The 70,360-nt window shown below is 48.7% G+C and overlaps 3 protein-coding genes and 1 long non-coding RNA gene across 7 annotated transcripts in view; 2 read left to right on the forward strand and 2 right to left on the reverse strand.

The window, feature by feature from the left end:
• LOC135982880 (uncharacterized) overlaps window positions 1-4,978 on the forward strand; it is a 5,851-nt gene extending 873 nt beyond the window's left edge. The window contains exon 2 of the long non-coding RNA XR_010600358.1: window positions 2,520-4,978. This is a non-coding gene — a long non-coding RNA (uncharacterized LOC135982880). The remainder of the gene's footprint in view (window positions 1-2,519) is intronic.
• A 2,735-nt stretch (window positions 4,979-7,713) lies between these two features.
• LOC101930923 (macrophage-expressed gene 1 protein) lies at window positions 7,714-11,024 on the forward strand. Its single transcript, XM_008171687.4, has one exon. It carries the CDS (start codon window positions 8,023-8,025, stop codon window positions 10,570-10,572), a length of 2,550 nt encoding a protein of 849 aa, XP_008169909.2. The 5' UTR covers window positions 7,714-8,022; the 3' UTR covers window positions 10,573-11,024.
• Window positions 11,025-13,389: 2,365 nt separating this feature from the next.
• CNTF (ciliary neurotrophic factor) lies at window positions 13,390-25,435 on the reverse strand. Its single transcript, XM_005295035.4, has 2 exons — window positions 25,071-25,435; window positions 13,390-15,620 (listed from the first exon to the last, which is right to left on the reverse strand). The coding sequence occupies exons 1-2, from the start codon at window positions 25,182-25,184 to the stop codon at window positions 15,144-15,146; spliced, it is 591 nt and encodes a 196-aa protein (XP_005295092.2). The 5' UTR covers window positions 25,185-25,435; the 3' UTR covers window positions 13,390-15,143.
• Window positions 25,436-27,491: 2,056 nt separating this feature from the next.
• On the reverse strand, window positions 27,492-57,059 carry ZFP91 (ZFP91 zinc finger protein, atypical E3 ubiquitin ligase). 4 transcript variants are annotated; one of them, XM_065591287.1, is made up of 11 exons: window positions 56,561-57,059; window positions 55,626-55,651; window positions 41,995-42,210; window positions 41,660-41,696; window positions 39,138-39,227; window positions 38,115-38,243; window positions 33,295-33,345; window positions 32,736-32,814; window positions 32,041-32,155; window positions 31,345-31,483; window positions 27,492-31,134 (listed from the first exon to the last, which is right to left on the reverse strand). In XM_065591287.1, exons 1-11 carry the CDS (start codon window positions 56,911-56,913, stop codon window positions 30,624-30,626), a joined length of 1,746 nt encoding a protein of 581 aa, XP_065447359.1. In that variant the 5' UTR covers window positions 56,914-57,059; the 3' UTR covers window positions 27,492-30,623. The 4 variants fall into 4 exon arrangements, with proteins under 4 accessions (XP_065447359.1, XP_065447358.1, XP_065447361.1 ...); XM_065591286.1 differs by having other exon boundaries at window positions 39,138-39,230; XM_065591289.1 differs by having other exon boundaries at window positions 31,345-31,444; window positions 56,561-57,058.
• Between the last annotated feature and the right edge of the window lie 13,301 nt (window positions 57,060-70,360).

Below are 70,360 nucleotides of genomic sequence, written 5' to 3' on the forward strand. Positions count from 1 at the left end.
TCCCCCGGTTGTGATGGCAGAGTCGGTGTCCCCTTCGGCTCCAACACCCCCACCATATAAAGACAGGGTCCCTCAGGTCCCAGAGATTGCCCCCCCGGTGGGATTCTATCCATTGATTACTGAGACTTGGATAGCCCGTCCTGGATCAGAAAATCACCCAGCCACTACAATGCAGGTTTACATCCATGTGCCTTTTAATCCAGTGGACCTGGCAGCTTTTAAGGCACAGGCAGGGGAATTCTCTACGAACCCAAGCAAGTTTATTTCAGCCTTTGAAGGGTGTCTGGCTAGCTGTAAATCTGACTGGGATGACTGTAATGTCCTTATGCGGACCCTGCTGTCTGAGGTGGAGCATAATCAGGTTGTGTCTAGAGCAAGGGAGGAGGCACAGAAGAGACATGATCTGAATCCAATTCACGTCCCTACTGCTGCAGTCCAGGTCCCCCTAGCAGATCCCGGGTGGAACCCTAATGATCCTATGGGCCAAACGCGTCTCACTGTATACAAGGAGCTCCTATTACATGGTCTCCGACACTCAGCTGTCCCACATAACAATTGGGCTAAGCCGTATGAGCTACTACAGGAGCCAAAAGAGAGTCCGGTTGCTTTTCTGCAGCGTATTCGGGATACCATCAGGCAAACTACTAATGCAAACCCCGATGAACGGGAAACTGAGGCAATCATAAAGGGTATCTTTACCAGCCGTGCTGCCCCTGATATTAAAAGGAAACTACAGAAAAAGGAAGATTTGATGGGCATGACAATGGCACAGATTCTGGAAACTGCAAACAGGGCTTACAGCCTTAGGGAGGAAGAAAAGGAGAAGAGGCAAGTGAAAATGATGGTTGCAGCAGTACAGGCCGGTGGCAGGGGAAGATTTCAGGAAGGTGGAAGGGGCCGGGGAATGAGAGGACGTGGGCGTGGGCACCTTGGCTCACAACCAAGGCATCTGGATCGCAACCAGTGCGCCAGATGCCGAAAGGAGGGACATTGGAAAAATGAGTGCCCCGAAAGGGAAGGTACCCCTATGATGGCAGCGGAGGATCAAGAATAGGGGTGTCAGGGGAGACGGACTATCCTGCCCCCGGAACCCCGAGTAAACATGCGGGTGGGAGATTTAGACATAGACTTTTTAATAGACTCTGGAGCTGCACGAACCGCTGTAAACCAACCCCTGCAGCTGCCTGTGGCAGATTCCCTCACTGTGGTGGGTGCCACAGGGAAAGGAACTAAGTGCCCAGTATATGCCCCAGCGGAATGTGCTTTGGGAAACAGAACTCTATCTCAGACTGGTTTTCCTCCCCAATTGTCCAACGCCACTATTAGGACGGGACCTGCTTTGTCGCTTAGGTGCCACCCTGCATTTCACCCAAGATGAAATAACCCTCACCTTAACCCCAGAGAATGCCTGGATAATGACCCTTGCAACTGAGCCCTCAGCCATGCAAGTCCCAGAATGGAGCCAGTGGGAAAAGCAGGTTTTTCCTCTAGTATGGGCATCAGGGATTCCAGGGAAGGCAACCCGTCAGACCCCTGTTCATATTCAGCTTCTCCCAGGAAAAAGCCCAGTGCGAATCAAACAGTATCCGATTAAGAGGGAAGCCAGAGAAGGACTGCAAGAGACTATAGATCGGTTCCTAGAGTGCGGTGTACTACGAGAATGCCAGTCAGCTTGGAACACCCCCATTCTGCCCGTGCGAAAGCCCAATGGCACATACCGGCTGGTCCAGGACCTGAGAGCAGTTAATGAGCGGGTTAAGACTCTGCACGCCCTTGTTCCAAACCCGTATACACTGTTGGCTTCTATAGGGGGGCAGTACACCCATTTTTCAGTCCTAGATTTGAAGGATGCTTTCTTCACGATTCCGGTCGACACCCAATCTCAGGAGATTTTCTCCTTCGAGTGGGAGGACAGAAGAAGGGTTAGAAAGCAGCTTTGCTGGACAGTGTTGGCCCAGGGATTTAAAAATTCCCCCACTCTGTTCGGCCAGGCCCTGGCTAGAGACTTGGAGGAGTGGGACAATGAGGACAGGGTCCTCCTCCTGCAATATGTGGATGACTTGTTGATTGCTGCTGTGGGTCTCAGCTCTTGCCTTAAAGCCACTGTGATCCTCCTGAACTTTGTTGGACTCCTCAAAAGTGGGTGTGCTCGTCCTGGTTTGTTGCTCCAAAGCTCTGTATAGAAGTTATTTTGCTGGAAGGGTGTATAATGGCAATGTGTATGTGTTCATTGTTGGGAAAAGGTGTATGAATGAAGAGTGGAAGTTTCCTTTGTAAGTTAAAAGAAGCCAAGAAGGAGAGAAGGAAAAAGAACAGAACGAGTTAACTGAGGGGAAAAAAATATAGCTAGCAAGCTCAGTCCAAAGATAAGATGCTGGCCCCATCCAAGGGCTTTGTTCACAGCTAAGACTTGGCTGACAACCAAGAAAAAGGGGGGGCCTGAATGTGCCCAAGCAACTATGAGATCTGCAAAACACTGCCAGGCATTAATGAAATGTGTTAGGTTTCTTTTCTCACAGATAAAAGAAGTGCTACCCAAAGACCCTAGCAGCCCTGCCACTCATTGAAATAAGGAGATTGAGTCTACGTAAAATCCATCAACGAAAAACTGCTTTGGCTCCCCACTGGAAAGGCCCTTTCCAAGTCCTGTTAACCACCAACACTGCTGTGAAGTACCAAGGACTGCCCAGCTGGACCCATGCTTCTCACTGTAAAAAGACCCCTCCACCTCGGGAGGACTCTCCAACTGATAAGCCTATTTAAAGACAGGGTGATGTGCTAGTAACCTCTCCCCTGTATGATGCTGAACCACACTGTTTCAGGAAAAGAGAAGGAACACTTGCTTCATTGAAACCACAAAGTCCAGGAATTCCTGACTACAAAAGACATAAAGAACTGACCCTGGTGAAGAAACAAAATCATACGCTGGCAGGGAGGCTCTTTCCCAGCTTATGAATAAATAGTTTCTAACCCCTGGACTTAGGCCTCTGGCCTCCCAGGTACAGGCTGAATGTCTAGTCTGCCAAAAGAACAACCCTCGACCTGGAGTGTCAGTGCCACCAGCCACTCTGGAGCCTACCCCAGGCCCAGGACTGGTTTGGCAAATAGATTTTACTGAGTTCCCCCGGACCCAAGGATTCAGATACCTTCTCGTCTTAGTGGATCAATTCAGCGGATGGCCTGAAGCCTTCCCATGTCGTAACAACACTGCTAAAACGGTGGCTCTTAAATTTGTCAAGGAGATCATTCCCCGCTTCGGACTCCCCCAGTGGATGGAATCTGACAACGGAACACACTTCACATCCCAAGTTGTTCAGAAGATATCGGATGCCCTGCAAATCCCCTGGAAGCTCCACACTCCATGGCGACCGCAGGCCAGTGGGGTAGTGGAACGCACAAATCAGACACTAACGCGGCACCTCTCAAAGGTCTGTCAAGAGGCTTCCCTTAAGTGGCCTGATGCTCTACCCCTTGTTTTGCTCCGCATCTGCGCTCTCCCAAAGGGCAGGTTAGGGCTCAGTCCCTTCAAAATTATGTTTGGAAGGGCATGGCCTATGAATGGTACACCGGTTCTGGCAGGGGAGTGGGAGGTAGGCTGTGGTTTCTTATCTCAGTACATGTGCTCTCTGTCTGCTGTTCTTTGTTCTCTCCACAGATATACCAAAGATTTGCAACCTCTCCCGCTGGATGCCCCGATCCGCTCCTTGCAGCCAGGTGACTCCGTACTCGTCCGGACCTGAAAGGACGAGCCTCTCCAAGAGAAGTGGAAGGGACCCCACACTGTCCTGCTGGTCTCCCATACAGCAGCAAAGGTTGAAGGACACAAGAACTGCATCCATCACTCTCATCTAAAAGCAGTGCCCGCTCCTGAACGGTGGACCGTCCAGCCTATGGAAAAGACTGCCAGCGACAATCTGGGACTTAAGCTGTTATTCAAAAGAGCCTTAACTCAGAGCTTTACCAGCTCCGGTTGCTGTCCCTGAAAAATAGACAGGCCTTAGATTATGTTTTAGCCTCCCAGGGTGGGGTGTGTGCCCTTATTGGGAGTGAATGTTGTACTTATGTTCCGGAAAACTCACAGGACATTAACAAGCACATCCTGTCAGCTGAACAGGCTTTTGAGCAGTGGAAGGCCCAGGAAAGGGAACCCACAGGTTTCAATTTCCTTTGGAGTGGGTTGCCCAACCTAGGAGGACTGGGAAATAGCCTTGTGCGTCTCCTCCTCACAGGTGGAATACTGTGCTTGGTCACGCTCCTCCTGATTGCTTGTTTTAAGATGCTCCTCCGTAAGCTTTGTGCCCCCCGTTCCCCAGAAATCCCGGCATACACTCTCATTGAAAACCCCAGCTTCATAGCACTCAATCGTATCTTGTCCACAGAATATGAGAAAACTCAGCCAAAAGCTTGTTGAGTATTCTCAAAGGAGGGAGTTGTTGACGTCACCAGGCATCACCATCACCCTAGGTAACTCGGGAGGGTGGAAAATCAGAAGTGTCAATGAAGCCTTCCTGCACCAGGCCTGAACCAAACTCCTTCCATGTTTAAACTCTAATCGACCTCAAAAGCCAGGTGCAAGTGGAATGTGTATGCAACCTGCTATCAGTGGTAACCTCCCCCCTTACCAGTACCAAGCAGTAATAATGAGGCCTGCATGTTTCTGGCTGAAGGGAAAAAGGACAAGATAACGGTTTAAAGAAGTTACTAACAAGCTAGGCTTATAGCTGCCAAGAATGACTTAACTGCTTAAATGTAATTGCTATTTGCCTAGTAATTGTTACCAGGGACGGGAGGGGTAGAGAGAGAGGAATGGGGGGGGGGGAAGGGAGGGGTAGTGGGGGAATGGAGGGGGGGGAAGATGAGGCTTGACTGCAAAGTGTATAAAAGAAGAAAAGCTGTTTCTGTTAGCGTGCTTGATTTGAGACGTGCCAGTCTCCTTGCACCGCTTTGAGATCTCAAATAAACTTTGTTTGCTCCTCCACCCCTGGTGTGTTTATTGGCGCAAAGCACACCGGGCCACGAACCTCGCTGTTGCTATCCTCGGGCACCTTGTGCTGGCAACACTCCCATGTTAGGCTATAGATATTCAGGCCTGTCTGCAAAGGCCCATACTTTAAGAATGTAGGTGTATTGTTATCACTTAGCTAGTTACAGAGCTACAAAACAAGAATTAAAAATCACTGTCTGCCTGTGTAAGGGCCTTGTCCTACTGTGACAGTCTGAGGTCCTTTTCTTAAGCTAAGGCCTTTGGCTAAGCAGGAGGGACAGCCATAAGTTGGGAAATGTATGGTTACAGCCTCACATTTTAAACTACACCTCTAGCCCGATAGAACGCGCCCGATAGAACACGAATTCGGGTATAACACGGTAAAGCAGCGCTTGGGGGGGGGGGGGGGGGGGGGGAACGGCACACTCCAGCGGATCAAAGCAAGTTCGATATAACGCAGTTTCACCTAGAATGCGGTAAGATTTTTTGGCTCCCGAGGACAGTGTTGTATCAGGGTAGAGGTGTAGTACACTGAAATAAAGCAATCTGGGGCAATTAGAAAGGGGATTCAATTTATCACCTCCAGAGAAAGGGAAGAGCCTAGAAGATTTAAAGAAAACTTAGTGTGATAGCATCCTGGCTGTCAAGAACTCATCAATAGCTGGGGTGTGAAATCCTCATTTCTTTGTTGTTCTATCACTGTAGTCCCCACTTCTCTCTCGTTTGTCTGTATAATCTCTGTCTGGTTCTGTGATTGTGTCTGTCTGCTGTATAATTAATTTTGTTGGGTGTAAACCAATTAAGGTGGTGGGATATAATTGTTTAGATAATCATGTTACAATGTTAGGATTTGTTAATCATGTTACTGAAATTTAGCTGTTTAAGCAGAACTCAAGTTTTACTATATAGTCTGCAGTCAATCAGGAAGTGTGTGTGTGTGTGGGGGGGAATTGAAATAATGTTTTGCTAAGGGTGGGGAATGGGAACAGGAACACAGGCAAGGCTCTGTGGTGTCAGAGCCGCGAAGGGGGACTGTGATGGTGCAGGACTCACCCCTGTGGCACCTCCTGCTGGTCGTCTCTGGGAAGTAGCTCTTCCAGCCTCCAGAGCGCCCTCTGCAGGCCGGTGTCCCACTGCCACTGCCCCCCCATGTCCCTCCCAGGACCCAGTGACCCTTGTCTTTGGGGTGCTGCCCCCTGGCAATACCCCCACAGTCTCAGGGTCTCCCCACCCAGGGGAAGCCCCCAACCCTCTATCCCCACCTTGCCTCAGTCATGGGCTACTGCCAGTCATCATCTAGCCCCCGCTCACTGGGGCAGACTGCAGTGTAAAAGCCACTCATCACAGGCAAGGGGGGTTTGGACCTGCTGTCTCTGCCTACTCGTGGGCTGCCCCCTGCAACCCCAGTACCTAATTGGCCTTAGACTAGGCTGGCAGTCTGGGGGGTTTCCAGGCCAGAGCTCCCCAGCCCTACTCCACTCCAGGTACCTTCTCTCAGCTCCCTGCAGCCAGGTCCCTCCCTCTCAGAGCTAGGGAGAATCTCTCTAGCTTGGCCTACTGCCCTCTTATAAGGGCCAGCTGGGCCCTCATTAAGCCAGCCTCGGCCTGATTGGGGCGTGGGCCCCAGCTGAGGCATTATTAGAGCTGTGGGCAGGGAGCCTGGGCCAGGGCCAGCAGGGGGTTGTGGATCAGAATTGAGGGGCACCGTTAGAGCTGTGTGTGTGTGGAGAGCCCAGGGCTGGGCTATCGGGGGCTGCAGGTCTGGCTTGGGGACACTAGCAGAGCTGTGGAGTAGATCAGCAAGGCAGAGAAATCCCCCGCCAATGGCTGTTCTAGGGCCCAGGCTCACGCACCAGTCTGCAAAGCGCCCCTTCCGCCTTGCTGCCCCTGAATGCCCACCTTCCCAGCAATCATCTGCACCGCGTTCTCCCTCTCTGGCCCAGGCCCCGGGGCCTCTCGCCCGCTGCCCCATGCAGCTGTGTGCAAGGAAACAGAGCTGCTGTTTCACACCAAGGCACAGCCCACGGTCTCTGGGCCAAGCCTTGAGCGCCTGCCAAAAAGAAGCAGCTGGTGGGGAGGAGGGGAGCAAGGAAAGGGTGTGTGGGCCTCAGGGCTGGCTCCAGGCACCAGCTAAAGAAGCAGGTGCTTGGGGTGGCACTCCGGCCACTATTGGGGCAGCACGTCCGGGTCTTCAGTGGGAATTCGGCGGCGGGTCCCTCTTGGAGCGAAGGACCAGCCGCAGAATTGCTGCCGAAGAGCGGAGCGGTGTGATCGCGCTGCCGCGGCTTTTTTTTTTTTTGCCGCTTGGGGTGGCAGAAAACCTGGAGCCGGCCCTGGTGGGGGCCTCACGCTGGACAGCCATAGGAGACATCACTGAGCAGGAGGTCTGCTCCCCAGGACTCCTCTTTTACCCATGCTCAGCACCGAGAAGGGCAGAATGGTGCTAGTTCTCCACGTCCCTTTAGGGATCAGACACCCCCCCTTTGGGGCGTAACCCCTCCACAGGCAGAGCCCAGGGCACACTGTGCTTGAGGTGGGCGGAGAGCTGAGGCACTGCCCTAGTGGGGAGGGTCAGAGCAAGGCAGTGGAGAACTGAGCCCTGGGGCTGCAACATCACACCACTTTCCCATCTCCCTCCCACCCGCTGCAGGAGCCCCCCCTCCCCTCACTCCATGCTCCCCTCCCCACCAGCTGACATCCGCAAAGGGCTGCCAGATGCCTCCCCACCCTCTACCTCCCAGCCCCACAGCTCTAGGTCTTCCTGCTCCAGGCCTGGTTGCTCCACACTGCAACTCTTTCAGTTTTGCTCTGGCACGGGACCTCTTCAGCCTAGGGAAACTCCTCGCCTGGAAGAGCCAAGGCAGGCTGAGTTTGCAGCAGTCAGGGAATCCCCTTTTCTCTGCGTCCCAGCCACAGGCAGGTTTCGACTGGCCTGTGACGGGGGCTGGAAATTCCAAGGACTGACGCCAGCCTATTTTCATCTGCTTTCCAGGGGATGGTGCTGCGGGGAACTTTCTGAAAGCATTGTGGGAGGGCTGATGAGTGTGGACGGGCGGGGGAGTGTGTGGGTGTGTGTTTTGGGGGTGCAGAGGTGGCTGTGTTTGGCTGGGAAACTTTTCAAGGGTAGGTTTCTCTTCCTCTTTTGTGGGGAGGGTAAATCAGATGATAACTCCGGTGACGGCTCGCACAGAGGCCTCGCCTCCACGAAGGCCATTGGACAATCTAAGAGTTCCTCTTTCTTTTTTTTTTTTTTTTTTGGTGCACATTTAAAAATCAGAGACTTGCTGGAAAAGGAACCTCACTGGGGAAAGAGTCAAGTCAGCGTTTGGGAGAGGGAGGAGCCGGGAGAGGAGGAGCCGGGAGAGGGCATAAAGAGCAGCGGCCGCGTCCCATTGAAGGAAGCTTGGCTCCAGGACGGCACAGCCATGGTGCCTTGGCTCTGGGCTCTGCTGATGGCAGCTGGGGCAGGCGCCTTGGAGCCCGGCTTCCAAGCTTGCAAGAGGTCCCTGAACGTAAGCGTGCTGGAGGTGCTGCCAGGCGGGGGCTGGGACAACCTGCGCAATGTGGAGGTGGGGCGAGTGATGAGCCTCAACTACTCGCAATGCCGCACCACGGAGGACGGCGAGTACCTGCTGCCGGATGAGGTGGAGGTGGTGCCGCTCCGGGAGAGCAGGGTGGAGGTGCACGCCGAGCTGATCGAGAACTGGCTCTCCTACACCGACGCCTTTGCCCGCTCCATCAATGCCGAGGCCTCCTTCCTGGGCGTCCTCAATGGCAAGTTCTCTTCCGGGTGCCAGGAGACGAAGACCCACAATGTCTACGATCAGACAGTCACCACCCGGGTGCAAGTGCGGCACCACATCTACTCGGTGAAGGCCCAGCCCGCCTTCACCCTCCACCCCAGCTTCCGGCACCAGCTCCTGGCCATCGGCAACCAGCTGGAGAACAACCAGAGCCAGACGGCCACATACCTCGCTGAGCTGCTGGTGCTGAACTATGGCACCCATGTCCTGACCAGGCTGGAGGCCGGAGCCAGCCTGATCCAGGAGGACCAGGTCAAACTGACCTTCCTGCAGGACAAGGTGGCCGAGAAGGCGAGCATCACCGCCTCGGCCTCCGCCACCTTCTTCGGCAAGGTCAACGTGGGGATCGGCGCCGCCGCGCAGGTCCAAGACGAGCTGACCAAGAGCTATATGGAGAACACGGTGGACTCGCGCATCGAGAGCCGGGGCAGCGTGCCCTTCTACCTGGGCATCACGTTCCAGAAGTGGCAGGAAGGGATCCCCAACCACCTGGTGGCCATTGGCAAGGCCGGCCTGCCCCTGCCCTTCTTCATCAGCCCGGAGGCCCTGCCGGAGCTGCCGGCACCCACAGCCAAGAGGGTGGCAGCCGTGGTGGACAAGGCCATTCATCTTTATTATGCCATCAACACCCACCCGGGTTGCGTCAAGACCGACGCCAGCAACTTCAACTTCCAGGCCAATGTGGATGACGGCTCATGCCTGGGGGCCAGCACCAACTTCACCTTTGGGGGTGTCTTCCAGAAATGTCGCGGGGTGTCAGGCCTGGATGGGGAGGAGATGTGCCAGCCGTACCGCACCCAGAACCCGCTGACGGGGGGCTTCTCCTGCCCGGCCGGCTTCACACCCGTCCCGCTACACAGTGAGGAGCGCACGGCCAGCAAGCCCCAAGCTGAGTGCCACGAGGAGTGCCACTCCTGCTGGCTCCTCTTCTCCTGCTGCCATAAAGAGTGCGGCGTCCGCTACTACTCCACCACGGTGCGCTTCACGGCCCACTGGTGCGCTGCCACCGGCCCTGTGCCCCAGGGCTCCGGCTTCCTCTTCGGGGGGCTGTACAGCGCCGGGGAGGAGAACCCACTCACCGGGGCCCGTGCCTGCCCGTCCTACTTCTACCCGCTCTCGCTCTTCGACGGGCTGAAGGTGTGCGTGAGTGACGACTACGAGATGGGCGCCCGCTTCGGCCTGCCCTTCGGCGGCTTCTTCAGCTGCCAGGCCGGCAACCCCTTGGCCGGGCCCCTGAAGGGACAGAGCCCTGGCCTCCTCCAGGATTTCTTCTACCAAGACTCCGACACCGCCTACCCCATGAAGTGCCCCCAGGGGTACAGCCAGCACAAAGCCTATCTGAGCGACGGCTGCCAGATCCTCTATTGCCTTCAGGCTGGGAGCCTCTTTGCCCAGCAGCTGGCTCCCATCAAGCTCCCACCCTTCCTCCGCCAGCCGTCTCCCAATGCCAGCATGGCCGAGACCATCCTGGTACTGGGGGAGGGCAGCCAGGCCTGGGTGAAGCTGCAGGGCAGTGGACGCTGGCGGTCAGCCAACGTCACCGATGGGAGGAAGATGGCCCAGCTTTTCCAGGCTCAGTCCAGCGCGGGGCCCACGGGGGGCGCTGTGGCTGGCATCTCAGTGGCTGTGACGCTTGTCCTGGCGGCGGCTATCGCGGGGGCTGTCTATGGCACCCGGAGGTACAAGAGCAGGGGGTACCAGGAGGTACAACCCCCAAGCCGTCTAGTGGAAGAGCAAGAGAGCTACGGATCCACCACACTGTCTCTTGGGACTAGCTCAGCCTGAGAGCCCGGGAACTGGGTCAAGGACTCTCCCGGGGGTGAGTTCTGAATGGCTCACACCTCCTGGGTGAGGGGTACGGGGCGTGGCAAGGCTGGGGGAGCAGTAGCTTTTAATCACATGACTGCATTAGTGTTGCAGGCTGCACTCAGGCAGCTCTCTGATGCACCTGGGGACGGTAATGGCACCTTTAAGAGAAGCCCCATCCGTCTAGAACAGCCCTAGGACCCCCTATCAACTGGAAGGGAGTTCCTATGCTTAGCCAAAGGGGGGCACTGTTCCACCCACCAACGGGGACAAAGGAAAGTAGGTGTCTGGCAGTAAGAAAATCTACCTCTTAAAGGGGAAGGGGCCACCGAGGATTGCCAACCCCCACAGGTTCGAAAATCATGAGATTGATTAAAATAATGTTTTGCGGGATTTGTTATTAAATGTTATTAAAAACGTTATTAAAAAAAGGAAAGCTGAGAATCTCTGGTGGGGACTCTTGGGCCTGCAGGAGCTGGGCCTTGAGGAACGTACTAAATAGCGTAATGAAACCAGTGAGCGTTGGCCATGCGGGGATCCCGCCTGCCCCCACCAGCCCAGAACAGCCTCTAGGGGATTCTGAGCCTGGCCAGAGACCTTCACCCCAGCTCAAAACGTCACCATCTCTCTTGGGGCTGCCGGGCTCACAAGCCTCTGCTGTGGGGCAGGGCTGAGCCTGCAGACCCCTACAGCAATGCTGAGGTTCCAGATGGAGGAAAAGGGGGTGGATTGGGCAGCTGGGGGGAGATGGTGGGGGATCAGGGTTACTTGTCAGTGGTTTGCAGGAAGATTGGGACAGTGCTGGGGAGAGGAGGGGGTTAGGGGCTGTGATGGAGGTTGCATTTTGGGTGGTGGGGAACAGAAGGATTTTCAGTTGCTTGCTGATAACCGGAGGAGGTAATGGCGGGGCAGGGGGAGTGGGAGTGGGAGCGGGAGCGGCCAGTAACAGAAGAGCCGGCAGATGGGAACCAATGTTGGTGGCTTAAAGGGGGGAGTTTGCAACAGGGGATGATGGGAGACGTGGGCCCTGCTGGGGGGCAAGTTAGCAAGCCTGAGGAGCAAGGTACCAAACTGCAGCACTCTAAGGGTTAATGTTCCAGGCTTACCCAACCGAGCAGTTTCAAAGTTCTTTCTCTTCCTTTTATGTTTGGTTGTTTTCTCTTGTGTGTGGGGGGCAGGGACAAATGGATGCTGTGCTGTAATGTGGGGGTGGGGGGAACAGCTCAAAGCTAATTACATTGCCATACACCTGCCTTTATCCCTCTTCCCTAACAGAGCAGAGCGTGGGTGTCTCTCTCAAACCCGTCCTTGGGCACGGTTGGTTTTTTGCTAACCAAATAAATGCTGCGCACATATGGATGTGTCCCTTTAAATTACTGCCCCACCCCACCCGGCTAAGGGAGGGTCTGACAGAATCATAGAATATCAGGGTTGGAAGGGACCTCAGGAGGTCATCTAGTCCAACCCCCTGCTTAAAGTAGGACCAATCCCCAGACAGATTTTTGCCCCAGATCCATAAATGGCCCCCTCAAGGATTGAGCTCACAACCCTGGGTTTAGTAGGCCAATGCGCAAACCACTGAGCTATCCCTCCCTGACAGAAGCCTGGTTCACAAGCAGGCAGCACAGGTCCTGCCAAACCCTATCCAGGAGGCAGCACAGACTAGTGGTTAGTGCTGAGACGCAGGCGTTTGCTTCTGGTGCCAGCTCTGAGTTGCTCACCAGCCTCGACTGCTAACCTCTGTGCCTCAGTTTCCCCATTAACCATGGGGTGATACTTGGACAGGGCTGTGAGGCAGATTCACTCCTTGTATTTGTAAAGTGTTTTGAGAGGCTGCACTGCACAAATATTTGTCTTTTCCCCGGCACCCTCCAGGGCAGTGATCCTGGGGCAGTGCAATCCCTGGGAATATGGCGTAGGGTGGAAAAGTTTAGGAACCACTGTTCTAGGCTGAACATTCTGCATTCCCATGTGTAGACAGGGGACATGGAGGGCTAAGGCAGGCCCAGCACTCCGGTCCAGGGGAGGTAATGAGACCCGCTCACCTGTATTTCCCCCACCTTCCTTTCCCCAAGCCACCAAAAGTTTCGTTTGGTATGTTCCATGTCTTATTTCCTCAGTATGAAACAACTGACAGCAATGATCTCCCCAAACTACACTAAACATTTCAACTGCTGCTAAGTCCAAAATATTGTGTGTGTCCAAAAAAACTAAACAAACCCCCAGACAAACAAAAGAGTACTCTGTCTCTAACAAAAATTGTAAAGCAATGTTTTTGGGAGTGGAGTGAAAAAGCAAAATCATGATATGCCATTTAGGTTCAATTACTTTCTGAATCTGTTTGTTACATTCAGGAAAAAATAAGAAAACCTTCTACAGGCCAAAACAAATCACTCCAAGATCCCCTCTAGGAGAAGCAGAGATCGTGAGTGAGATTGTAAAATTACAGCACGCCGAATTTCATGGGTCAGTATTAAAATATCTCCAGTCACAGTTACAGATTAAATTATTCCTTCCAATTTTTCAAAAGCAAAAGCCAAAACCCAGTCAGATGCAGACCATCTCACGTGTCAAAATATTTCATAGAACAGTTCAACACATAGTGCAAACCCAGCCATGGTAGAAGGATAGCGGTTAAAGATGAGAGGAGGACACTGGGTGAGTGAATGTTGTGGCAGGGTGGTATGGTCTGTTTTACCTCTTGTAGAAAAACACATAGGTAGCACTTTGTAAGGGATGAAAACTAGAGAAAACTCTATGTTAGAGACACAGATTTAAAAGGCTGTTTTTCCATATGAAGAAACAACGCAAAGTTTATATTTCTGCTTGTGTTTTACCTTCCAAATATCAGGATCAAAGTTGTGTGCCTGATTGGGCAGGATAGCTGGAAGGAAGGCACAGGTTTGGATTTCCAGCCCTCAGTTGAATTTATTTTTAACAGAGCTCTTCTCTCCTACCTGTTTGCAAAGCGCTTGAGTTAAATGCATGCTTAAAAAGACCCCCCCCCCCCCCGTCTGAATAAAAGTCACTTCTTTTTGTGCTTAATATGGATCTCTCATGCCAGATCCTACCCCTGTTCTCCATCCGTTCAAGGCGGCAGTCAGGAAAAGCGGGGCAAACGAAACAGAACACACTTTTTCAAGCCTTCTCTATACATTGGGAGGCTGCTTTTGCCCTGTCTCCAGAGCAGATGAAGGAGGGTGTGTGTGGCCCCAAAGCAGCTAGATCAATCAGTCCAGTCTTGTGGGTCACATGGTTAAGGGGCAGGACAGGTGGGCAGATCTCAGCTCCCCTCCTGTGGCTGATGCAAGCTTCTTGTGTGACCTTGCCCAATTCTATGCCTCAGTTTCCCCACTTGGAAAATGGGGATCAGGGTCTGGAAAGGGCTTAAGGTCCTAGCCAGACAGGTCTCACGCTTCAGCAAGCCAGCTCCTGCAGCATCTTCGACCACCTGCCCTGCATCAGGCAGATAGGGTTTGCTGCTTACTTGACTTTCATGGGTTTTATCCTGCTGCCCATCACCATAGCATCTGGGCATCATGTCAAACCAACAGCAATAGTGCAGGCCCTAGTGGGTTTCATGGAGTATCTGGTGCAGCGGCACATGGCCCCCAGCTCAGGAGTGCCACCGGTCTTGGGCCCCCGTCTCCCTTCTTAAGCAGGAGCCGTTACTTCCTGGTTAGCTCTCCAAGCGCCAACACACCGGTTAAATGCAGCCAAGGCTAGGAGGAGGGGCGGGAGAGGAGACTCCAACTTCCATGGTCAGGGTGGGGGGGGCAGTGAGATGAAGGCGCTTGTCTGGCCTTCTTCCCTTAAGAGCTCAGCCCCCAGTAGCAAGACCATCAAATAGAGCTACTGTAATCTCAGGGCAGGAGACATGTGGTGCTAGGTGGGAACTCGGTGATGGCCTCAGCTGGCCTCAAACCATGTGGGAGGTGGGTAGGACGACTCCCCGCAGCAGCTCCGGGTTCCTCCCCAGTCATCTATCCTCCTCCCTCTGTCTCAGACAACCCCTCACCCCCATTTCCCTCTGACTGCCTTGGAAGACTGTCCCCTCTCCCCCACCCCCACCCCACAGAGATTTCATTCCACTCACTCCTGTCTGCTCATGCCCACCTCCCCAGTGCTAGGGATCAGCCGTGGGGCAGAGGGCGGCAGCTCAGTGGGAGAGAGAAGAGGGGGACCCGGGCTGGGACATGTGGGGGATCCCTGCAGCTGCCCTGCCTCCTTTTCCCACCAGGGCAGCCCCTGCCCCCACCCCTCAGGAGCTACTCTGGGCTCCAGCCGCTTCACAGCTCCCTCCCCACAGCAAACAAGTGGGGCCATCAGCTTCTAAGCCGAGAATTGGGAGTCGGGAGCCGCCTCCTGTCCCCCTCTCGCCACACAGGTACCCTTCCCCCACCTTCCCTCAACCCCCCTGCCCTCTGCTGAGCCACCCCAGAGCCTAGACCCGACCCTTGGGTGGGAGAGCACCCTCCCCCACCCCAGCTCCTGGCTTGCTGAAGGGAGGGGGGATAGGGAGGCCCCATCTACCCCAGTGGCAGGCGGCCTCATTCCTTCTGGGCCTGGCCCCCCTGGGCAGTGCCAGAGCCCTGGCTGTGCATGGCAACCCGGCGCAGGTCTCGCACGGACCGCACAGTCCAGTGAGCCAGCTCCTGCAGCACCTTCAGCCCCCGCAGCTTCATCTCGAACAAGCTGTGACGGCCCGGGGCCTCGGGGCCGGCTGCCTCCCAGGCGGGCCTGCTGTGGCCCAGCAATGCCAGCAGCTCCTCCAGCTGGTAGGCCAGGGCCGCCACCTGCAGCAGGACGGCCTGGATGGAGGCGTGGAAGTCCGTGTCCAGTGGGGTCAGGTGAGACCTCTGCTCTTCCAGGACCTCGCCCAGCAGCGCCTGGAATGCCCGGTACGCCTGCAGGTTGGCGCCCAACTGCTCGGCCACCGTCAGCTCGCCCCCTTGCTCCACGGCCGCAACTGGCACGCCATCCACCGAGTCCAGGCTGATGGTCCTGTCCAGCCCCTGCCTCTCCACCTGAGGGGGGAGGTTCAGTTACAGAAAGATCAGCCCCCCACTCTCCCCTATTAGTCCCACCCACTCCCCTCCCTTCTCCACCTAATCATCTCCCCTTCTCCCACGCCATCACCCCACTCCACTTCACCAGCCCCCGCAGCCAAACCCACTCACTTGCCCTCACCACCTCAATCACTCGCTCCTTTCTTGATAACCAGAATCCATGCCAGGGAGAAGAGAAATCCCAGTGTCACTGAGACAGACTGTACCCCACATTCACCCTTTTAACAAGACTATGATAAATTCTGTACAAAGTATGCCTTGTGAAGTAGCATTCAAAAACTCATAATCTGCTGAACATTATTGTCAGAGTAAAATGTGTGGCAACATTGTATGTAAAGTTATAACATTCTACTGTGTAACATTGCTGTGATATGTTCCAGAGTTAGAAAGGCAGGCCCAAACCAGTTCTTCAGAGACAGACACACTGGCACCCCAGCCATGTATCAGCATGATCAATTGGACAATCACCTAGTTAAATGGCCATTCTGTGGCAGGAAGAAGGGTGTAAGTGAGAACTTTACATATTGACAATAGGACAATTGGGAGCTTCTGTGTAAACAGACTGCCTGTTGCCTGAACCCCAGTTAAAGGTAATCCTCCAAACAGGGAGAAGGGTATACGAATGAAGGGGACACACAACACAAATCACTTCTCTCCCCCCCATCTCTACTCAGGACAGCTACAAAGCTTGAAAGACACAGGAAACATCTTTGAACTGGGGCAGGGCTCCCGGCTAGGAGGCTTTTCAGCCAATTGAGACCGCTTTAAGTTTATACTGAGAAAAATCTTTGATTTTTAAGCTCACTTTGCTTGTTAGGTATAAGCTGGTGTTTTATCTTTTTTTCCTTTGAAAACCAATTCTGACTTCTATGCCTCATTACTTGTAATCACTGAAAATCTCTCTCTTTCTGTAAAAAGCAACAAAGAGACCTGTAGCACCTTATAGACTAACAGATGTATTGGAGCATAAGCTTTCTGCAGTTAATAAACTTGTTTTATCTAAACCGGTGTTGTTTGGATTGAAGTGTTTGGGAACATCCACTTGAGATAGCAGGGTCTGTGCATATCATTGTCCCTTGATGAAATGACGGCCTTTATATGAGCTTGTATCATCAGTGGGTGCTGGGCTGTACAAGATGTACAGACTCGGAGGAGACAACTTTTGTGGGGAAAGGGATAGCTGAGTGGTTTGAACAGTGGCCTGCTAAACCCAGGGGGGTGAGTTCAATCCTTGATGGGGCCAGTTAGGGAACGGGGGTAAAAATCTGCCTGGGGATTGGTCCTGCTTTGAGCAGGGGGTTGGACTAGATGACCTCCTGAGGTCCCTTCCAACACTGATATTCTAGGAGTCTACATTTCTGGGGGAAAGGTCTGCAAATGGTGTTGCCCTGTATGTAATTCATGAGTTGCTGACCAGAGCATTCATGTAATACAGCTGGGGGTGATTTTGCAACTGTCCAGCAGTCCAAATTGTACCCTGGGAAATGTCAGTCACTTATCACTCACACACCGAGCCAGGCCAGGGAAGGAAGGGGAAGCTTTATTATGAACCAGATTGCTACTGTCACTGCCCTGGGCCTTGGGTGCTCCACATTGTCTGAACAATGGAGAAATGAGCAAGGAGGCGACAAGAGCTTGCAAAATTGTTGCTAGCGAGCCCACCAGAAGGGACAGGGTAGCCTAGCCTCTGCTGTTTTGGGTTAGCCTCAGTCAGACCTTAGCTGGGACAGCTAGGGGGTGTTGAGTCTGAACTTTTGATGAGCTTAAACTTAACCCAGACTTGATGTCTCTGTCTGAACTTTTAATCAAAGCTCTGACCTGCGAACTACTCATGACACCCCCCTCCCCTTAAGTAGCCATCTCCCCTTATCTCTTTCTGAATGTACATTTTAACCTGTTTTATCCTGTAAAATCTTGTTTGATTATGCATGACCATTATGATCTGTTAATCACTTTGTTTACTGCTGTGTATAAATATTGATGCTCACCCCTAATAAACTTGCCACACTTACTCTGAAGCCTTTCAAGCTAAGGATAGTGTGAGCCCGTTGATCAACGAATTGGTGTCTGGTCTCTGACAGATTGTGAGCCCATACCAACTCCGCACGAACTCGGGTGCTGGAGAGGTGAGTGAGGACTTGCTTTTTTACCTAACAATTTGGGGGCTTGTCCGGGATTTACTCTGTAAGCTTGAGGCTACTTTAACCTGCACTCCTGAAGGGGTAGGATTATTGATGACAGTGTTAGGAGATTCGGCCCCAACTCAGGGTAATTGGGAAACCCCCCCCTCTCTCTCCCCTGACCTCACTGACTTGCCTTTAACCCTCTGGGGAATTTCTGACACTGATGTTGGCCTGCTCCTTTCAGCAGAGCCAGTAAGGATTCAAGTGAAGCCCTCCTTAACCCCCCCATCAGTCCCTCAATACCCCCTGTCGTTGGAAGCCCGGGAGGGCATCCGCCCCATTATCGAGGGATTCATTGCACAAAAGCTAGTCCGCCCTCAGCGCACTCCCTGTAACACCCCTATACTGCCTGTCAAAAAGCCTCCTAAAAAGGATGGAGACCCTATTCGTTGGCGCTTTGTACAGGATCTACGGGTTGTTAATCAGTATGTGGTCCCTCTTCATGCAGTAGTTCCTGATCCAGCTACTATCATCAGTCAAATCCCCTGGGATGCTGAGTGGTTCACTGTTATTGACTTAAAATCAGCTTTTTTCAGCATTCCTGTGCACCCAGACTCTCAGTATCTCTTTGGTTTCACCTGGGAGGGACAAAGTTATGTCTGGCAACGACTTCCTCAAGGCTACAGAGACAGCCCCACGATTTTCAGCCAATGCCTCCGCCACGACTTGGAAGGCTTCACCAGTCCGCAGGGATCCACGTTAGTCTTATACGTAGATGACATCCTATTAGGTAATCGCGAAGAAGCTGCCCTCCGCATCGATGGTAAGGCACTTTTATTATACCTACACACCAGAGGCCACAAGGTAGACCCTAACAAGATTCAGTGGGTCTCACAGAAGGTCCGATATCTGGGCTTCCTATTAACCCCAGAGGGAAGACAAATGGACCCAGTCCGCATAAAGACTATCCAAAACTGCCCTCTGCCAAACACCAAGAAACAACTTCGAGGTTTCTTAGGATTAATTGGCTTCTGTCGCCCCTGGTTACCGTCCTGCGGGGAGTTAAGCAAGCCGCTCCACCGACTCACTGCTAACCTTGCTCCTGACCCTTTGCAGTGGTCCCCGGACACAATCCAAGCCTTTCAGTTACTCAAGGACAGTGTGGCCTCCTCCATGTCTCTCCGCCCCCCCAATTACAGCAAACCCTTTCACCTTTTTGTCCACGAGAGGGGCGGAATTGCTAGTGGCGTCCTTACCCAGCTGAGCGGGCCCCAACATTTCCCGCTTGCTTTTTACTCTCAGCAGATCGACCCTGTCGCTCAGGGAACCCCATCCTGCACCCGGACTCTGGCAGCAGCTGCCCTGCTGATCACAAAGGCAAAGAGCCTGACCCTGGGTCATTTTACCACAGTTTGGACCTCTCATGCCTTGTCAGCCCTTCTGCGTAGGGGCACAACCCAAGTCTTTTCGGCCCATCGCCAGCAACAGCTAGAGGCCGAACTCTTGGAAGACACTAACCTAATTTTTGAAAGGTGTGGGCCCCTTAATCCAGCTACCTTGCTTCCTGACCTGCCAGTCCTCCAGGATCAGCACGACTGTGTGGAAGTAGTTTATAGCATCTTACAGATAAGGGACAACCTGTTTGACGTGCCACTGGACAACCCTGATTGCATCCTCTTCTCGGACGGAAGCTCCTTCTATGTTGATGGCAAGCGTTTCACCGGTTATGCAGTCACCTCTGAATGGGACATTCAAGAGGCCGCCTCACTGCCAGGCAACTGGGAAGCCCAAGCCGCCGAACTCTATGCCCTGGCCCGAGCTTGCCAGTTGGCCGCTGGTAAGACCGTTACCATTTTTACTGATAGCAAGTATGCTTTTGGAGTTGTGCATTGTCACATCCACCTCTGGAAGTTTCGAGGTTTCCAGACAGCTGCCGGTAAACCCATTCAGCACCTCCCCCTCATCCACAAGCTTTTGGACGCCCTCCAAGAACCCTCGGTCCTGGCTGTAGTTCACTGCCGGGCCCATACTAAAGATGATAGCCCCGTCACCCGTGGGAATGCCCTGGCTGACGCCTCCGCCAAGACGGCTGCCGTCTTACCCTTAGCCATGCCCATGTTGGCTATTGCAGCCTCCTCCTTTACTCCACCGTACCCCGTACCAGTACCCGCTGCTGAACTACAGTCGTGGGAGAGCCTCGGAGCCACTCTGGTCAAAGGGACCTGGCTTATGCCGGATGGCCGAGCCTGCCTCCCTCGCTCCACATACCCTGTGGCAGTTCGCTGGCACCATGATAAGGGGGGTCACTACGGCACGCACGCCCTTGTGGACACCATCGCTCGCTTTTGGTATGCTCCAGGCATTCAACCCTACTGCCTGTCAATAGTGAAAGCATGCAGCACATGTCAGCGTAATGGACCTGCTCCGCCTCTTAAAAAAATTAAGGGTGGAAGACCTCCGCCTGCTGCTCCATTTCAACATCTTCAAATTGACTTTGCAGATATGCCAAAGGCTTTTGGGAAAAAGCACCTCCTTGTTTTGGTTTGCCCTCTGACTTCCTGGGTCGAAGCTTTTCCTACTGCTAATTGTACTGCTGCCACAGTGGCGAAGATTCTCCTTAGAGACATTGTACCCCGTTTTGGCATCCCTCTCGTGCTTGACTCAGATCGCGGACCTCACTTTACTGGTCATGTCCTTGGCCGTTTAGAACAAGGACTGGGCATTTCACACTCCTTTCATACACCCTACCACCCTCAGTCTAGCGGGAAAGTTGAGCGTATGAATAGGGAGCTTAAGTTTACATTGGCTAAATACTGTCAGGAAACAGGATTAAAGTGGCCTCAGGTACTTCCCTTGGTCCTGTTTCACCTTCGTACTCGCCCAACCCGTGTATTGGGATTATCCCCCTTTGAACTGCTCTATGGACACCCCCCTTTCAAAGGCGGGGCGCTACCACGTGCTGATGTTTCACTATTGGGAGGGGATCATATGACCGCGTGCCAGTTTCTCTCCCTACAGGCTCGCCTCCGTACCCTTTGGAAAGCCTCGCAGTTTTCCCAGACCGTGCCGCTGGAAGAACAGATCCACCCGTTCCAACCAGGGGACTTCGTCTGGGCCAAAAAGTTCATTCGTGGCGACACCCTCCAGCCGAGGTTTACTGGACCCCACCAGGTTCTTTTAACAACCCAGACTGCAGTGTTCCTGGAAGGACGCAAATCCTGGATCCACCACTCCCACGTCAAGCCAGCCGTAGTGGACCACAGTGACGGACCAGCAGCTCTTGCCACCACTGAGGACACTGCCTCCGACCAGTGGACCAGCTTACCTCTTTCAGACATCAGACTTAAATTGACTCGAAAAAAATGAGAGGACCTTTTATTCTGACAACTGTATGTTTTTTATTATGCCTTTTTAGTTTATTTTCTGCTTATGAAGATAATGCTTTTATTAGATATTCCCACGAGGTTAAAACTCGTATTTTAGGAAATAGAAGTAATTGCTGGGTATGTACTCAATTTCCAGTAAATGCAGAACAGGGACTCCCCTTCACACCCATTCCCCTGACCACTGCTAATATGACTTGGATGCCACTGGCTAGAGTAAAAGATCCAGTCCAACACAATCTTACATGGGACAAAACAGGAGTGCCAATTAACAGATATCTCAGGGTAACCAATCAGACAGGATCACTGTGTTTTGTTAAAGAAAAGGGGTCAACTTTTGTGGGAACAAGTAAATGCAACATGTATTTTAATGGCACCACCTTTAGTAAAAATCTTGGCTTCAAGCCTTGCGCATCCCACTTATCCCACATGTGGATCCCTCACCCCAATCCAACTTTTCCATGGGTGGGCAGGCCTTCAGAGTCAGCTTTTAAGAAGCCCTGCTCAGATCACAAGGGTGTCCAACTAATTGCTAAGGGACGTACGATTGCCTTCTACAACTGCTCAAGCAGTACTACACTGCCCTTTGAAAACACCACTACCAAATTGTGCCTCTGCAGTTCGCACAACGACCCCTCTGCATTACCAGGGGAACAGTGGTCCAACGGGTGGTGGGTTACCTCCTACTTTGAGAAATGGAATACCCGAAACGCTTTGTATGGAACATACTGGGTGTGCGGGCCCAAAGCTTATTACTTTCTCTCCCCTGATTGGGCAGGGTCATGTTATTTGGCATGGCTAACACCGCCTTCTCGCATCTCCCTCACTCCCCCTCATTTTCCCCACATTCGTAACATCCGTGAAACCTTCAGAGATATTAATATCCGTGATGGTTTGTCGTGGCAGCGGTGGGCTGGTCTCATTAGCTTGAGGGGTGGTGTCATCCGTCTACAGGGACTACTAGAATCTTTAACCAATGAAACTGCGACCCTATTTGAGAATCAGGCTGGGGAAATGTCCCAGCTGCGCCAGTTAGCTTTGCAAAACCGAATGGCTTTAGACATAATGTTAGCAGCCCAGGGAGGAACTTGCGCCCTCATAAATGAAGAATGCTGTGTTTTTGTAAATGACACCTACTCTGACACTTTTCAACGTACCAAACATCTAAGGGAAATAGCTAAGAACTACTCTTCTGGCCAGCCACCTTATGATTGGTGGGGAGCCTTATGGAATTGGCTGCCTGGATTTGGGTGGGTTAAAAAACTCTTGGTGGGTATTGTTGGGGCCATAGTAATCCTTATAATACTGTGTTGCTGTATTCAGTGTGTCCCCTCCCTCATAGACTCATGTGGGTCAGTTTATTCTTTTCCTACTTCAGCCAAGGGCCTTACTCTCTTCGAGTTGGCCCAGGCTGAAATTGCCAAGCGGCCCTTGGCTCCTTAAAATGGGGTGTAGCTTTTGGTAAATAGTAATCCCAAAGCTACAAATGGAGGAATGTTGAGTCTGAACTTTTGATGAGCTTAAACTTAACCCAGACTTGATGTCTCTGTCTGAACTTTTAATCAAAGCTCTGACCTGCGAACTACTCATGACACCCCCCTCCCCTTAAGTAGCCATCTCCCCTTATCTCTTTCTGAATGTACATTTTAACCTGTTTTATCCTGTAAAATCTTGTTTGATTATGCATGACCATTATGATCTGTTAATCACTTTGTTTACTGCTGTGTATAAATATTGATGCTCACCCCTAATAAACTTGCCACACTTACTCTGAAGCCTTTCAAGCTAAGGATAGTGTGAGCCCGTTGATCAACGAATTGGTGTCTGGTCTCTGACAGATTGTGAGCCCATACCAACTCCGCACGAACTCGGGTGCTGGAGAGGTGAGTGAGGACTTGCTTTTTTACCTAACAGGGGTAGCTACCAGCCAGTGTTGTGTCCCCCTCTGTCCCTGATCCACAGAGGAGATGGGTCTGCTACAGTCTCCACCTACCAAGGCTGGTTCTTTAGCTGAAGATGCAGCAGGGCACGCATTTAGCTCTGGAAGTCCCTGTTTCAAGCCCTGTTGTCAGCAAAAACAGTAGCCAGCCCCTATGTGCTGCCTATGGCGGTACTGGCCATACATACAGGGTAGGGGTCTCTGAAAAAAGTTTGTGGGGGTGATGCTGGTTAATCAACCAAATATGAGCTCTCAGGGTGATGCTATGGCCCCAAGAGGTAATGCAATACTAGGATGCAGAAATGGGACTCTCGAGGAGAGAGTATTTGACACTGGTACAATCACTGCTGGGATTAGAGAAGAGCCAAGAGAATGATTAAGGGATTGGAAAACCTGCCTTATAGTGAGACTCCAGGAGCAAAATCTATTTAGCTGAACAAAAAGAAGGTTAAGGAGTGACTTGATCACAGTCTATAAGTACCCACCTGGGGAACAAATATTAAATAATGGGCTCTTAAATCTAGCCGAGAAAGGTCTAACACAATCCAATGGCTGCAAGTTGAAGCTAGACAAATTCAGGCTTGAAAGAAGGAGTACATTTTTACTGATGAGAGTAATTACCCATTGGAACAATTTACCCAGGGTTGTGGTGGATTCTCCATCACCGATAGTTTTAAAATCAAGACTGGATGTTTTTCTCAAAGCTCTGCTCCAGGAATGATTTCGGGGCAGGCTTCTCGCCTGTGTTTTGCAGGAGTCCGACTAAATGATCCCCCTGGTCCCTTCCAGTGGTGGAATCTATGAAGTTAGGGGTCACTCCTCTCCTAAACAAGCCCCAAACTAATGGAAAAGCAAAATGGCAGGAGCTCGGCAGGAGTTGCCCTCTAGAGCTGGCTAGAAAATCCCCGCTGGAAAGCTTCCTGATGAAAAGTCAGGAGCATTCAAGGAAGGTGCGAGTGTCGGGGGAATTTACAGCAGGGCTTTTCCAGAGCTTGGCCCCCAGTGCTCCTGTGACAGCGCCAGCCCACATCACCCATGTGCTGGTGGAAAGCGGATTCAGAGCCTGACTCAGATTCCATGAACCATCAGCTCCGTTTCCTTCTCTAGCAGCGCCCCCAAGGTGACACCCTGCCTGAGGCACCTTGAGCACACCCACCTTCCCCCCAACCAAGCTCTAGCCTCTGTTGAGACAAACCCAAGGTCCTTCCCCTCCCCGCACCAAACCTCCCACTGCATTTTGGGGTGAAGGGCAGGAACTTTAACCCATACCCCGCCTGAATTCCCACACCGCCCAAAGATGTATGTTCCCTCCCACTGACGGGTCAATTGGAGACCGTTTCAACTGCTGCACAGGGGGAACGTGTTACATGTCCTCTCTGTCCCTGATCCAGAGGGTGCGGGTGAGGCCGCAGCAATCTTTATCTCACTAGTTCAATCCCCAGAAGGGTGTGCATGCTGCATGCTCTCAAGCATCAGTCACGTTCTACCTTAGAGGTGGCTGTTTCTCTGCTTCAGGGGTGATAGAAAAGAACAGAACCTGCACGAGAGGTGCAGTAGGACAAAGGAGAAGAGCCTGGATTCTCTGCAACAGGTGGAAGAGACATTGGTTACTCATCTCCCTACCACCAGGGGGAGGGGGAAAAGCACAGGAGGAATTCAGTCTACCCCTTACCTTCATGAGGCTGCACAAGGACCCTTTTACTCACCTGGCAAGTTCCATCCACTGGCTGAGCTGATGGACTGAATACCCCCACCCCCTCCCCACGCTCTTTATAAGCCTGTACCCAACATGCATCCGTATCAAGTATGGGAAGATGCCCACAAACCCAAGGCAGGGAGGTCAAACTAGAGCCACCTCCTTTGCTTTTAAAGGCAGTGTTGGTGGCAGAGCAAGGTGCCACCGTGCTTGGCTGCCAGGCGAGATGTCGCAGCTCAGGGGTGGGCCTGGGAGGAGGAGACTCACATAGGACTCCAGGAGGCTGGCCACGTCGGAGCGGATCTTCCTGGCCAGGAGGATGATGCGGCTGCAGAGGTTGTGGTGTTGGAGGGGCACAGGGGATTGCTCGGCCGAAGCCATCACGCCAGCCGGCTGTCCCAGATGCAGAGAGCAGCTGAGCCAGAGAGATCACACGGGGCTGCGCCACGGCCAAGCCAGAAAAATCCCTTGCTCAGCTCGCACATTCCAACTCTAGAGAGCATTAGCCACTCACGCGCCTGGGGAGAGACTGAACATGTCTGCCGTGGAGATCCACAAAGGCAGATTTTTCATATCTTACCATGTCCCTCCTCCATGCGCCTTCAAGTTGCCTGGCCCAGAATCAGTCTCCCACTCGCTCCACCCTTCCTCCCCCAGAGCCTGTCTCCCCTACAGCTCTAGTCCACTCATCTGCGGCTACATCTGTCCCTCACAACTTGTATGAGGGGTAGTCTATTTTTTGTGAAGGTCCAAATTTCTTGGTCAAGGTCCAGAGAAAAGAATAAAAAAATAAGTAAATAAAAAGATTTTGGAGTCTGTTCAAAAGCATCTGGCGATTGGGATTTGGCCCACGGTCCTATTGACTACCCCTGTTGTATACAGCTGCCAAATGGGTGTCCTGATAATCCCCCACTGAGATGAGACACAGCCTGATACGATCCGTTATTTCCCGCATCCTCCCTGTTCTGTCTGGGAAGTTCTCGCTCTCTCCTTTCGTGCTGAGCCAGGTCTAGTGCCCATAACCCTCTTTTCCCAGACTTGGAGTCCTTTCACTAGCTAATGTTAAGCAACGACAAAACACAGCCAGATAAATGAATATAAGAGAAAATAAGCATGCATGCTGCATCCACACTTGAATTTTCTTGTCCAGGAAAGGTGATCTGATCAACAGCCAGAGACTGCAACCATTCTACAGGGGCGAAGATTTGCAAAAACAGGTGTCTAAATAAGAGACTTGATTTTCCAAAATGCTGAGCACCCTATAACTTCCCACAGCAGTCCTGAAAATCAAGCCATCCCTTTTAGGCTGGTTTTAAAATCTTGGCCAGCACTCCCTACTAGGTTCTTCTCCTGAGCCCGTCATTGCAGAGAGGCAAGGGATGTTTTCTATCACCATGGGTCGCTTCTCTCCCCTTGAGTTGAGACTGGAGAGAGCACCACTCACGTTGTGGGAGCTCAGGCCCAGAGCCCCCAGCAGAGAACTCGCAAATCCAGGACACCATGCACAACTGTTTCTGCACAGCGTCAGGAGTTTATCTAGACCCAAATATGCACTTGGAAAGATTTGGCTCTCTCCTGAGATTCAAAGGGTCCCAACGCTTTTAGTGGTGACTGTGTCCTTCTAGGCAGAAGACCGCCCTGGCACACTCACGTCACCAAACCGCAGACAGCTCAACCTGATTTCCAGACTTTTGACCACGATTCAAACTGGTGCTGTGAAGGGAAAAAGCCCCATCCAGCAGGCATGATACTAGTGCCATCCGTCCTTACCACCCATATCCCTGCTGATCTGCCGTCCTCTGGGAATTTAATTAGGCATTTACCCTGCTCAAATGTAACTGAAAATAACGGCTCCCACCCTGCTTATATACCACCATGCCCTTCCCCTGTGATCCCAGCATAATCCACTACAACCACCGCAGACAAGCTGCATGCACCAAGACAAACAACTTTTATTGTTTTTTCCTTTATACATGTATTTTGGTTATGTCTTACCCAAATTAAGAGAAAATGAGTTGAAAAGCAGAGTGTCCTTTATTACATTTTACACATTACCCTTTCCCCAACTTGGGTTCAGGTAGCTACCTGGGCTCCCCCTCTCCCTGCGGATATTGCTGTGGGACAAGACTTATAGCAATCAAAGGTTTGTCAGCTTATGCATCTCCTCTCCCCAGCTTTGGTTCCGCACGAGAGGGGTGTGCCAATGCAACAGCTGTGTTGCCACCTGGTGGCTACTGCAGGTAGTGCTGCTAAGCAGTATAAAGTTTAACCCCCCCCCCCTCCCCATTGGCAGGTTTCATGCTAATCCAGGTTGTCCCCCCTGCCTCCCCACCCTGTCCCAGGAACTGAAGGATGCCCAGCCAGCTTTCAGGAAGCATCAGTGCCAGATGGAGTGGCAGCAGAGTGACAGCGGGCGGCTGATGCCCCATGCACAAAGCAAAAGCCCCTCTGCACAACTCCCATGCAAGCTTAACCTTGATGGTGGGACGCGAAGAGGCAACTCCAACTGCGGAGAATGCAGCTTACATGGGGAGTTCCCACCCTGAACACTAAAAGGAAGGGGTGGGGAGTGATGTTAAGTCAGTCACCACAAACCAGCCTACGTGAAAGGGGAATAGGAAGCACCCTAAGCCCAGCTCCCCCATGTGCTCCCGCCGCCGGAGAAAAAAATAAATACATGGGGGGAAAAAAAATACAAAAATGTTTATTGCAAACTACTACAATAATTTATTGAAGCAAACTGCATGCGAGTGGTGGGAGAGACACGGAGGGGGAGAAGCAGCAGGAAGGCATTGAGTGTCAGTTTTAGTTTTTTAAACCCGAGGCTGGAAGTTACACAGGTCTCTCCTGCCCTGGAGGTTAGAAGGCTGTGTTTAAGGACAGAAACAATTGGATGAGACCAAAGGGGGGAGGGAGGAAGGAAGGTTAAACCAGAAGAGTGTGTGGGATGACGGCAAGGAAGTGACAGGGATAGGAAGGACTTCAGAGCCGAATTACCCACTCATTGCTGCCTGCTGGAAATGGGAGAAACTTTCCCTCTACTGGAGAAGTTGAACAGCCCACATCCTTATTTCCCAGGCGAGGTGACTGGGCTGCATCACTCTGCAGGCAAGTCATGGGGCAGTCTCGCTATTGCACCACCCCAGAGTGAGATTTCCACCCAATAGCATTTTAGTGCCATCCTTAGAAATAAAAGGAAATTGATAAGGCAAAGTTCTCCTTTTAGTGTTCCCTGGAAGGCCCGGTCTGCATCAGACTTCAAACCACATGACGGAGGGTTTCCACAGAGCTCCCACAGAACTGGTCTGTAGCAGCGTTTGGCTGGCTGACCAGCCAGCCAAAACGAACCTGCACCACAATAGCTTTTAATCATGCAAAGTCAGGACCTAGACTAGAAGAGTTTTAAACACAGGTGTCAGGAGATGGCCACAGTCGTCCTGGCCAGCAAAACCACATATCTAGGGCTAGTTGAAAGCTTTCCGTCAAAACTGGTTTTGAGCAAATTTTATTTAATTCAATTATCTGCAGAACATTTCAGCTTCCTGCCCCAAAGCCAAAATCTTCCATTTGGAAATGCTAAACCGGTTTTGATGTTTGTAACTGAAACGAGACATTTCAACATTCCAAATGAAAGTTAGTTGTGTCTCATTTCAACATTAAAGCACATCTTCCTGAGCTGCTGCTGCTGGGAATTGTAGCTCCAATGCCTTAAGCCCCCATTCCATTCTTATGTTCTCAGCTGGACTACATCTCCCATGATGCACCACAACCATCTGACTACACGAGACAACCAATCTATCAGAAAGAGGGAAGAACATGGTGCATCCTGGGAGATGCAGTCTGACCAGGGAGTCCACCCCATAGGGTGACCTGCAGCAGCTCAGGTAAACACAGTTTAATGTTGAACTGATCCAAACTGAAGTGAATTGTTTCACAATATGTTTGACAAATGTGGGTCGACCTGACCAGAAACAAGACATTTTGCTGTGATTTTCCCAAAAGATTTCAGCCGTCAGCCTGTTTCCAGTTTTTAGAAAACGTTAAAACATTCTGCAGTAAATTTCCAATGAAAATGACATTCTTCTAGTTTGTCAAACTTTTCTGCAGAAAAATTCCATTTTCCAACCAGCTCTACAACAAACAAGTTTTGCTGGCTCGGTGTTTAAACAGGGTATTGTAACTGCCTCCTGAACCACATGGACACGAGCAAACAGATTATTCCTTGCTTTTTCCAAAAAGCAAACAAAGGTAAGGTCACTGCATGAAGTTTCTGACAATGGACAGAGCAAAGATCTGCGCTCAAGACTTAAGATACATTATGTCCTAAACCTTTCTGAGGTGTCTTAATTACAAAGCTATGCATGCCCATCTCTCGCTCTCAGGCAAAACCACACCATGTCTCACAGAAACTAGGAACGTTTGCGAAAGCTGGCCTTGTAAGGAGCATGTGTAGGGGGAACACACCCCATGCTCTGTCCCCAGGGGTGTCCGTGCAGGGAGAGAAGTTGCCATTTCCGCAACCAGATGTCAGTCAGTCTGCCTGCCTCTATTCAAATCATGAGCCCAGTCTCTTCCCCCCCATAGCTGTCTCTCTTTCAGGAAAGGAGAGGCAGAATTGGATGGGGAACGTGATATCCTGCGCCACTTAGTTATACATCTGTCACAAGACTGGAACAAGTTCCTTGGCTATCAGTGCTAATCCTTCCAATGGCAGGGAGTGAGGATGAATCAGTGAGAAAAAAAAGGGTTAATGCAAGGAGCTTGGAATAAACTGGGGAGGGAGAGAGAACGCTATATAAAGTTGTTTCTGCAGTTCAGAGCCCTAAACTAAGCTACCCATCCCCCACTGCCTACCCCACCCCAAAGCAAACAATTGCTCCAAAACTCCACAATGCAAATGGAGTTCCTCCCATGGGGCCTGTCACACTGCCCTGTTTACAAACAGCTCCTCAGCCTCCGTAGTGCTTTCTTCACCCTGATTCTCTTTGTGGTGGGGATCAGTCCTAGCAGCTGCTGCTCCAGCACGGCTAACCCCGAGGAGTTCCACTGATGTCAAGGAGCCAACCCCCCGCAAATGTCATTAAAAACACCAGACCCTCTGATCAATAAATAAGGACTTTTGTTACCACCACACAAAAACGAAACATGTTCAAAGTGCAAATGACTGTCACCAATCGGAGCCTTCTCACTGCCTCTCCCACACAGGGCTCTCGTACAGAGCCAAGCCCCAGCATCTCAGCAAGCGAGCACCATCTGAGCGCCGGGGCGTGCCCTCTACTTCCCATCAGTGACAGAGGGGAAGGGTGCGAGAGGGGGGACAGGTGCTGTTTTACAGCTCACCCTGCTGAGGGGCCCTAAAGTGCCAAGCCAAACTCCCAGACCCAGGAGGAAGAAGACAAGACTGCAAGGAGCAGAATGCAGCAATGCATAGACGTTGGGCAGAGAGAGTCTTAAGAACGAGAAGCTGGTCCAGAGCCCAAACTCTTTCAAGTTTGCAAACAGGGATTTGTTGAGGAGCAGGGAAGGCGCCTGGGTTTGGGGTGAGTGAGGGCCTCTGGCTGCTTCCCTTCACTCGGAGAATTCCTTTGCTCTGTCTCGCTCTAGTAACTGCAGCATCCCCTTTCTGAAAAGGGGCAGTAGGACAGAGAAGGGGTCAGGAAGCGGGGGGTGCTGTGATCCACGCTGGAGGGGAGCAGGCCCTTCGTTTATTTACTAGTATTTTAAATTTGTTTAACTTCTCTCTTTTTTAATAAGTTTCTCCATTTTTCTCTTTTAAATACAAAGTCCGAGCTGTCCCAACAACCACGTGCTCCCTGCCTGCTAAGGTCCGGTAGAGTCAGAATCTTCAATCAGAACCTCTGTGGTGGCTCCCAGAATCTCCGTGTTCATGACCAGCCCTTCCGTGCTCCCGCTGCTACCGCCGCCAACGAAGAGCTTGCCATCGGCCATCAGGCTCATGCGCTCAGCCCCACTGCAGTACGCCTTTGGCATCCCGTCAGGGTTCAGCAGTAGGCACTCGCCAGGGGCAGTGCTTCCCAGGGGGTCAGGGAGGAGGGGAAGGCCCTGGCCATCGGTGGGTGGGGCAATGGACTCTGGACTAGTGCCCAGGATGTCGGTGCTGGTGATTAGGGCGCCTGCATTGGCAGCTAGTGCTTCAGCAATAAGCACCTCTGGGTGGCTCTTGGCCTTATGTGCCACCACGCTGTCCTTCTTCTCAAACTTCTTGCCACAAATGTTGCAGGAGAACTGGTAGAAAGAGTCTGCGTCATGCTTTTTCATGTGCCAGTTCAGAGAGGCCTTCTGCCGGCAGGTGAAGCCGCAGATCTCACACCTGGGGAGTGGGAGGGGAAAAAAAGAGGTCAGTAGGGGAACATGGACACAAGTAAGGCGATGCAACAGAGAATGCAGGCATATGAAGGCCAGACACAGAATCGCAGACAGGTGCACGAGGCAGAGTCAGCTGTGGCCAGGGAAATGTGGCCAGTTGACGGAGGTAGAGGCATATTTCAAAAGGCCGGCAAGGCAAAGCAGGAGTACTCACTGTAAAGGCTTCTCGCCTGTGTGGATCATTCGGTGCACTGCCAAGTTGTGGGAACTCTTAAATGCCCGGGCACAGTATTCACAGATATAATCCCTTTGATCTGTAAAGCAGCAGACACATCTCAGCTTAACACCTGCATCTGGATCAGAACCACATTCTTGGGTTGAAAGTCCACTCATCTGACAGTTGCCCTAAGATCCCACTTTTAATTTTGAAGGTTTCTGGGTGAAAGCGAGGCAGCAATTTAAGAGTTAAGAACTGTCTGATCCCACCAGGACTAACGAAGGAGGAAGCATCTCCGGATGCTCAACAGCAAGCCCTGTGGATTATTAAAGGTAGAGCGGATGGGCTCGAAAGGGGATCCTGACCAATCCCACATGCTTGACAAGGTGAAGCCTGACAAGAGCATCTTAAATGTGGAGAAAACAGGATGACACTGTTGCAAAAAGGCAACCTATATGCCAAATAAAATAATGCTACAGTACAAACCCAAAGGCTTACTTCCACCTACTCGCACTGTCTAATGGGTGTGCGTGAGCAATTAGGTAGTAGTCCCAGCAGGAAGGGAATAACCACCAGTCATCTGCGCTACCTAGGTTAGACTCTTCCTCACCTCAGGAGAGGTGAGTGTTTTCCCCTCTCCAACCATCCATGGGATGATGGGTTGGATTCAAGTCTCCCCACCTCCCCCAGTACCTGTGTGGTGTTTGGCATGCCGTAGCAGCTGCTTCTGGAGCCGGAAGAGCCGTCCACAGGAGGGATGGGGACACACATATTTCTTCTTCAGCAGATGCTGGTATTTGATGTGATGCTAGGAAAGATGACAAAAAAGTTACAACCTTCTCTGTCTGACTAAAGGAACTGCTGAAAATCAGATCCCAGGTGACAAGTTAAGCAACGTGACAGACCATAAGGGCTACAATCAACCTCCTTGTGCATTGCAGGAGAGCTAACAGGATGCAATTATACCAGATCTGGGATCTGATGAAAAGCAGAAATACAGGTGAAGAGGCACATATGGTACAGTTACAACGGGGCTGGGATTAGCTTCATTACTTGTTACTGGCTAGTAATAACACCTAGCTCTTCTTTAGTGCTTTTCATCAGTAGATCTCAAAGCACTTTACAAAAGGAGGTCAGCATATTATCCCCATTTTACAGATGGGGAAACTGAGACACAGGGAGGGAAAGTGACTTGCCCAAGGTCACCCAGTGGGCCTCTTCCAGAGCTAGGAACAGAACCCAAAACTCCTGCGTCCCAGTCCAGTGCACCACCTTCTAAACCAGTGCCTCCCTTACCAAACTGCATTAAAAAGGAACACTGCAGTGAAAGGTGAAAGAGTGGCAGCTCCTTGACCCCAGATCCAAATGAGTGGAAGAGCCTGACTGACCTGCAAATAGCGAGGGTGGGCGAGGACTGTGCCACAGCCTTCCATCTCACAGCGTACATACTGTATTGGAGGCTTCTTCCTAAGAAGTACATGGGACAGTAATGCACAGAGAGGTTAGATGGAAAATATGAAGTAGATGCAGTATAGATTAAACAAGAAAGCCATTGCAGCTCACCAATAATGTGGAAGTGACGAGGTCACCAGATCAACTGTCTTGTGAGTCAGCACATTTCAACTTGTGCTCTCCCCTGTAGCTCTCCACCCCAGGACTGCTCGTGGGTTTTAGCCACGTGTGCTCATCACCCAAGAGATGACAGTGACAGAGCACCTGTAGCCTTATCATTGGCTTCTGCCATGCTACCGACCAACTCAAAAATGACCTGACTGCAAGAATCCATCATGGTGGTTTTAGAGTGAGCTACAATGATTTCTAAACTATGCCCAATAAAATCATGTATGAAGTAGCTGGTTCTTAGGGGGTTAAGCTCCTCCATACAAGAAATGGAAAGGATGAAAATCTACAGTAAGGAAGGTGGAGAAAAAGGTAAGTCACACTCACCTTCTTTTAGGCAGCCGTGGGCTCTTGTCATCTTTTCTCCTCCTTCCCCTCCTGTGATAGGATTACAGAGATAGGATTAAAAACTATGCTCCTTTGCAAGGCATAAGGGCACAACTAAGATGGAATAGGGAAGCCTTCTCCACATGAGCAATCCAGAGCATGGCTCTGGGTCATGGGAGAAATCCACCATTTCAAAGCCTGAGAAAGTCCCAGTCGGGGGGAGCAGGGAATAGATTCCACAGACCTGATCTAAAGCCCACGAAGGTCAATGAGAGTCTCTGAACTTACCTCCATAGCCTTTGGATCAGGGTCATATAGAGTACATGACCTCAGATAACCAGCATCCATCCAAACATTAATACACATGTTGCAGCCCCCAGCATGCTACACTAGAGGAACTCCAAGTGACCGGGGTTTTTCTTTCAGTGGGAATGTGCCATTCACATAGGGATGTTCCTCCATAAGAACTATTAACAAGAACTTTGTTTTTTGTATTCTTATGCCACAAGAGGGTGCCAAACCCACTAATCCAGCTATGCTCAGTCTGTGTAGCTAGCTTCTGTACCCACTGCTCTGGATCTCAAGCAGAATGAAGGGTTGAAAAATCAAAAAAGGTCCTCAGGAAATTGTGCTTTTTCATCTACTGTTTTTCCCTGCAGCCAAGTATTCATGTCATATAGATCAATTATTTGTGTAGCATATCCAGAGGCCATCAAGATGTTAAACACCGTACAAACACATACCAAAGACTTTGCTTGTACCAAAGAGCTCACAGAGAATCTTTAAAACATATACTAGTAGTCACAAAACATTTCTGTATAGTGAAAAAGAATCAGACTCATAGGGTTGGAAGGGACCTCAGGAGGTCATCTAGTCCAACCCCCTGCTCAAAGCAGGACCAATCCCCAGACAGATTTTTACCCCAGTTCCTTAAATGGCCCCCTCAAGGATTGAACTCACAACCCTGGGTTTAGCAGGCCAATGCTCAAACCACTGAGCTATCCCTGTTAACACACAAGCACCACAGAGAACTAAAGAAAGCGGAGCCCGCACTGACAGCGATGAGGGGTATGGCTTAATAGAAGAGGTCGCTCTGATGTGACAGTACCTGGGACAGTCAAGCTTCTCAATGACACTATCAAGTTTGCTCAGTTTACAGGCCGTGTTTTTGACTGTCTAGAAAACAAGTTGGGATCGGAAAGTTAAGTTGGGTCCCTTTTGGCTCACATATAAGCACAAGAGCTTCTGCACTCAGTGAATGTTAATAGTCAAGCTAGTATAGAAGCCAGCTCACTCTCCATTGCTATCTGCTCTGCTCAGCTAACAGGCATAACAAAAATAGCAAAAACCTCATGTCAGAAAAGCAATCCGGTATGACTTGGACACACGAAGATTTGGAGTAAGACAGCTCTTTTGTTAAAAAGATATATTAAAGGATTGATGTGATGCATGTCATAAGAATCTTTTCAACTCTAATGGTGTTTTGTTGCTTTTCTCTCAGCGCTCTCTAGTTTGCAACATCGAGCACTCAAGAATTGAACACCGTAACCCATGTGATTGTCCAGCTGTGACGAAGTAGGTTTTATTCACCTTGTTATGTTGTATGTGACTCTTACTGTCCTATACTAATACCGTGTGTACCTTAGTTTCCCTGTGTACTGCACTGATACTTCAGCGGTGGGAATTGGGTGTGTGTGATTTTTGCTGAGCCCCTCAGGGCAGGTGAGGCTGCCCAGCTGTTTGCACCTAGGTAACCTGAGACCCAGGAGGGGGGGATGCAACCAGGTGACATCTTTTGCCCAGGAAGTGAGAAAGAAGGAGGAGGAGCAACAAGGGGGGGGTGTTGGGAGGTCGGATCGCTGGAAGCTGGTAGTCTGCGTGGGGGGACTGGAAGAGGGGGAGTCCAGGGCGTCTGGCGCAGGATTCCCAAGATGAACTTGGCTGAAAGTCACTGATTTCTGTAATAGCATGCTCTGTTCTATGCTGTGTTCCTGTCGACTAATAAACCTTCTGTTTTACCAGCTGGCTGAGAGCCATGTCTGACTGCAGAGTTGGGGTGCAGGGCCCTCTAGCTTCCCCAGGAACCCCGCCTGTGCAGACTCGCTGCGGGAAGCGCACGATGTGGAAGGGGATGCTGAATGCTCCGAGGTCAGACCCAGGAGACAGTATGTTCAGAGACTGGCTTCATACGGAGTAGTTCCAGAGCACTGACCTGATGACTCCATGACACCAACACACATCCAGACACAAAAAGCTTTAAGTGTGGTTCTACTCTGAAGAATAATTGTATAAAAAACTTATGTAACAGACCTGCCTAAAATAACTTGTTACTTCTGTTAACACTGCAACACAAATACATTTATAGCAGAGAGATGGATCCTTTCCTGACTCACAAAGCAGAATCGTTAACAACACTATTTGCTGAATTTTTATTGTTGGCGATATGTGAGTTAGTAAGAACCCACAGGGACTCTTAGATCTCAAAATGAGCTCACAGGAATGGCATAATTTTAATTCCTCAAACTGAGCATGTTTGATCTGGAGTCACTGAAGACATCAGGAAGCCCCACAAAGCCAAGGTTTAGAAGAGTTACTTTTCTGAGGACTACTGCACTTTAATATTAGAGTTGCAGAAATATAATCAACTACAGCTGAAGAACAGATACCACAGTTGGGGACTGAACTCCACATACAGCTGATTTTTTGGCAGTGCAGTCCAGCAGAGCGAGACCTGCTCTTCTCCCTCTCCCATCCAGAAGTTCTCTCGAGATTAAAATGCCTCTTTTTACCTCATGCTAGAGTGAGGCCTTGACTTAGACCAGCAGATCCCAAACTTTATTGGTTCGTGCACCACCTTCTTAAATTGTTGGGAAGTGAACTGATGGAACACTATGATTGCACACCTCCAGTGGCAAATGCACCCCAGTTTGGAAACCCCTGAACCTAGATCAGAGGTTTTCAACCTGTGGTCTGTGGACCCCTGGGAGGCTGCAGACTATGTCAGTTTCTAAAGGGGTCTGCACTTCCATTCGACATTTTTTAGGGGTCTGCAAATGAAAAAAGGTTGAAAACCACAGCCCCAGATGCATCCCAGCTGATTTATCTCCGTTGCTAAAGAGAAGAGCTTCTTAATGTTTAGCTCAAGAAGCCACAGGGCAATGAAAACAATTCTTGAAGCTTTTGAGGTTCCACACAGAATGCCTGCAAGTTACTTTTATGTTTGCTTTTTTTTTTTTTTAAACAGGATCCTGCCTGCTTGTTGCAAAATTTTATTTGCCTCAAGACAATTTGGAAAAGTCTAGACAAACAGTGCATGGCAAGAAGGGGTGTAAATCTACAGCGTACCAGCCTTCTGAGCACTAACTGGCCATACAGACCCAGCTGCCATGTACTAAAAGTTCCCTAGTGCATTCTGATTTACCCCACTTTGAAACTGGAGTCAAAGTGCACTAGAACTGTTAGTGCATTGCAGCAGGGTCCGTACAGCTGACTAGTGCAAAGGAGATTTATACCCTAGCTTGATGCGAATTATTTGTTTGTCTAGGGCAGTGGTTTTCAATCTTTTTTCCATTTGAGGACCCCTAAAAAATTTAGACCATGAATACTGTGTACAGTTCTGGTTGTCCCAATTTGAAAATGATACATTAGAAATGGAAAAGGTGCAGAGAAAAGCAACAAAAATGACTAAGGGTATGGCACAGCTTCCGTGTGAAGAAAATTTAAAGAGACTGGGACTATTCAGCTATGAGAGAGGTCTGTGAAACCATGGTGTGGAGAAAGTGAATAAGGAAATGTTATTTACCCCTTCACAAGAACCAGGGATCACCTAATGAAATTCATAGACAGCAGGTATAAAACAAACAAAAGGAAGCACTTCTTCACATAACACACCATCAACCTGTGGAACTTGTTGCCGGGGATGTTGTGAAGGCCAAAAGTATAACTGGATTAAAAAAAGTTAGATAAGTTCATGGAGGACAAGTCCATCGACGGCCATTAGCCATGATGGTCAGGGATACAGCCGCATGCTCTGTGTCCCTCTAAGTCTCGGATTGCCTGATGCTGGGACTGGATGACAAAGGATGGATCACCTGATGATTGCCCTGTTCTATTCATTCCCTTTGAAGCACCTGGCATTGGCCACTGTTGGAAGATAGGATACTGGGCTAGATGGACCATTGCTCTGACCCAGTACGGTCATTCTTATGTTCTCTGTTTTCCCACATCCAAGCATGCCTGCCTCAGATATGAAAGAGGGGCACCTCTCCCATGGCAGTGTGTAAACAATACTCATGTCTTCCTGGATGCACGTTACAGAGAAAAATCTGACTCTTCCAGACTAGTTTCTTTAGGCAGTCTCTTCTGCATTGGGCTTAAAAATGAGCACTGTGAATAACTGCTCCATCTAACAAGGCTTCTAATATAGTTTAGATGACCAGCAAAGATGGGGCCAATAGAAATGTGTTTAAAAACCATACAACTTAAAAAAACAATAAGCCATTTTTCACTCTATGCTGCCTCATCCAGATTGGCTGGCCACGCCATGTTACAAGACAATTTAGCTTGAACCATACTGAAATAGTGTTCTTTAATGTCTCCTTGCCCAGTAGAGACAGGACCTTAGAAGAGGTGATCTCCAACCAGGGTAAGGAATTTTGATCCTTTCAGCCTACTGATTTCAAATCACTTTTCAGGTGAAAAAGGGGAAAGAACCACTCCTGCCTCCCACAAAAGTGCGAGGGGAAAGCATAAGACACTGTCCAGGATGCCTATGCAAAAACATACATGAGGAATAGCTGTTCCTGGAATCTTTTACTCACTTCCTGGGTGGCTCCTCATCTCCCCGAAACTCACTTTCTTCTTTCACCTCCACCTCCACTTTAATCTCCTTCTGTTTCTCTTTTTCTTCCTTCCCCTTGCCAGCTTTCCTCCTTGGCTTTGGAGTGTCCCTGCAAAGATACAGATATGATACGCTCTAGTACTCAGCAGAAATCCTCCATCTGTCATAGTGCCCTCTGCATTTACACTGCAACACCACTGCTCTCCCCCTCACCACACATGAGCAATCCCTGGGAACTGCACAACTCTAGTAAAAACAACGAGGAGTCCAGTGGCACCTTAAAGATTAAAGATTTATTTGGGCATAAGCTTTCGTGGGTAAAAAAACATGGAATGAAAATTACAGATACAGGCATAAATAGATATTGGCACATCAAGAGAAGGGAGTTACCTTACAAGTAGAGAACCAATGTTGAAGGCCAATTTAGTCAGGGTGGATGTAGTCCACTCCCAATAATTGATGAGATGTCAATACCAAGAGCGGGAAAATTGCTTTTGTAGTGAGCCAGCCACTCCCAGTCCCTATTCAAGCCCAAATTGATGGTGTTAAGTTTGCAAATGAATTGTCGTAACCATCCTTACTGCCTCCCCATCATATTCCTTCTGACCTATGCTTTTAATTAAGGATGATGAGGGGAGGGAGTTCAATAGGCAACTTTGGACTCCTATACAAATGTTACATACACCTCCCTGCAGAGGCAGGGATAGCTCAAACCAAGGTTCAGGGAGAAGCTGGTAGTCAGTGGCACTCAAACCCAAGTCATCTGAGCTGTTAGATAAGATAATTGTCCTGTTAGCTCTAAGCAGTGGCGACTCATCAATCTTGACTAATAGAGAACCATGTTTCTTTCAAAATATATGCTATAGCTCAAACAAAGTTCTAGACTTGATGCAGATGCTATGTGGTGAGGTTCTTTGGCCTGTTTTCTGCAGGAGGTCAGAGTAGATGATCATAATGCTCCCTTCTGGTCTTGCAAGCTATGCATGTATATAATCCAGCATACCTTTCTAAGTGGGGCTTGTAGGTTTCGTCTCTTGGGTCATCTTTGAAGGGAATCTCTTCTTCACTGATCAGCATCTCCTCCTCTTCATCACTGCTATGATGGAGAAGGCAAAAAAAAGAGGTAGTAGAACTGCTTATATATCAGCGGTTCTCAAACTTTTGCACTGGTGACCCCTTTCACACAGCAAGCCTCTGAGTGCGACCCCCCCCCATAAATTAAAAACACATTTTTGTATATTTAACACCATTATAAATGCTGGAGGCAAAATAGGGTTTGGGGTGGAGGCTGACAGCTGGCGACCCCCTGAGGGGTCCCAACCCCCAGTTTGAGAACCCCGATATATATGAAATAAGTCACTGCATGACACTCCCTGGAACGGGGAGGATATCCTTCAGCCAAGACTGTTTAGGGAAAATGAACAGACTATACAGAATAAGGAACAGGACATGTGACAGATATGACAATTTCCTCCTATATCCTGGCCAAACCTTATGGAATTAAGTTGAACCATACTGAATTAGGTTTAAGTATTTTAGGAGTTCACTGTGTTGAAAATGCACCTGTTTCTGTATTATTATGGAACGTCTCTAGGGGGTGAGCCTGACTAATGAAAGCTCTGGGAGGGGTTCTGAGCTTCAAAGGACTATCTGAAATAATGCGCATTTTTTAAAGTGGGTTTCCCAGAAGTCTCTAGGGGGAGGTGTGTGCAACTGTAAACTCCTCTGGAGATGCACCGAACTCAGCCTTTGAAGCTTGCTGAGGAGGAGGCTGCGGCCTTTTGTCTCCTGACCACTTGTTATGTGAGGACAGATTAAAAGGCCCCAAAGTGGATAAGAGAATGACTCTTAGATTCATGGGAGTGCTTGTTCTGAGTCAATGCGGTTATGAACTTGTAACCGCAGGGAAAAAAAATCCTGGTGAAAAACTGCCAGAGCCCTTGTTGGGGTTGAGGAATCTCTGGTAAGCTTGTTAGCATGCATATAGGTTCTCCTATTGTGTTCATGTTCTAGGTAATGCTTTTACCTGAAGAATGTATGTGGTTGCTTAGAAAGAGCAATGTGGTAACTTAACTCTGGCAGTGACATTGCTTACAGCCTCTGAAGAGAAGGCCAAGAAGGCCTGCTAAGGCAGTCTGCCTTTGGGGAAATTCAGTGTAGTCAGGGAACCGTGCAGCCTGGGAGGGAAAGCAAGGTGGGTCTCCTGCAGGAGACAGGACAGATGGGGAGCCAGAAGCCTGAGTGCGTGTCCTTGCTGGACCATGGAGGGGGACTAGAGATGCAGTTGCCCTGAACTGTGACAGTATGCATCAGAGACAGCTTCAAAATAGACCCTCTAGGTACCGCACAGCAGACTCTGACTAACAGCCTCATAGGAACACGACCCTGCTTTACCTTGTCAAGCTTTACTAGGCTCTAGCAACAATGGGCCACCAAGCAACCTGATTATAGGTTCTATTGAAGGAGCCCCATTGCTATGTAATAAGCCTGGATACAATCCACACTGTACTATTTACATTCCCACACCTCTACATCAGTGGTTTTCAAACTGCGGGTCGTGACCTAGTACTGGGTCACAGAATGTAAGGCACTGGGTCATGGCAGCTTTGGTCAGCACGGCCGACCGGGCCTTTGAAAGCCCCGGTCGGAGGTGCTGCCAGGCTAAGGCAGGCTAGTCCCTACCTGTTCTGACACCACGCTGCGCCCCGGAAGTAGCCAGAAGCAGGTGCGGCTCCTAGGTGGGAGGACCACGGGGCTCCGCGCGCTGCACCGAGCTGGGGGGCGGGGGGAGGAGTGCCTGCGGGTGAGAGATGCGCGGAGCCGCTTTTGCACCTCCGCCTAGAAGCCGGACCTGCTGCTGGCCGCTTCCAGGGCACAGCGTGGTCCGCAGTGCCAGTATAGGTAAGAAGCCTGCCTTAGAACCCCCACTGCGAGGCTGAACGGGAGCCGCCCAAGGTAACCTCCCACCCCATGCCCCCATCCTCTTCCCCAGCCCTCAGCTCCACCCCCCCCCCCAACCTGGAGCCCCTTCCTGCACCCCAAAACCCTCATCCCTGGCCCCATCCTAGAGCCTGCACCCCCAGCCCAGAGCCATGACCCCTTCCTGCAACCCAACCCCTTGCCCCAGCCCAAAGCCCCCTCCCACACCCTGAACCCCTCATTCCCGGCCCCACCCCACAGCCCTCACCCCCACACCACAACCCTCTGCCCCAGTCCTGAGCCACTGCCACACCCCAAACCCCTCATCCCCAGCTCCATTGGGTCACAGGCATCAACAATTTTCTTCAACTGGGTTGCCAGACAAAAAGTTTGAAACCCACTGCTCTACATTGTAAGAGATCACCTCCAATGCAGGGCAGGGAGGAAAGACCCAACATTGAATGAAAATGGAAACCGAACTGGTCCTTCCATGGCAGGCTCAGGATCCATTAGATTGAAGAGTTAACTTTGGAACCATTCCAAGTGATACCACATCTTCCCATGGCCCTATCCAAAAAGAAAAAGGCCCAAACCAGAGCTTCCTACCTGATTCCAGTTGGAGACTGATGCTCTTCTGTGACCTCTGAAAAGAAAAGCCACCATTAGGTTTTTAATCACTGTTCCCAAGGGACACAGACCAGACTGCAATGTGCATATCTGGGTGAAAGCATTTCTGCCAATGTTCAGCACTAGGATGTGCTGCAGTTGAGGAGAATATGCTCAGGACAGCGAGGCACCCATGCTTTTTGCCAGTGGTCTCTAGCAGATTGTGGGTGTTTTGGCACCAGTCTCCCACACCTAAATTATCAGCCTCAAACTGTTCTGCTGGCATTGTTCACACTTTAATCCCAATATTTCCCGCTCCCCTAATTGCTACATACCATACTCAAGCTGATCTGTGTTTGGTTCTGACTTGCAGATGAGCTGCAGGGATCCAGTCTTGGACCTGGAGCTGCGCGAATTTTCTGTGTCACGTTGGCGAGCAGCAGCAGCCGTCCTGCTGCTGCGCCAGCCTCGTCCGGGCCTGGCTGTACTGACAGGAGACCCGTGGGTGAGAATGGTGGAAACCTCTTCCTCCTCCCTCTCTTCTTTGGGATCTATGAGGCAAACACGCAAAGCAATTCCTAGGTTAGCAATGAACACAAACCCATCTCTACAATTTGCTGGCCATAACTCCACCAGTGTGTTGCTTATTCAATAATGGAGATGTCCCTCTATGTTCAATAAGTGGGTGGAGGGCTGTGGACCTGGACTATAACACTGCAAAGTGATACAGATAGGCTACAGGCCAGATCCTTCACCTCACAGAGAAGAGCTCTTGGTACAGCATATAAACAGAGTCTTATCACACTTTTTTACCCATGTATTTTTTCTGGAAGCCATCCTGATCTCTGTAACTCAGACTAAAGATAACAAAATAATCTGATGTTTTTAAAAATTAAGTTTCTCAGGCGAAGGCTCACATGAAAAGGACTTAAAAACACAAACTGCCACACTGGGTCAATAAAATCATCTATCTAGCCCAGTATCCTGTGTCTGACAGTACCAGAGCTTCAAGGCGAGCGTACAGAACAGGGCAATTTTGGAGAGATCCAACCATCTTCCACTCACAGCTTCTGGCAGTCAGAGAGGGTCACCCAAAGCATAGGGTTGGGTACCTGACCATCTTGGCTAATATCCATTGATGGACCTATCCTCCATGAACTTACCTAGTTCTTTTTTTAACCCAGTTATACTTTTTGGCCACCACAACATATCCTGGTAATGAGTTCCACAGGGTAACTGTGCATTGTATGAAAAGTACCTCCTCCTGTTTGTATTAAAACCACTGCCTATTAATTTTATTGAGTGACCCGTGGTTTTTGTATTGAGGGAAAGGGTAAACAAAACATCTCTATTCACTTTTTCAACACCATTCTGATGTTAGAAACCTCTATCATATGCCCCCTTAGTTGTGTCTTTTCTAACCTGAACAGCCTTAATATTTTTAGTTTCTCCTCGTATGGAAGCCATTCCATGCCCGTGATCATCTTTGTTGCCCTTTGTCCCCAACCAACCATCATTCTCCTATAACTTATTATAAAGCACCGAAACAGATTTCAGTAAGCAAGTTTTATGAAAGATCTGCAAAAGTTTGGCCCACATTGAATATCTTGTTCATAGAATCACCAAACACTGCTGTTTAAACTGAAATTTACACATTGCAAAAATCCTGACGAATCTGAGCTGAGACTTGCTGGTTGCTATGCAAAAGCAAGCAACACAATCACCTGTAACAATTTTAACAAGCCCTTGCATTCTTAACCTGCATTTTCACTTCTTTGTAACTACTAGAAGTTGTTCCTTTTGGGCTGATGCATTTCAGATTGATCCCCACGTGTAAATGTTTGGGAAGTCAATAAAACTTTGTGGGAGCAACTTTTAGAAAAATCTTTTGTGCCCCAGTAATGCCAAGATTCCCCCCCCCCCCCATTTCCCACTTGCCATCAGATTAGCCCTAATGAAGCCAAGTGCTTCTTCACATTTAGTGAATCCTGGTGTGCAGAAGAAACGAATTGTTGGCTATGCTCAGGGATTTTGTTACTGTTTTAGAACAAAGTGCAGCTCTCCAAGAGACCTGCAATCCAAATTGAGCAGCCATTCTTTCCTTTTTACTTGTCCATTTTAGCTCATTTGTATGTACTGTCTTTTCTAGGAAAGTCTGGCAAAGCAAGAAAATAACCTAGCTAAGTAAGCATATTAGTTGCCCAACTGTAAATACCTAGAAGAGTTTTCCATTTGGACCTGCAGAAGAGGCAGTCCTAGTTTTGGAAGGATAGGCTGAGATACAGCTATTAAGTGCATCTCTCCGACAGTCACCCTCTCTTGATATCAGGGCTGAATTCTAATAAGAAAACAGCAGCCCAAATGCATGTGGGTGTGAAAACCATCCAAAGCACCATTCTGATACCTTAATTCAGAGTCCCAGAATTAATAAAGTCTGATGGGCAAAGTGAACAAAATCTCATATCACGGTCCCCCCACCCATCATGTATCTTCAATATATTCATGTTCTTCTGCGCTGCTACTGATTGGTTCAATAATTCAAGAGAGCCAAGTCTCCTGTGAGAAACCTGCGTTCCATCAACACCAGCTGGGATTTCTACCAGGATGCAGTCTCTGGAGTCCCTATGTAAGGTCCATCTGTTATATCAGCCTCTGGCTAAGAACGGTCTGATAAAACTTGAAGCTCTATTCCTCTCCAGATATTTGAAAAAGGCACTTACTGATTTCTCCTATTCCAGGGCCTCCTTGTTGTAGAGGAGGTCTGTAGGAGTATTTCTCTACTCTACTAATTTCTCAGTCTCTTTTTTGGAGTCATTCACAGTTACTAGCTCATATGCTTGCCTCTACTGCTACTCAAAGCTTTCTTGGCAACAGCAGTACTGTGAAACTGACATGATGCTTGACAGTTTCACTGCAGTCCAGAGGTAGGGAATAGCAACTGTGAAACAGACAAGAGGTGGTAATTTTACTCTACTGCTGTTCAAAGTTTAAGCAGCAACACAATGGTTCCCTCTGCAGCCTTAGGATACAGCCCCACAGAGAGTCATATTCAAAAGTCCCCACCTAGCTACCCAAACATAAGGATGAGAAATCATCCTTTTAAGAAAAAAAAATTGTAAGACTTGGATTCTGCAGAAATCGTGGCTTAGCACTTCCACCCCAACCAGGCAAAGTTTCCCTTTATCTCTGGTAAGTGGATTTTTCAAGTCCAGCCGCCAATGGTTAGAGTAAGTAATCAATAACTGGGGCTTAGATCTGTATGAAGTATTGCAAGTTTACTGTGAAACACTGAACAAGATTTATCTATGGTTTTACATATATTGAGTAAGCTTTAATTTCAGAGCATGACCTACCCCATTTCCCTGCTGCCCAGTTTACGTTAAGATCTCTAGCCGTATTCTGCTTTACCTCTGTCTCAATTCACAACACACTCATTTGGGTGGATTTACAAATCAGTCCCTTCATTTGAATACTTTATGGAATAATTTGAGATTTCCCTATCAAGTGCCACCTCTATATAAATGTTAACCCTTTTACTGCTGCTCTTGAAAAATGTTTTTAATCACGTTGCAGATTGGACATATGTCCTACACATTTATTTGGCTGGCAAAAACTATTTTAAGGTTTAATTCAGTGAATCAAGTTGAAGCAGGCTTCGGAATTACCATGTATAAAGTACACCCAAAACACCACATGTGGCAATTTCAGGGCACTTGTTCAAAGTAAAAATGTTTACTAAGCCATTTCCCAATTTCTCATTTCCACATGTTCCTCTGCTTTAGTATCACTTTGTCTAGCAAATTCATTGCTCTTTGCATGTTAAGCTGGCCTGTGTACAGCCAAAACACAAATATTTGATGAATACTGGGAAATTATAAGTCAAATATTCTGTTTTACATTAAAAGCTGTTATGAACTAATGTACATCTATTAGTTTAAAACCATTACAAACCCCAGAATTCACTACCCTGGGTACATACAGAGCCATGTGTGTAAAAGTCACAGTTGTGTCATGCAAGGTGCAGCTCCAACAAACATTCAGCCTTACTAATAGGTGAACTCAGAACTGATGTTCACTGAAATTCATCATGCTAAAGAAGAGATCCCAATGAACCGCTGTAGGATTAAGCCTTTTCTCCTCACAGTGCTTAGCCATTTCTGCAGAGGAAAAGAGTGGCTCTTTTGAAGAAGCCAGCCTTCCAATTCAGTATTCATGTGTCCCTAACAATTACAACTCTGCAATCAATCTGTGTCTATAGAGCTGAGAATCCTTTAAAGGAAAAAGCAGCACCTTTTCCCACTGTCCTATTCTTGTCTAGCTCACGTAACCCAATGTGTTAGAAGAAGCTATTACCCCTTCCTCTGGAGGTGCTGCAGATATATCACAACTCCACCTGGTGCTCCTTCTCTGCTCTGAGATTCACCTACCCCTACACTGGGCCCTGGGTTACAGGATCCTGCGTATCAACCATGCTTACCAGGCAGGTCTGAGTGAGTTTGGCACCCATGGTTCTTCCCTTCTGGAGTTTATGACCATTGGTGTTTAGTGACCAAACAGCCTTTTAAAACCAAAAGATTGTTTATTTTATCAGTAGGAACAAATCATTTAGAGAAAAAAGAATTTTAAATCAGTCTACTCTCATGTTTATCTTACCCAAAGGCTTCCCATCTCCTGATGCCGACCTGGGCACGTGGTGATCTTCTTCAGATACCCCCGCAAAAACCTGTCTCCTGACAGAGTCCTTTCTTTAAATTCTGTCTCAGTTCTTTTGATCTTCTGGTTTCCAGGTCTTTCCCTATCCTGGTATTGTCTCTTAAGTATTTGCTGAGAAGCAGCTTCCATCTTGAGCCATTCCTCCCCTTCCACTTGTTTTCCCTTATAGTCCCCTATTACAAATACATTCACATAGTAAACATCCCAATAATCAGGTCACCATACTGCATTTGTAAATTACTGAGTAACTCACTTCCATCACAATAACCATTAAACTGTTTAAAATATTACTGCAAGCAAAGAAAATACCATCCAATGAAAATAAGGGAGTTAGCCACACAGATTTGTTATGAAATTTTTATTGTTCCATGCCACGCTAACGAAGGGGACAGAGTCTGGATATTCAGTGTTTCACTTCTCTCAACTGAATGCTCTCGAATCATAGAATATCAGGGTTGGAAGGGACCTCAGGTCATCTAGTCCAACCCCCTGCTCAAAGCAGGACCAATCCCCAGACAGGTTTTTGCCCCCGATCCCTAAATGGCCTCCTAAAGGATTGAACTCACAACCCTGGGTTTAGCAGGCCAATGCTCAAACCACTGAGTTATCCCTCCCCCAAATAACCCTCCATACTCAATATAGCATCTGCTGGGAATCATGAGTCCCAACTCTAGATGCACAAGGTAAACAGTTTTCTCCACTATGCAAGTTTTGATTTGGAAGCATTTTTCACAGAGATCAGGAAGTCCTCTCCTTCAAACCCCAGATCAGAGAGTTATTCAGTTTTTTAAAAATGTAAGGATAGCTGAAGCAGCTAGATATCAGAAGGGTTAAATGCTGAAGTACTTTTGGCAGCCCTCCACTCTGCTACTGCTTGAGACAACTTTTTCCTTCTGAACCTCAGCTTTCTGCAGCATGGCAAAAAAAACCCTCATTCCCACAGCTCTCATGACAATTCACTGTTGCCTTCCAGTGAAATTTACACACTTTTAGTACACTCTCGTCATAGAATATCAGGGTTGGAAGGGACCTCAAGAGGTCATCTAGTCCAACCCCCTCTTATCCATCAGTAGCGTACCACTGTCCCATACCAGCTTTTTTCCTTAAGAGGAGTTTTCCAGGAGCTTGGTCTACATTCTTGACCTCTTCAACCAAATGAGTTATGTAAGAGTGCCATAGTGCATCTGTACTTTAGCATGCTGGCTGACCAAAGAGTTCCAGCAGAAGTGAAAGACACTCCATAGACAAGCTCTCCTTGAAGTGAAAGCACCAGAACACTGGAGGAAAAGCAAAGTGAAATCCTGAAGAGGAATCAGATACTGGACAGCAAAAATACATAATTCACCATAAAGAGCAAAAATGGGTCAAAACCTTTATTACATTTCTTGTCTTCTGAAAAGCCAATGTAACTTGCTCCATCCATTGTTAAGAGCCACAGTCTCCTGTGGAATCTGCAACTGAAGCTTTAGCTTGACTTCCAAGTGCACCAGAAACGTATCATTGCTAAAACCTTTCAGCTGCTGTTAGCCAGTGACAATAAGCAGGTTCAATGAATCATGTGATGAGGGAAGAGTCTAAAATGGTATTTTACAAGTGACTGATTCAAGAGATATTTGCACATTAGAACTGGCTGAAGACCATCAACATGCAAAGTCACATTCTGCTTAGCTTGGTGGGTTATTTTGATGGTGTCACCCCCATGCACCAGTTCCCAAGAGTGCACAGTTGAGATTCCATCAATTAAAAACAAAAATTCCAATCCTCCCATTAAACAAAAGGATGATGGGAGTCAGTGGAGGGGGGAGGGGTTAAAGAAACAGGCAGACAGGAAAGAGAAAGAAGGAACAAGGAAAGTGAGTTTTAAGTTGCTCCTTTCCCTCTGTGTGGCATGGTACCTTTTCAGCAGCAGTTTGAGGACCCTTTCAACCACTATCACTGTAAGAACTAAAATGGCAATTGTTTAATTTGCTATATTTAGCTTTTACAACAGTGTTTTTAATTTTGAATTGCTGATTTCACTGCCAGTGGAAGCTATATAAAGTTTGCAGGCCTTCCCATTATAGACCTATTTTTATTTACAATTCCCATTCCCATTACGACTCAGAAACACTTTATGCTCCGCCTCAGCCCAAAGGTAATTTTTTTTTTTTTTGTTAAAGTTGAAACAGTAAGACAAATATGCCATTTATATATTCATTTCCCACTTCCACAGGTACAAAAAAACCCCAAATCAACTAAACTTGGTTTTTAAGTGAGGGGCAGGACCTTTGTTAAATTTTAAAAATTTCATCTTTAAAATTACGAGTGTTTGAAAGTGGCATTCTACACAGTAGACAATCAGAAATTAATCGTGGACAATTAAGTGAAAAATGATTCACTTGTGCTTTAGAGTTTCAACTGAGGTACTAATCTGAAGACAAAACTGTATTAACATATGCTAGCTTTCTGGGATGTACGTTTAGACTTAACTAGTTCAATCGCCTAACTGACTACGAAGTTGCATTAAATACGATTTCACCGTTCTGCTGTGGCACAGCTAGGATATAGATATATATTATAGTGGGATGGGGCCCACATAATACATAGCAAGCTGCATATGTGGCCCACAATGATAAATAGTTTGAGAACCACTGCAATAATGCAATGCGAAGACTGCACAGTTAAACACAAGAGATAGGAAATGCAGAGTTAAATGACACATTCAACCATAAAGGTGATCTGCAAAGACAATAAAGTGGTCCAAAGCCCCTTTTTTCTTTTTTGTAATGTATAAAGACTCAAAAGGTTTGCCAAGGCAGCTTTCTGGCTTGTTTTTTCAGTTAGAAATTTAGATCTTGTCCACACTGAAAGACCATGGTAACTGGAGAACTGTTCAACTGAGACAGGAAGGGATTTTTAGTCAGGTTGTTTTAAAATGTATCATCCCTTTAACTCCAATAAGTAATGAACACTTGGGAGAAAAGATATATTTGTAATAAGATTTGCCATTCTTCAGTGGTAGTAAACAAGAGTCTCATTAACGCCTTAATTCTGGGCCTAGGTCCCCATCCCTCTAGCACTATACCCACCCCTCCAACTAAGACATAAGCATATAATATATATCAGAGCCTCCAGCAAAACACAAAGAGACCAGACGTGATATTTCTGATAGTTCCAAGTTAAAAATCAGACTACACCTTTCTTTCAGGCCTTCATTATACATCATAAGTAAGGCTACGTTTTATTCATGTGTATATTTAGTAAAAGTCATGGACAGGTAATGGGCAGCAAACAAAAATTCATGGCCCGTGACATGTCCATGACTTTTACTATATACCCCTAAGTAAAACTTGGGCGAGGGTAGTCCGGGGTCACCGCGGGTGATGGCCCAGGCCCACCCCCCACCGCAGCTGGCACTGGGAGGGAAGGGGGGCGTGCAGCCTTGGACCCTTGCTGGTGATGGGGGGGTGGGGAGGAAAGGGTGGCAGGGCTGGCAGGCTCCCTACCTGGCTCCGACCGGCATGTCCCTGCAGCTCCTAGGCAGCGGGACCGGGAGCTCTGCGCGCTGCTCCCGCCACAAACGCTGGCTCCGCAGCTCCCATTGGTTGGGAACCACAGCCAATGGGAGTGGTGCCTGTGGGCACAGGTAGTATGCTGAGCCCCCGGTCCCTAGAACATAAGAACGGCCATACTGGGTCAGACCAAAGGTCCATATTGCCCAGTATCCTTCTGACAGTGGCCAATGCCAGGTGCCCCCAAGGGAATGAACAGAACAGGTAATCATCAAGTGATCCATCCCCTGTCGTCCATTCCCAGCTTCTGGCAAACAGAGGCTAGTGACGCCATCCCTGTCCATCCTGGCTAATAGCCACCGATGGACCTATCCTCCATAAACTTATCTAGCTCTTTTTTGAACCCTGTTATAGTCTTGGCCTTCACAACATTCTCTGGCAAGAAGTTCCACAGGTTGACTGGGTATTGTGTGAAAAAATACCTCCGTTTGTTTTAAACCTGCTGCTTATTAATTTCATTAATAGGAGCTGCAGGAACATACTGGTAGGAGCCCTGCCCCCCCCCCCCCCTCGCCCAAGGTAAGTGCCGCTCCGCACCCCAACCCGCTGCCCCAACCCTGAGCCCGCTCCCACACCGGCTGCTGCAGAAGTCACTGAGGTCACAGTAAGTCATGAAATCCTTGATCATAGGTAAAAAAAAAGGACAAACCCAGTTTTTAGAAATATCCTACAGGTCATCTTTAACTATTCCCTCTTGTTTCTAGCACTGTCTTTTGTAGCCCCACTCTATTTCTCAAACAGAATAAATCTTCTCTTTGCAACTTTAGAAACACAGATGTAGCAAGTTGTAGTACTGTACTGTAGTAATAAAATTAGGAAGTATCCAGACACAAATTTCTGTATTAAATGCAAAAAAGTAATAATGTGAAATTAAAGTTGCAATATCGGGGCACTCAAGTCACACTCTGGAAAAGTTAACTGCCATATTAAACATCTTGTATATTTCATGGTATACCGTAAGAATGCTATCTTTAGGGGGTTGCAATGAATAACTGTACAAACTTTGAATGTGGTTGTGTTAACATTGGCAGAGCAACATTAACTTGGGGGATTTTGTGACTCGAGTGACTGATCTTCCAAACTTAATATTGAAGGCTAGTTTCTTTTTCAAAAGGCAAAAAGAAAAGTAGGCTTCTTGTACAGCTTACAAGCACTAATGACTGAAGGCAAAGCATATGTATTTTGTGAACCAGTAACAGACCTTAGGCTACACACAAATGCAGAGAATCAATCATTAAATGCAAAGTTTGCATCTTCACACATTTCCACTGCAAGCACTTAATCTTGAAGTTTCAGATATTCATGTCTTTTTCCCAAACTTAGCAAAGCACTTCCTGCTCATTTAAGGCCTTATTTACACATCAAGTTTTAGAGTTCAGCTGCTATCTCCCCTCTCCTTCCCAAAGTTAGCCCACTCAGAAGTATCTTTTTTTAAAGATAAAAAAGGACTTAAAAACAAAAAACTTTCATAACTTCTTACTGGTGAAAGGATTTTACTCTGACTTTCCAAAAACATTCAGCTTCTGGCAGAAACCAGAGGTAAAATTTTAGCTCAAAATATATCCATGACTAATGTCAGATGGATTTAGAAAGAAAGCTACTTTGTAGCTTTAAAGGGCTCAGTATCTGCAGGACTGACAGGTTCAATTTATAAGGTCAATTTTCAATTCAGAGATAATGGAAAAGCAAGAATCAAAATTTAACCATTAAATCTACAACCCAGTAGTTTCCAACATTAGCATTTTAGTTAGAACTGCATTTTTAACTTTTTTCATGAGAACAATATCTAAACCCGTGTGAAACTGCACATTAGGTTGGACATTAGGAAAAAGTTCCTAACTGTCAGGGTGGTTAAACACTGGAATAAATTGCCTAGCGAGGTTGTGGAATCTCCATCTCTGGAGATATTTAAGAGTAGGTTAGATAAATGTCTATCAGGGATGGTCTAGACAGTATTTGGTCCTGCCATGAGGGCAGGGGACTGGACTCGATGACCTCTCAAGGTCCCTTCCAGTCCTAGAGTCTATGAATCTATGAACTATAGTACACAGTTTGTCTAGAACTTTATGGATATTAGGATGAAAACTGACAGAATTAAACAGCTATATAAAAGGACTTACTAATTATACTGAAAAATATAGTTAATAAAAAGCAAGAAGTACTTGTACAAGAACATCTGAAAATACAATCATCCCCTAAAATATATTAGGATTCTATTACAGTTGCATGATAAAGCACACAAGCCAGGAAATACAATAATTAAGGCTGACTTTAACTTTAATTGTCTCCTTATGTGCTAGTTTTCTATTTGTGATTGATATCAATCATGAAATACAATACACACCTTCTTCAACCTTAACCTTCCCACAATCTTGCTATCAGACGCACAAAGGCAGACCTTTGTGCCTATGCACTGAAGTCAATGATCCGGTGAGCCCTTAGATACACATTACACTAACTATTTTTATTCTTTACACAATACTAGTTATAGTGGCATAGCAATTCCTTATGGTTTTTATTGATCGAGTTAACCATGGGATGGCAGAATTATTAAAATAAAACAAGTACTTACACTGTTGGTGTGTTATACCCCTTCTCCCACCCTTTGTAAACTCTGTAGGGTAGCAGCCACTCTATGTTTGTGCAATGCTGAGCACAAATGGGGCCCCTCTCTTGGTTGGCCTGGAGGCACTATTGTAATAAACCTATTAAATAATAGGTAATTCTGTCTGCACTCAAACTATACATTTTCTTTGCAAGCTGCAGCACAGATGCTTGCACCTCTAAGTACAATTCCAAATATGAAGAGCTTATTGAGCTAAAAATTTTGGTGACCTATATACTGCAGAAAATCTACACTCTGCTCAGTTGAATACCTAAGATGCATGTTGTATACATATGGTTTACTGCAGGGGTCGGCAACCTTTCAGAAGTGGTGTGCCAAGTCTTCATTTATTCACTCTAATTTAAGGTTTTGCGTGCCAGTCATACATTTTAACGTTTTTAGAAGGTCTCTTTCTATAAGTCTATAATATAGAACTAAACTATTGTTGTATGCAAAGTAAATAAGGTTTTTAAAATGTTTAAGAAGCTTCATTTAAAATTAAATTAAAATGCAGAACCCCTGGACCGATGGCCAGGACCCAGGCAGTGAGAGTGCCACTGAAAATCAGTTTGCGTGCCGCCTTCGGCACACGTGCCATAGGTTGCCTACCCCTGGTTTACTGTGTACTTTTCAACTAGCAGTCATTACAAGATGCTGTACAGATTTATCTAAATCAGTAGTTTTCAACCTGTGGCCCGCAGACCCCTGGGGATACAGACTGTGTGTAAGATTTCCAAAGGGGTCTGCACCTCTATTTGAAATTTTTATAAGGGTCTGCAAATGTATATATATCTCCTCAATATATGTTCCACTCTATATGCATCCGAAGAAGTGGGCTGTAGTCCACGAAAGCTTATGCTCTAATAAATTTGTTAGTCTCTAAGGTGCCACAAGTACTCCTGTTCTTTTTAAATACCACCATAACTCAAGTACATAAGGATGCACAGTTAAATTCCACATATAAATTTAATGTTGGCATTTATTGACTTAAATCTTTAAACATGCAGCAGCTTCACCCTCCAGGACTTCAAAGGTCTGCTGGCTAGCAAAAACTGCCACTATACCATGTAAGTTACACAATCTGATACTATTTGAATAGATGCCACCAAAATATTCTAGCCTCTCTCCTGCACACCATGAGCTGTGTGGCATCTTCCTATACGATAAAGCTAAGGTGAACCAGACTATGGGTAATTTCTGTACACCTTTAACTTTTCCCCAGCTCCAAGCATCCCTGTCCATGCACAGTAATATAGCTGATTGGATATTTTCATGTACTCCCAGGTTCACTCAGTACAAACGTGCAAGTGTATAATATTTGTACTATCGGTGTCTGGGGTCCCAGCCCTGCAGTAGAAACCCATTATGCTAGGTGCTGTACAATCATTGAACAGTTACTTTCATGCACACTTTGAGCTACAAAAGGCTCTTACTTGGTATGGGATTTTAAGAGGTGAAAAACTCAAAGCAAGTTTTCCTATTAAACAAGGCTAGGCATAGCTCTTCAGTTAGCTTGAAATTTGGCATTGAAATAAAGCTATCTATTTTGGCTTTAGGGCTGGTTTATAAAGAAAAAGCACAAGAATTTCAATGTGGAGAATTTTTTCCATGTTTTCACATTCAAGGACAGCTAAAGAATTCATTGCTCAAAGTTTTAAAAAATTAAACTTGTAATTTCCCAAGCTTAGTCTTTTTCTAATCTGAAACATGAAAAGTTTCAGAAAGTTTTAAGCAACTGAAAAAAGTGGAATCATTAGGCCAACTTAGCAGCACGATCGCTTAAAAAAGCCTAAGCATTTAATAGATTGGGAGTGACTAGATAAAATGATTTACATAAATATTCAATTATGCTTCACACATTCAGAAAACAGCATTGATATTCCCCTTACACATTCCAGCAACCTTAACTCTAACCTAGAAGGCACTAACTCAACACACATCACTAATTATGTTCTTTACATAGTAAAATGTGAATATATATTAGCGATGTATAAGCTAAATGAATTCATAAGCAGGCATTGCAAATCAGCACAGAATTAAATGATCACATGGTAGGTAGAAGAGAGACATTTTAACATCCAGCTGGATTGAACTCTGAAGAGGCCCCTGGTTTCTCCCTTCTTAAGGTCTCACTATAGGTCTGGGATCCAAGACTCAAATTGCTTGTTAACAACATTGCAGCCTACAAATCCTTCCTTTTCCTCTTTGGCTATTTATTTGTCTGTCTACAAATGGCAACACAGATTAGTGCCAACAGGAAGTTACAGCACATCATTTGACTAGAGATGCCCCAAGGTTTTTGGGCACAAATGCCTACAAATCAAAATTAAACTGAACACTGCAGCAGAGAAAAGTGAGCTGTTTGTGTATGCATACAGTCTCTGCATTCTGAGTTTGCTGGGAGATTTCCCATTCTGTGAGGCTCTGTCCATTTCAGCCTGCCAAACACTACATAATACTTTGTTTTGTAAACTGCTGCAGGAGGAGGCCTCTATCATCCCTCTGCTCCACCATTGTCAGCCCTGTGTATCCATCTGTCAGCTTTTTGCACATAATGTTTCTACTCCTCCCATGCTGCCCCTTACACACTAAATGCTCTCCATGATTTGATCCACAAGGCCACTACCTTCTCCTCCAAATCTCTCCTCAGTCACCTCTGCTGCAGCACCTAGAAGAAATCTACTGCCATCCATGGAGAGGCAGATGGGGCTAGATGACATCATTTACAGTAGAAAGCAAAAACATATGCATATACAAATGTATATATTGGAATGCATCCCTCTCCCTGTACCTTTCATATGTCACACTAGGGCCTGATCCTGTAATATGATGTTCACAGAGACTGTTGAGAACCAGGGCCTTGTAGCTCTTCAGGTCCAGGATTACGTTTATATGGAGCCTAGCACAATGGGACCCCAATCTTGAGTGGAGCTTTGGGGCACTATTGCAATATTAAACACCAAACAAACATGAGATGCTATCTTAAAATGGAAGATGCATCAGGTGGAAGGCTGCCTTAGAAAAAGTCTCCCTTTCCCGGATGCCACATGTTAATCATAAAGAACAAATCAGAATGAAGGAGGCATTCCAATCTTACCTTTACCAGCTGCTTTATGCGCATATCTGAAAGAAATATAAAAGTAAATATAAGTAACAGATTGATGCTGCCATATTACACAGACTAACATTTAACTCCATTAAACTGTAATTGTGTGGACATCTCCTGCAAAGTAAACAAACAAATAAAGGTTCCCTTATCTTGAAAGGCTGTTTTTTAACTACTTTCAAATAAAACTGGCAGTTTCTCCATGGCATCCCTCCCTCACTGAATAAAATCTATGGCTTTCTTAGGGTGAGACAAAAATGCTTTCTGAAATGCATCCTAACAAGAGAAATCTTACGGCTATAAGGGCTTGTCTACATGAAAAAGTCATACAGTTCTACCCAAGGCATGACCTGAAGCCTCAACCAGTGCAATTTTCTAACATAGACAAGTTCCAAGAGTCTTCATGCACCTTTCAAGCCAGTGGACCCCCGCCCCCATCCCCACTCAAGTAGCTGCCAAATTATCATGATATTCATTCAATGCCTTTGACTAGCAATTCAGTTTTTGCAGAATGGAAAAGGTTGCACTCTTCTGAGAAGACCCTCTTGTACTGTGAGTGCATATGAACACAGAGAAGTAAAGTACAAGTAGATTCTGATAAGGCTAAAGAGCAGAGTATCCCCTCTCTCCCCCCTCCCCCAGTGTCTGTGTGTGTGTGAGAAGGGGAGACCCAGAACCCCCCGTGTCTGTGTGAAAAGGGGAGACGCAGAACCCCACCCCCCAGTGTCTGTGTGTGTGAGTGAGAGAGAAGGGGAGACCCAGAACACCCCCCCCCCCATGTCTGTGTGAAAACTTTAAGGGGAGAACCCCGCCCCCAGTGTCTGGGTGTGTGGAGGTCCAAAGTCTCCCCCGGTCACTGTGTGTGTGTGTGTGGGGGGGGGGGGGGGAGGTGATGTCCCGGTTTCTCCTCCGGGCCCGGTACTCACACGGGGCGCGGGGTCCCCTTCTTGCCCCCGGCTCCCGGCGGGGCGGCAGCTGCCGGCGGCGGCTCGGACTCCTCGGGCGGGCGGGCGCCGGGGCTGCTCCTCCGGCGGCGGGGGTACTCAGCCTTCCTGCGGCGGGACGCGGCGGCGGCGGCGGCGGCTCCCCCCCCAGCCTCCCCGGCGGCGGCGGCCCGGCTCCGCTCCCGGCCTCCCCTCAGCACCCGGCTGCCCCCGGACTCCTCCCCCTGCTCGGGGGCGGGGGCGGGGGCGCGTCGGCGGCCGGCGGCGGCGGAGGGCGGCCCCTGGGTCTCCCCCTGCTCCGCGGCGCCCCCCGACAGCTCGGTCCCCCCCGGCATCGGGGCGGCGAGCGGAGGGGGCCGCGGCGGTTGCTCCTCCTTGCTCCTCCCCGACGGCGCCCCGCCCTACGCAGTCGCGCCCGCTCACCAGCAGCCAATTAGGAGCCGGCGTCGGCTTCAGACCGGGCGCAAGATTCTCCACCCTTGCCCCGTCCCCCACCAATCAAGCAGCACGGGCAGGGACTCGCCACACCCCTCTCCAGAGCCGGCCAATCAGCAGCCTCCCCTAGCTGAGTCCGCGCGCCGCTCCGTGTACCAATCGGCGAGCGCAGCTCCCCGGGAGCGCGCGCGCGCTGTCGGTGTTCCCAACCCGTGGCGCGCGCCCCTACCCCCTCCCCCTAGCCGATTAACAGTCGCGTCTCGCGCCCGACTCGGTGACCTTTTCACCCCCCTCTGCCCAGAAGCCCCCTGTCCCGCGCGGCTCGGGGGAGGGTGGGCACGCACCGCGCAGGCGTAATCGCTTCGCCCAGCCTCTGCTGTTACGATCGTGGTTCCTACCGCCCCCGCCGCAGCCTGGGCCCCTCTGGTCCCCCCGAGTCCCTGGTCCGTGGGAGAGGCCGCGAGGGAGCCGGTAGCCCCCGCGACCCTCCCTCTCTGGTTCTCGCACGTCCCCGCCACTCGCGGTGCCGGAGCGGGGGAGGAGTTTTTTTGGCTGTCGCTTCTCCTTTAAGAAAAAAAAAAAAAAGCCCTGTCGGGCGGCGGGTGAAAGTCGGTTACAAAATGGCGGCCAGCGCAGGGGGGCGCGGCTTGTGGAACGTTTGCCCACTTCCGCTCCTGCTCGCGCATGCGCTCTGGCTCCGGGGCAGCGCATTGTGGGAGTTGTAGTCTCAGAGTTCAAAGGCTGGGAGTTGGCGCGTAGGAGAAATTAACTTGGAAGCTGCCCCGAAGGCAGCTGGGAAATGCCCCTCCTAAGGCCAACCTTGCGCAAGGTCTCGCCTAACCTCCTTTGGCTGCGGTCCCTGGGGCCTCCCACCTGGTATCCTTCTGGGCGCAGAGTTCATGGTGGAGCTGGGCCCAATGCCTCCTGCGGCTGCCAGCCCCCCAACCCTTCCATCCTGCCCTATGGTGGGGGAGGCAGCTTCCCCTGGCAGTGCCTGGGCGACGGGAATACCTTGGTGACAGATGAGCATGGTGCCATGCCCCAGAACCGTGCACTTTGATGCTTGGATCCATTTGGATAAAGGGTGTACCCTTCTGCAGCCGCAACTCTTCGTTTTGTTAGGGTTACCATACATCCGGTTTTTCCCGGACATGTCCGGCTTTTTGGTAATCAAACCCCCGTCCGGGGGGAATTTCCAAAAAGCCGAACATGTCCGGGAAAAATACTCCCTGGCTTACCTTAGAGCGGGTGCCGGGGGCTGCTGTGCTCCCTGACTCCTGGGCTCTGTAAGAGCCGAGCTGCCCGAGCGCTACTGGCTTCGGGCAGCCCCCATGCCTCCGGACCCTGAGCCGCTGGCCGGGCACTTCCCCTCCCGGGCTCCGGGGGCGCAGGGTCCAGAGGCATGGGGACTACCCGAAGCCAGTAGCGTTTGGGCAGCTCGGTGCTTACAGAGCCCAGGAGTTCAGGGAGCACAGCAGCCACCGGAGCCCGGGAGGGGAAGTGCCCGGCCGGGGGCGCAGGGTCCGGAGGCATGGGGGCTGCCCGAAGCCCGAGCGCTACTGGCTTCACGGTTTGCCGGGCAGCCTCCAGACCCTGCGCCCCAGGCTGGGCGCTTCCCCTCCCGGGCTCCAGCTGTGCTGGGGAAGCGCCGGCCGGGGGCACAGGGTCTGGGGGCTGCCCCGCAAACCGTGAAGCCGGTAGCGCTCAGGCAGCTCTTTTTGTGTGGCTGGGAGGGAGGAGGGGGAATGTAGGTGCTCAGGGGAGGGGGCGGAGTTGGGGCCGGGGGTGGGGAAAGGGGCGGGGCCGGGGTGGGAAAGGGGCAGGGCCAGGGCCCCGTGGAGTGTCCTCTTTTTTTATTTTTTAAATAGGGTAACCCTAGTTTTGTGAATTACCAGGTAAACACGGCCAAAGGGCAAGTTGAGCTTTGGAAAAAGGCTTCTTCCCTGGCTAAGTCCCTTCTCCAGGATCAACACCAGGAATTCCAAAATGAGGGCATGGACCTGACTCAGCATCAGGTCTGAGCAGCCTTTGAGACGGGCAATACAATAGCGAGAGCTGCTGCCTCTGGGGTGGCCACTAGGGTGACCAGACAGCAAATGTGAAAAATCGGGATGGGGGTGGGGGGTAATAGGAGCCTATATAAGAAAAAGACCCAAAAATCGGGACTGTCCCTATAAAATCGGGACATCTGGTCACCCTAGTGGCCACTCATCGATCTGCTTGGCTCCAGGCCTCTGGTTTCCACCAGGAGATCCAGAAAAAGCACAAGAACCTACCCTACACAGGAGAGAACCTTTCTGGGGAACAGATGGAGGCCATTTTACAAAAGGCAAAGGAGAGGCAGGCCACCCTGCAGTTTCTTAGGTTTGGGTACTGCTCCTGAGGCCCCGCCCCCCTCCATGGAGGTGGGAAAGGGGAGGCTCCTCTTTGTAAGCCAGTTTTTATTTACACATTTGGTTTCAAGGGTGTGCAGTACCCCTCTATGCAGCGTGCCTCACCTCAATAGTAGAATTTGTAAGGTACAGCATCCCCTATCTACAGACATCAAAAACCAATGGAAATTTGAAGAATTCCAGAGCATTTAGCCAGCTAATCACTTTCAATAGCCTGGTAGGATCTTTGATTGGTGGCAGTAAAGTTGATAGCCTTTATTCTCAAAGGCCTCTGGTCACTTTGGATCCATAGATCCTGTTCTGTTCATTCCCTCTGAAGCACCTGACATGATACTAAGCTAGTTGGACCACTGGTCTGGCCGTTCTTATGTCCAGCTAGGGGAGGCTGCTGTATGGTGAAGCCACATAGTCAGGTTTTCAAAAACCCTCCAGTTGTCTTCCCTTGAAAATGCTCTGGCGTACCATCTTATTATGAAGAGCTGCTGCATAAAATCCAGTCCCTCCTAGAAAAGAGAGCTCTCAAGGCCATGCCACAGTATGAAAGAGGGAAGGGGCTTTATTCCTTGTGTTTCTGGAATATCAAAAAGTACATCTGGGGACTCAAATCTGTATCGGGCCAAAAGTCTTCAAGATGGTCATCCTGGAAACCATCCCACTTCTTACAACCTTCCGTTAGATGATCAGTTGCCTTCCGTTAGATGATCAGAACCTTGCAGAAGCTCTGGCTCTGTCTATGCCAGGGCAATTTTCGGGCTCCACTCCTGTCAGCAATGTTGGGAGCCCTAATGTAGAGGATGGTCACTGGCATTTTTATAAGTAATATGCAAAGTTTTTTCTTAGTTTGTTTATGTTTTCAGTTTGAGACTTGTGGTCCATAAAGATCGACTTCTGTACTCATTTTTTTAACAAAATCCTTCCTGTCACACATTTTGAAATTAAAATTTTTCTCCCTCTCAAGGAAAATCTTAAGTGAGAAGCACTTAAGTTACAGTTATCTCTGGCATTACTGCTGTTTTCCAAGCAGATACAAATAACATGTCTTTCTCTAGTCTAAAGGTTTGTGGGGGAAATTGACCAGTACAGCTATTTTAAAATAATATTCTGCTATAGTTATTCTGGAATAACTCCCCCATGTGAATACTCTCTATACCAAAATAAGTGACTTCTAGAATAATTACTCTGTTCTGGTTGCAGAGTAATTATTCCAGAATAAAATCACTCATTTCAGAATAGTGTCTACAAAGGGGTGTTATTCCAGAATAGCTAAATAATACTGGACTAGCTCTGCCGATCAATTTCCCCTACCTAGACAAGATCTAGGAACACTCTTTCTACTTAACACACAAGCTACATTGTCCTGCTTAAAGCTGTTACAATGCTGCCTCTCAGCAGATTGGGGGAGGAAAAAAGGTTCAAATTGCAGCTCAGTAATTCACATGTCCATAGGATCTGTGATGTCTTTATTTTGCAGTAAACCAAGTTGAATGAACTGCTGAGGGCAAAAGAGGGTATCAAAAGGCAAACTTCAAGGAGGAATAAAAAACAGACTAAACGTCTTTTTGCCTTGTTTTTAATTTATTAGGACTTTAACACAGGCTAATGTATGAGAGTTATAAACATTCCAAAGAGCTTTGTGTGTCACCTTTAACACTGTTTTGAATGTCAATTAAACATACCTATGCTCGGTTTCATAACATTCATCATTCCAAGACCAACCAGATGTGCTAGGTGTGTTGCTTGGGATTCTCAGAAAAGATGAGGATATCGTCTAGATAGACTATGATGTATTGGTCTAGGATGTCATTCATAAAGTGCTAGAACATTGCAGGGGCGTTTGTGAGGACAAAAGGCATTGCCAGGTAATTGTAGTGGCTGTACCGGGTTCAAAAAGCTGTCTTCCACTCATCCCCAGTTAGGATCCAAACCAGGTTGCAAGCTCCCCACAGGTCAAGTTTTGTGAATCTGGTCCAAGCGTACACAGTCCAGTAGTTCCAGGATGAGAGAAAGGGGGTATCGATTCCTGATTGTTGCCTGATTGAGGGCCCAGTAATCCACATATAGGCGCAAGATTCTTTGACAAAAAGAATCAGAGCCCCATCAGGAGAGGTAGATGGCTGGATGAAGCCCTTGGCCAGGTTCTCCTGGAGATAGGAACACAGGGCAGTCAGCTCAGGTTCCATCATTGTGTAGATACAGCCAAATGGCACCTTGGCAGTCATGTTCTCATTGTGATGGTAGGGTATCAGCATTCGTCTCGAAGCTGTCATTGTACTCGCTGTACTTGGGGACACTGTCAAAGTCTACTATGGTCTCACCTTTCCCATGGCCAGGGCCTGGTGTGTAGTGTCTTGGTTCTGGGGTTTGTTAGGTGATGCACGTAGGCAGACTTGCTGGCAGAACTTGGAGCAGAAGCTAACCTGGCGCTCACACTGAAGGATGTGCAGATCATGAGCATCCAGCCACAAAATGCCTAGGATTATGGGGAAGTGTGGCAAGCGAATCATCCCAAACAGAAGCATTTCCCAATGGTTCCAAATGGCAACTTCCAGAGGAACTGTCTTCTGTGTTACTGGCCCCATTGACAGGAGTGAGCAATCGATAGTGTCCACTAGGTTGGGGACTGTTAGCGTCACTAGGCATAGCTACCTAGGTAACTCGGGGGGTGGTGGAAGGCCATAAGTGTCAATAAAACTCCCCTGCGCTGGGTCTAAGTAAGCCACAGTAACTCCACCTTGTAAACTTTAACCAGCCTCCATGCTAGCAGCCTAATGCTAAAGCAAAATATGTAATGGTCAGCTTTTTTAGCAGACAGCTGCAGTTTTGCTCGCACTAGCCAAAGCAGTAGTAATAAAAAAAAAGGGCGGGGAGGGGGGAAGCCTACTACGTCTTAGCTTGCAAGGTCAAAAATAAGCATGCAAACGGGAACTTTTCTAACATGCCACAATGTATGCCTGCTGTACCTGCTCAGGACGGAAGGGGTAAAAAAAAAGAAACAAAACAAAAGGCGTACTCAAAACAGCTTGGAATATAAAATGGAACACTTGCTCGTATTTGCTGCGCTTCTCATTTAAAACATGCTGGTCTCCTGAGTGCCTTTTCAAGATCTCAAATAAATTTGGTTTGCTTCTCCACCCTGGTGTGTCTTTTGGTGCGGCGCACACCGGGCAACAAACCCTGTTGCCCCCTCGGGGCCCTCGGGGCTGGCAACAGGACCATTTTTTGTTGTACCAGAATAGCCAAGGCTTAGAATCATAGAATCATAGAATATCAGAGTTGGAAGGGACCTCAAGAGGTCATCTAGTCCAACCCCCTGCTTAAAGCAGGACCAATTCCCAGCTAAATCATCCCAGCCAGGGCTTTGTCAAGCCGGGCCTTAAAAACCTCCAAGCTTGGGCTGTATTGGCATCTGTGAAGTTGTCTGCTGCACCAGAATCCACCAGTGCCCACTGTGGGGGAATTCAGTAATGCTCCCGTGGAACATGGAGGCAGACCTGGACTTTGAGGCATGGGAAATGTTCACCGTGCCTGGGACGTGCCTTGGTGAGCCATGAGGCTACAGCCTGTCGGACCCCTTGAGTTGGGGCTTCCTGGGGTCTGTGACCTCAGTGGGCTATGGGTGGTGAAGCTGATTACGGCAGCTGTCGGGTGGCAGTGTGAAGGTGTTCACTGCCTGGTAGCTCTGTCGGCCTGGGTTTGAGTCCTGCTGGGCCTTGTACCATTGGGGATGACAGTTGACTGGAGCTATGACGTGAGCAGCAATGAAAAGGGGGGGCTATCCCAGGGGTGGGGTGGGGATGCCAGAGAGTGACAGCTGAGCAGGGGTGGGAATGGAACACTGAGGCTGTGGCGAGGGCAGCTCCCTTGAGGTGTTGAATGGTTTGTGGTGGGAATGACAATTCTCTGCTCCAAGTTCCATTGTCTCCTCCCCTGTTCAGCCCCTAGTTGCTGTGCATCTTAAGGGGTTACCTTTCCCACACATAAAACCCTGGTCTTTCCCTGGCTGGGAACTTGATTAGGAGCTCAGGCCTGGGATCTCATGGGGGAGAGAAACTCATTGCTTTAGACTGGGGTGAAAAGTGTAGAGCAGGGGATTGGGTGGCATTTGATCTGGGTCCGAGGAGTGCTGATTGTGCTTCAATGGACCATTCATGCATTGGGTTTTGAGGGGGTTGCCGGGTTGTTGTACGCAGTTGTGGATGATTCTAGCACTAGATTTCAGGCAAGGACGGTCATGACACTAGATTAGGAGTGACCTTGATCTTGAGGGACCCAGGGTGTAGGATTAGGTGTGCCTTTGGCCCTGGAACTTGAGGTTTGGAGTACTGATTCAGCAAGCACTCTAGCATTGTATCGGAGGGGACCTGGGCCTTGGAGGGTGGAGGCTTAAGCTCCAGGTTTAATGTAAAATAACTAGATAAGTTTGAGATACATTTAATAAAGTCTCACTGAGTGTTGGGGTGACGTTTGAGGTGTATTCACTGGGTTCAGGGCAGAATTTGGTTACAAGAGTGATGAATTTGTCATTCCCTCATGCCCCTTTCTTATCCACAGTCTCAGCTCATTATCTATTAGTCCCCATTACAGCAAATTGCACACACAGCTCTGCGTTGATGAGGGAGTAAAATCAGGAAAGCATTTTTCTGAGATCCTGGTCTCTTGTGGTGCTACCCTGACACCCAGTGGCTAGTTCAGGTAATGCAAAGTGCCTTCCCTATTAAAAAGAAGAACAGGAGGACTTGTGGCACCTTAGAGACTAACAAATTTATTAGAGCATAAGCTTTCGTGGACTACAGCCCACTTCTTTGGATTCCCTATTAAAATGCAATAAATAAAATAAATAGTATGCACTCCTCCTCCTCCTGACTGGGAACAATAACATGAAGCAACACTTAGGGGGAGGGAGATAAATTGTTCTTGTTAACCCCTGATGATAGGACAAGAAGCAATGGGCTTAAATTGAAGCAAGGGCGGTTTAGGTTGGATATTAGGAAAAACTTTCTACTTGTCAGGGTAGTTAAGCACTGGAATAAATTGCCTAGGGAGGTTGTGGAATCTCTGTCATTGGAGATTTTTAAAAGCAGGTTAGACAAACACTTGTCAAGGATGGTCTAGATGATACATAGTCCTGGCATGAGTGCAGGGGGCGGGATTAGATGACCTCTTGAGGTCCCTTCCAGTCCTGCGATTCTAACGTAAGCAGGGTCTGAATGAGCTCTCCCCTGACAGCTAGCTGGGGAGGGGAAAGGCTTCAGGATCACATGAATGCACCCACTCTGCCTAGGTATGCAGCAGACAGAGCTGTGTTGCCCACACTTTGGCTGGTGTTGGGTGACAAATCACCTAAGTACTGAATGCAGGGGTAGTGAAATGTTATCGGTGTTGTTATCTTTATTGTATGAGTAAAGGGGAGCAGAACTGTGCTTAGCCTGTCCTGATTGAGCGGGTCATCCTCAACTGAAATGATCTTGCTAAGCCAGGGGCTCGAATGCCCGACCCCTGTGAAGGTAAGAAAGGGTGGGGACAGAGGTCCCTGCCAGGAGGCATGGGCTCTATCTCATAGTTCCAGGCATGGTTTAACCTGCCTCTCCCAAAGATAGAGCTAATTAAGGCTTCGTGAGTTTTTTGTTTTGTAAAGTGATCACTAGAGCTGATTTACTAGAGTAAATCACTTGTTGTGGGACAGCGTTTTTGTCCAGCCTGCTTCAGCAAGGCAGTTCTCCCACTAAGAGATGACAGTCACTAGGAGCTGGGTGAAACCTCAGAAGACTGACCTCCAGAGGTCACAGCAGAGAGGTGGGAGCAAAAGGTGACAGACGGGTGGAGCGGCCAGCAAGGGTGGCCGGTGGAACAGCAACTGGCGGGGTGGCCAGTGGAGCAGCGAGTGGCTGGCGGGGTGGCCAGTGGAGGGAATGGCAGCTGGTGGGGCGGCCAGCCACAGCAAGTGAAGGTGGATGGACAGCGTCCCGATGCTACCAGAAAGGATCAGAAACTCATCCACTCCTGCTAAATCCCACAGGCTTGTCAGCAACACGTGGTGTTGAATGGTATCAAAGGCTGAGACGAGCAAGGAGCAGCAAGAGTCAAAGCATGGTATGACTTGCCCGGGGAGCATAATCTACCCACGGTGAGAGATCTAGTGATGTACAAGATTGCAGGTCAACACCATCCATTCCCAGCTCCTAAATGGAAGGGCCCCTATCTTGTCCTTGACCAATTAGGGCCCACTCTGCTATTATTGGGTACAGAGAATGGAGGACAGGAGTGGGTTCACTGCACGAAAATAAAAAGGTACAAACGGGATTGGGAAAGGGGACGTGTAAATTTTGTTATGTGTGTATTACAGGTTAATTCAAAAAGGAGAAAAGGATGAACATTCCCTGGCCCTGGATGGAACAATTACTAATTGCTAATTGTCACATTTACAAATTCTATTCAGATCCCATGATGTGAAGTGTTAAAAGGAGGAAACACATGGATGGCTACGCATGCAACCTGTGGTAATAAAGCTAATGAAGACTATGAGGATCTCCCCATAGAAAGATGTACCACTAATACACCAACAGGAATTTGGCAGTGTCGATATATGGTTTATGGATTAGATGGGGGAATCCCAACCCAGTGGAGAATATCAAATTTATCAGGAAATATTGCATGGTACTCCCTGGGTGCTGCCATGATTAATGATACTGGAAAACTCAGTTACCCAGCTATGTGGTTTGTTACAGAGGGTCCAAAGAATATAACCCTCTGGTCTCCTGGAGCAAATGAACCCTCTTGGGAAAATAGGGCCCCACATTTAGGGTGTGATAGAATCATAGAATATCAGGGTTGGAAGGGACCTCAGGAGGTCATCTAGTCCAACGCCCTGTTCAAAGCAGGACAAATCCCCAATTAAATCATCCCAGGTAGGGCTTTGTCAAGCCTGACCTTAAAAACCTCTAAAGAAGGAGATTCCACCACCTCCCTAGGTAACCCATTCCAGTGTTTCACCACCCTCCTAGTAAAAAAGTTTTTCCTAATATCCAACCTAAACCTCCCCCACTGCAACTTGAGACCATTACTCCTTGTTCTGATGTTACCATATGTAACCACAATGGTACTTCCATGGAAGATAATCCCAGAAGGTGTGATTGTTATGTACATATTACATTGGACCTAAAATCCCCTTTGGGGCGCTGGGTGTATGATGAGTTAACCATTTTACAGACTGTAACCCTACAGGTGATATGGATGCCAAGTTGGAAGAATCCAAATGTAAAGTGCCCACAGCCTGGAGGCAAGAGTATTTGCCGACAAGCAAATGTATGGGAGCCATTGTGGGAGCGGGTGCTTTCACTCTATTGTATGGGTGGTACGCCCCAAGGAATTGTGGATGGACCAAATTCATCTTAATTGTAGTATGTACATAAAAGGATTGAAACAACAATTCAATTGGTAGGTGAAGGGACACACCTGGAATTGTTGTCGGAAAAGGGGATTTGGGGCAGCGGGGAACACTGTGCTGGGTACATGGAATCTGGGGGACAAGTGGGTAACCAAGCAAGTAATAAGCCAAAATGTGAGATTTCAACAACAAATTAAAGAATTAATGGCACAGCAACTATCGGCAGGTGCCACAGGGTGGAGGACAGCAGTAGAGGTAAACTTGGAGTTAACTCATTGGGCAGGGGACCTGGTGACATGGGTGGGGGTGGCTTCCCCCACCCATTAACATGGGGAGAAGTGTGTGTAGGTATTCAAAATGCTCAGTTATTAATGTTAATGGATATTATGAGAGATGCTTGGTCAGAACAATGGCCTTCGGCATTAAATCGGGAGGCTAACCCATATTTATCCACAATTGCAAAAACATACCCATCTACCTGGAAAATAACATCCCGACCTGTGGGGACAGTTCTTGTGTAATTGTTACTATCATACCATGGGAAGGAAATGCAAATAAGGTAGTCCCTTGAACCCTATGGGAGTAACTAGGGAAGGGGGAGCGCGTTGGGAGCCATTAGGAAATAGGTGTGTGTGTGGAGGGGTGGAATGGGGTAAATTGGACTGTCATCACATTAAGCAGTTGTATATCCAGAGGAGGAGTATGGATGTGCCCCTCTCCTATGACTATGGAGGCGCAGGATCAATGGCCTATTGCAAAGGGGGGGCCTTTTTGGGTAATGTATATGGGGTCGGTGTATTCTGTTGGGAATGTATGCAATCCTGCAATATAACACTAGGAGGCAAAATCCTTCCAGTATATGACCAAAGTATGAACTTTTATACACTGCCACCTAGACTACGGTGCACCAATGGATCAGTGGACTTACTCATTGTAAACAATCGAACCTACTACCCCATGCCGTACCAAGTAGTTGAATTGGTTTGGACAATACCAAATTTCACTGTGGATATTCGATGGACACGCAAAATGGACAAGAGTACACAAAGATCAGAAGAGCAATTTGCTGCAAGCGTCAACTGTTGGACACACTTACAATACACTACAGGATGGCGCTGACAAAATTTTAACCCTATCAAAGGAGGAGGAGCAGTGTTTTTGGTGGTGGCCAGGATGTTGGACCATACTGCAGTGGTCAGGACTCTCGGTGTTGCTGTGGATTATCATAGCAGCTGGTGTATTGTTAACTGTATTTGTGTTATGTTGCATATGGAAACGATCAAGGGGGGCACACACCCCTAGAGAACAACCACTAATTATAACCTATAAGTAATGTAGTAATCCCTCCCCCTCAGTGTACTAGACAACCCGGACCCAACCTTCTCGGGCCCACTATAACGGGAAGTCTGTAACGCTAATTGGAATAGGTGTGGTGTGCCCGTACGAGAGAAGGTGCAGGGCACGGTACTACACAAGGGGCAGTGGGACAGATGGAATATTGACAACTTCCACCTTGATGCCTGGCCCTATCAGGAAGTGTGTCGCCATATGTCCTACGCTTTTCCAGAGATACCTGGGCAGGAGGATTTTAAAAGAAAAAAAAATGGGGAGATGGAGTGTTAGGATACAGATATTCAGGCCTGTCTGTAAAGGCCTATACTTTAAGAATTTAGGTACATGTTTATCATTTAGCTAGCTATAGAGGTATAAAAGAAAGAATCAAAATCACTGTCTGCCTGTGTAAGGGCCTTCTCTCACTGTGACAGTCTGAGACCCTGTTCCTACGCTAAGGCCTTTGGCTAAGCAGTGGGAGCAGCCATAAACTGGAAAGTGTATGATCACATCCTCACACATTTCAAACCAGTCATATTGAAATTGGGCAATCTGGAGCTGTTAGAAAGGTCATCCGATCTACCACCTCCAGACAGGGCCGGTGCAACCACTTAGACAAACTAGGCGGCCGCCTATGACGCCTAGTGGTTGGGGGCGCCTAAAAGCCCGCTCAGGCGAGAAGGTGGAGTGGAGGTGAGCTGGGGCGGGGAGGGCCGCCCGCAGTAACGGGGGTGGGTGGGTGCACAGGGGAACCGCTTCGCGCCCCAGCTCACCTCCACTCTGCCTCCTCTGCTGAGCAAACAGCCCCCGCTCTAATTCTCCTCCAATCGGCGCCGCAAGCCTGGGAGGGGAGGAGAATTAGAGCAGCAGCGGCGTGCTCAGCAGAGGAGAGCTGGGGCGGGCTCCCCGGGCGGGGTTAGCTGCTGCGGGGGGGGGGGGGGGGGGGAGCAAGGTGGAAGTTTCGCCTAGGGCGCGAAACTTCCTTGCACCAGCCCTGCCTCCAGATAAAGGGAAGAGCCTAGAAGATGTAAAAGGAAATTTAGTTTGATAGTTTTCTGTTTGGCGAGAACTCACATATCAATCAACATAGTTGGGAAACTCTTATGTCTTTATAGATGTAGTTGTGAAATCCTCACTTCTGTATTGTTTTGTCATTATAGTTCCCACTTTGCTGTTGTTTATTTGCATAGTCTGTGTCTGGTTCTGTGATTGTTTCTGTCTGCTGTATAATTAATTTTGCTGGGTGAAAACTAATTAAGGTGGGATATTATTGGTTAGCTAATCATGTTACAAAATGTTAGGATTGGTTAGGTAAATTTCAGTAAAATGATTGGTTAAGGTATAGCTGAGAATATTACTATATAAATTAGGGGCAAACAGGAAGTAAGTTGGGATTCAAAAATAAGGAAAAAGGAACTTGGATTTAAGCTTGCTGGAAGTTCACCCCAATAAACATTGAATTGAATTGTTTGCACCTTTGGACTTCGGGTATTGTTGCTCTCTGTTCATGTGAGAAGGACCAGCGAAGTGGGAGGGTGAAGGAATAAGCCCTCTAACACCCCAGCCCCCTAATCATTTTCATTGCCCTCCACTGGACTCTCTCCATTTTGTCCACATCCCTTCTGTACTGGCAAGACCAATACTGGACACAATACTCCAGGTGTGGCCACACCAGTGCCGAATAGAGGGGAATAATCACTTCCCTCGATCTGGCAATGCTCCTACTAATACAGCCCAATATGCCGTTGGCCCAGGTTACAAGGGCACACTGCTGACTCATGGAGACCCTACTCCATTGAGAAATCAGGCTACTCCTGCTACAATTTCTGCATGGCTTTGAAGAGCAGCCCTAAGTGGAGCATGATACAGCAATCTAACCTGGACGTGACAAAGGCCTCGCATGGCTGTGGAGATATTTGCATTCTTAAGAAAAGGCTGCATCTTTTAACTACATGAAGGTGGATTCACTGGTACCTGGTGTGACGGATCCCCTCCCGCTTCCCGGTGCCAGCTGATGTACTGGGGTACCACTGAGCCTGCCTGCTCCACCAGCCTGAGTGCCCTGACGCTGTCCTGCTGAGCCAGCCCTCAAGCCTCCTCCAGCCCACACGCAGGTAGGGCCACACCCAGCCGCAGAAAGACACAGACGCTGAAATCAGCTCTGCGTGGGAAAGCTCAGCTAGGGAATCGCCCAGCACTCAAGTGCACACCCCCTCTAAAGTGTAAACCACAAATTGT

This window comes from Chrysemys picta, chromosome 4, assembly GCF_011386835.1.
Source record: "Chrysemys picta bellii isolate R12L10 chromosome 4, ASM1138683v2, whole genome shotgun sequence".
In the NCBI taxonomy this organism is placed as follows: domain Eukaryota; kingdom Metazoa; phylum Chordata; order Testudines; family Emydidae; genus Chrysemys; species Chrysemys picta.

Coding starts and splice junctions, on each gene's coding strand:
- ZFP91 (XM_065591286.1), bottom strand. CDS start 56,913: ATGCCGGGGGGGACCGAGCTGTCGGGGGGCGCCGCGGAGCAGGGGGAG. Junction 33,346..38,114: donor GATGAGGAGCCACCCAGGAA/GTGAGTAAAAGA, acceptor ATCCTATCACAG/GAGGGGAAGGAGGAGAAAAG. Junction 32,156..32,735: donor CCCACCCTCGCTATTTGCAG/GTCAGTCAGGCT, acceptor CATCTTTCCTAG/CATCACATCAAATACCAGCA.
- CNTF (XM_005295035.4), bottom strand. CDS start 25,184: ATGGCTTCGGCCGAGCAATCCCCTGTGCCCCTCCAACACCACAACCTC. Junction 15,621..25,070: donor CCAGCCTCCTGGAGTCCTAT/GTGAGTCTCCTC, acceptor CTCCCCCCTCAG/GTGGAGAGGCAGGGGCTGGA.
- LOC101930923 (XM_008171687.4), top strand. CDS start 8,023: ATGAGTGTGGACGGGCGGGGGAGTGTGTGGGTGTGTGTTTTGGGGGTG.